The 71705-nt window shown below is 46.7% G+C and overlaps 2 protein-coding genes and 2 pseudogenes across 2 annotated transcripts; 1 reads left to right on the top strand and 3 right to left on the bottom strand.

Moving 5' to 3' along the window:
* Nucleotides 1–11860: 11860 nt before the first annotated feature.
* On the bottom strand, nt 11861–17896 carry LOC149344982 (uncharacterized). Its single transcript, XM_089547338.1, has 3 exons — nt 17853–17896; nt 13181–13349; nt 11861–12220 (listed from the first exon to the last, which is right to left on the bottom strand). Exons 1-3 carry the CDS (start codon nt 17894–17896, stop codon nt 11861–11863), a joined length of 573 nt encoding a protein of 190 aa, XP_089403464.1.
* A 20865-nt stretch (nt 17897–38761) lies between these two features.
* On the top strand, nt 38762–40867 carry LOC149344981 (uncharacterized; annotated as a pseudogene).
* Nucleotides 40868–43672: 2805 nt separating this feature from the next.
* Nucleotides 43673–45898, bottom strand: LOC149344980 (cuticle protein 10.9-like; annotated as a pseudogene).
* An 11972-nt stretch (nt 45899–57870) lies between these two features.
* On the bottom strand, nt 57871–60358 carry LOC149344979 (uncharacterized). The gene is made up of 3 exons (XM_089547337.1): nt 60273–60358; nt 59179–59347; nt 57871–58230 (listed from the first exon to the last, which is right to left on the bottom strand). Exons 1-3 carry the CDS (start codon nt 60356–60358, stop codon nt 57871–57873), a joined length of 615 nt encoding a protein of 204 aa, XP_089403463.1.
* Between the last annotated feature and the right edge of the window lie 11347 nt (nt 60359–71705).

The following is a 71705-nucleotide window of genomic DNA, read 5'->3' as shown; positions in this document are numbered from 1 at the left end:
GGCTTGAAAAAACTGCGAGGACGCTGTTTTATGCCAGACTAAAAATTTGTTTACTTGGAACCCAACTGTTCAGAAGATAAGAGATCTATTTATTAACACTTGGTTTTTTTCACGCTTCCGGAAAGGACAACTGCGATTCAGAAAAAGTATGAGCACATCCTACTTCTCGATCATAGGGGGCCATAAAAAGAAATCGACATCTGGTATCTCAAAAAGCTGAACACTAGTAACAATTTTCGAAGGGCGAATATTCTTTCAAGCGATGCGTGAGAGATCAGGAAATAGGCAGCACTAGGAAGAATTGACCTCCGCTCATACATATTTTATACTGGAATTTCAGATACCAGTAGGCCAGACCCGAACGAAAAGAGAATGGACCTCTCTCCCCGTGCCGTCTCAATGCGCGAGGTAGTACGGCGAGTAATCGTTTGCTCCCCACCCCTCTGAAAGTCTGAAGCTTCGGTCGCCGACACCATGCATTGAGGACGAGTTTCTTCCATCTAGCCGAATCATGTGCTAGCGGTGTCGTTCTCGTGTTCAGCGCAAAAGAGGGTTAGAATCTTCTGTATAAACGCGTTGGCTTTGTCACGATAGCCTTCTGGAATATACTCTTCCGTGGAATGACACTTGCGTTCCTAGTGGTATTCTCATAATAAGCATAACGAGTGCCCTCGTGTGGTAAATATGGAAGGGAAGTTGCTACTTTTAAAGCGAATCATCATTTCTGTAGTAATAGCCCACTCGCAGGAGTAAAAATTCAAAAGTATGAAGGGATAAACCGTACAAACTAGCCTCACAATTCCTGTGATAAATATACGAATAACTATTCAACCTCATTATATGCTACATCGTTCCTTCGAGATCAAATCGTGGAACAAGATATTCACCTACCCAGCGGCTCGATTATTATACATGCAGATGCCACCATCCAAGGCTGTGAAATAACTATAGTTCACTGTACCCCCAAGCGTACACTTCACAAGACGGCCCTGCATTCAATTCATGGAACCTCCTTCTTTCTTCTGTGCTGAGCTGGTTGTTATCCAAGGCACCCCTCACTCTGTAGCCGACGGTACTTTGCTTACTAGAGTACACATTGCCATCCGCATCGACGCCGTTCAAGCAACACGTCTACAACGACGCGGCAGTCGCAGTCCACAAATCTGCCAGAATATACACAGTCTGGAAGCTCTCATCTCGCAAACCAATCGAATTGAGTGGATCCCACGTGACCTGTTGAGTTCACAAAGCTCTGCCGATTCTGTTACCCGCCTGGCGACCCAACCCTCAACATTGACTCGATTCCTCACCATGAATGAAATGATGCTACCCTCCTTCTTACAAGAAAAGGAACACCTCTGGCGCCGCACACGGGCTCTCGTCCCTCCGTGTGCGATAACTCGGTGAAATTTGTCTTGTAGGTGACTTGAACATAAATATTTTATGTCCAGCGAATGGAACAGTTGCAGACTACTTATCTCTATTGTGTTCAAACGACATAGGAAATACAATAAGCGTTCCAACCAGAGTAGACATGGTAAGATGTGGCTTACTACAATCCTGCATCGATCATATAGCAGTCCGGGCTTCTAATAATTCCTGGTCCTCTTGCAAAACGCTTGGCTGACCACTATTTTGTGGCTTGCCGTTTATCGTCAACTTTTTTATCTCCTGTGTCATCAATTACTGAAGATGATACAAGAGGAAATCTTCTCAAGGTTACTTTTCTTGACCAAATGAAGTTAAGCACTTTAGTTGATGGTTTTTATTAATCAGAGCTTTCCGTGTAGAGTTCGGCGCAATAAGCTTGCGAGTTGTGCTGAAAAGTAAAACAATTTGAAAACCTGTAATTGAGGATGGTTACGAAACTACGCCGAAAGAACTATAACTTGCTTAATGGCGATATTATGAGGTCAATAGCTGCCATAGAGGTACTTTGGAAACGCTGCAAACGCTCGCCGAAAATATCTCTATGGGCGCAATATAGAGCGTCAAGGAACAAGGTTGTCGCTCCAATTAGACTTGCAAAAAGAGAGCATTTCCCGCATCGTTTCAATCAATGCACGAAGAGCCCAGCGAAAACATGGTCGCCAGCCAACCAGCTTCAGGGTAGAAGTATAGGTAACCAACCATTAAAAGGCTTGTTCCCAGAAAGCCTTGCAGTTTTGGCAGATGGCTTTAATCAATATTTTTGCACGCAGCTCAGAAAACACTTTTTCAAAAGGCACCCCAGTTTGTTCGTTGAGAGAAACTGTATCTGCCTCTGCCTATGTGCGGAATGTATTAATGGCCGATTTGAGCAGAATTACCTTCATCATCAGTCGGAACAAACCACCTGGTATAAAGAGCTTATCATTCTGTCTTTTAGAAAGAAACTTTGCTGCACTGTCAATCCTCCTTTTGTTCATAATAAACGGCTTTTTAGGTAGCGCAGGTATTTCAGAAAAATTGAAAACTGCACTTGTGCATCCTTTGAATAAAGGATGCGTCTCAAATTACAGACCAATTTCCTTAACTAGCGTTTCCTGTAAGACACTTGAACACATAATTTACACTAATATTTGTTCCCATCTTGATAATAACAATTTCTTTGTAGATTATCAGCATGGGTTTAGATCAGGGAGGTCGTGTGTTACCCAACTAATTGAATTTTCTGAAGACATATTTAGCTCATTCGATAATGGTTTCCAAACTGACTGCATTCTCCTTGATTTTCAGAAAGCATTCGACAAAGTTTGTCACGCTCTTCTCTTTTGCAAACTATCTGCTCTCGGTTTACCTCAGCATATTCTTTTCTGGCTGCAAAATTACCTAACTGGCCGTTCGCAGAAAGTAATCGTAAATGGAGCTGAATCTGCTACCGCTTCTGTGACATCCGGGGTACCACAGGGCTCTGTATTAGGGCCTCTTCTTTTTTTAATTTACGTTAATGACATTGGTACTGGAATAACTTCAAAAATCAGGCTCTACGCTGATGATTGTGTTTTATACAGGGAAATTAAACATGATTCAGATCGATTAGCTTTACAGTCCGACCTCCATAGAATATCCCATTGGTGTCAAAACTGGCTTATGTCTCTAAACGTTTCCAAGTGCTCTTATATCCGTTTCACCAGAAAGCGTAATTTCATGCAGTCAAATTATTACATCGATGGTCAGCCCCTCGCGTCAGTTAACGAAGCTAAATACCTAGGTGTCACATTTTCTTCAGACTTAACATGGAATCATCACGTTCAATGTATAACCCAGAAGGCAGGTCGCGTTCTGAACTTTATTAAAAGAAACTTCAAACAAGCCCCACAAAACGTTAGGGAAACACTTTACGTTACCAATGTCCGCCCTATTCTTGAATATGCCTGTATTGTGTGGGACCCTCCCACACAGCATCTTATTAACAGTATAGAAGCCATTCAGAATCGTGCCGCTCGCTTTGTAACTAGTTGTTACCAATTTCCCAGCAGCATCTCCGGTATAAAACGTCAGATTAACTGGGAGGACCTTTCCCTGCGCCGTGAACGATTTCGCCTTTTATTCTTGCGGGACGTTCTGTACAACGAAACACCGTTAGCTAAAAGTAGATATTTACAGACACCGAGTTATGTATCTGAGCGGCGAGATCACAGCCTAAAGATTAAAGAAATTTTTGCCCGCACATCTGTTTATAAGAAGTCGTTTTTTCCGTGCACTATCAGTAAATGGAACCAGCTGCGTCCTGACATTGTTGAAACTGCTGATCGTGCAAAGTTTGTCGATGCACTTAGTCATTACGCGTAACTTTCTTCATTTTTCCCCTTTGTGTCTACTGATTGATTACCCGTGTATGTTGCGTGTGTTTATTTATTACTTTGGAGCAATTATTGATTGCCCGCGTTTGTTTCTTGTATTTGTTATCACTCTGATGCTTTGAAATGGGTTTCTATCGTTCCTCAATTCTGCAATGCCCATCAGGACAATGTATTTGATGCCTGTACTGTTTACACTTTAGAACTTTGGCGCTGACAAGTGTTCCAGTTTTCTGCCTCGTCCCCCCTACTGTAATGCCCACCAGGGCGATATGTAGGTACTTGAATAAATAAAAATAAATAAATAGAAAGGAAAACTATAGACCGCTTTCAATACTGCCGATAATATCTCAAATAACAGAAACGTCTCTTGCAGAACCTATGAATTCCTTCATAAACATGATTTCCATTTTGTCACCCCGTCAAGTGGTTTTGTTGCGGAAACGCTATTATTTTACTTTTGGAAGACTGCAGACGTACTGTACACAGCAATTGATAATAACCTGTACAAAGTAGCTTTGTTTCTCGATGCTAGTAAAGTCTTTGATAAAATTAACCATGATATTCTATTGAATAAATTACATTGTTTAGGTTTCCGTGCTCCATTTCATGATATGTAACAAACTATCTTTCCGACTGATTACAAACAGTGTCCCTAAACAAAGAATGTTTCAGTAACAGAGTAACAGAATGCCTATACACACTGGTGTTCTGCACGGTTCGGTTTTTCTCCGCTGCTTTTCAACGTATTTGTCAATGATTTTGCTCGTACTATATCCAATTGCCCGGTCTTCCAATACGCTCATGACACTGTTCTTCTCTCAAGTAATTTGTGCTAAAACACAGCAAGCACAATGCTGAAAGTGACGTCAATAAAGCGATGGAATAATTTACAATGCGCTCGCTGAAATTGAGCTCCTCAAAGACTAAACTGATCTACTTTAGAAATCCTTTGAAGACTACGGTGATTTACAATCCAGTTTTTCTCCACAGCAATCGCTGCTCACCAAGTTGTTCCTCTCCGGTAGAGTACGTCTCAATAAAATACATGGCTGTGTTCTTTGAATCCAGCATTTCTTAGGGGACACATTTGAGACATGTTTGTAATCGACTTAGCAGTGTCACTTGGTTGCTTTATTACTGCAGAAGCATAGTTACCTTCCCAGTGAAAAAAATGGTTGTGCATGCACTTGCTTACGGTGTACTTCGTTATGGCATTACAGTACTTGATTTTTATCCGGGTCTTTGGCCTAACCTTGTTGATTCGCTATTGCAAAGTATTCATATGAGTGTAGTGTAAAATTCGTCATTGGTCTCATCGGATAACATTTTTAAAGAGCTTGGTTTTCCTAATTTTCATGAACTTTTTACCCGTACATTTGTACAACGACATTTTTGGCAATCTGAGTTTAAAACTGAGCATATTTCGCAGCGTATGCTGCGTTACGCCTCCAGTTTTTCTGTTCCACGATCAAGCACCAGATAAGGCGAGGTAAGAGGTTGCATGTATGCACTTGCTTACGGTGTACTTCGTTATGGCATTACAGTACTTGCTTTTTATCCGGGTCTTTGGCCTAACCTTGTTGATTCGCTATTGCAAAGTATTCATATGAGTGAAGTGTAAAATTCGTCATTGGTCTCATCGGATAACATTTTTAAAGAGCTTGGTTTTCCTAATTTTCATGAACTTTTTACCCATACATTTGTACTACGACATTTTCGGCAATCTGAGTTTAAAACTGAGCATATTTCGCAGCGTATGCTGCGTTACGCCTCCCGTTTTTCTGTTCCACGATCAAGCACCAGATAAGGCGACGTAAGAGGTTGCGTGTATGTGGCGAAAGTGTTCAATGATTTGCGGGTGAATTGTTATGCGAAGCATATTACTAGAGCTACACTACAGCCCATCGAGCGCGGCGGTGGAGCTACCTTTAGCGGTGGACCTTTAGCGTGACCACAAGACACCACGTGACAACATGACGTCACAGCAGAGGAGAGATGGGCTGCCGGCTCGCGCGGTCGGCCGCGGCGGTGGAGGCTCCACATCAGAGGCGCTGCAGCTGACCACGTGACGCTACAGCAGCGGTATAAAGCTCAGCTTGCCTCGCTCTCCGGGCACTTACGAGGCGGCCAGGTGTTGGGATGCCGCCTTATAGAAGCCGGGCTGATTTGAACGAGAAGCGAAAGCTTCAGCGTGCCACAGAGACCGATGAAGAGCGGGATGAACGCCTGGCTAAGCGGCGTGCTCAATATGCGGCTCGGCGACAACGTTCTACAATAGGAAAGCCATGTATTACCAAGCCTAGCCATCAATATGCCTCGCATCTGACTAGGCTTAACCTTAGCTTAGCCTCAGCAATTTTTTTTTTCTGCTGCAACTATTGCCATAATAAAAAACCTACTTCGTTTGATTTACACCCTCACGCCGGGTTTTCATTAAAAGGTGTGTCTCATAGCAACCTTTCCCACAGGATTTACTGTCGGGATTGTCTTTTCTTTCTCTTTACCTGTCAGAAACAGGGACCCGTTTTGATGTTTCTTCGCTTCTGTTTATTGTACTTGAAATACAATAAAAACCTGGGCATTGCCGCGCAAGCTTACCGCACCTAGTCTTACAAGCCCCAAGTGGCTTAGACGGGCTTGTTGAGTTTTGTAATAAAATATGATGGCAATAAATATTATTATTATTATTATCCCCTCAGTGTTGTACTTGAACGAGAACTTGACACAGGCGAAGAAGGAACAAGGAGCGAACGAGGAACAAGGACACGGATCAAGGCGAAAAAAATGGAATAAAAATACGTTTGGGCAAAGAATAGCAAGATTTTTGCCAGAAAGGAAGATGGTAGCTCATTAATTAAGGTGATAACCAAAGAGGATATCCAGAAACTGATCTAAAATGACTGCACGGTTTAACTCTATTCCCAAGTACACCGCTCTCGGCTCGGTGTTTGAAAAAAACCTCAGGTCTTTTTTTGTTACCCATGTTAACCTACGCAGTATTAAGAAATACTGGGACCACTTTTTAGTCTGTATACGAGATATTATGCACCTAGTTGAAGTTTTTGTTCAGACGGAAATAAACATTTCGCAAAACATAACGTATCAGTTTTGTCTTCCAGGGTATCAAGAATACTACATTACCAGACCTAGGAGAAGGGGCGGCGACATAGCGGCCTTTATCAAAGCGAGATGGTCATCCGTACCATCTCAGCTAGCATTTAAGACAGCTGAGTCAATTGCATTTGATCTTGAGCTGTCTCGAATGACCATAGAACTAGTTGCTGTTTCCAGGCCACCATCTGAGCATGCTTGAACCTTTTTAGAAGAATTAAGGCAAAATTTAGAGGTCTTACCATCTTATAGCAATTACGCTTAATAGGGTACTTTAATATCGACACTTTTAAACTGGACAAAGCTTTTACTAGCAATTATTTAAACATAATAGCTGAATATGGGGTCGAGTCGATGATCCATGAAGCAACCAGAGAAGAACTTATTTGTGACAGAACTGGTTTACGGGGGCTTAACGTCCCAAAGCGACTCATGCTATGAGGGACACCGTAGTGAAGGGGTCCGGAAATTTCTACCACCTGGGGTTCTTTACCGTGAACTGACATCGTACAGTACACGGACCTCTAGAATTTCGCCTCCATCGAAATTCAGAAGCCGCAGCCGGGATCGAACCCGCGTCTTTCGGGCTAGCAGCCGAGCGCCGTGACCACTGAGCTACCACGGCGGAGTTGTGACAGAAGGGTAGTGTCGTGCACTGACCATGTACAAGTCCGGTCTGAAGAATGTATGAGTGTAAACTAAGTGATAATCACAATCACAGAAAAGCTGGCAGATCATTACTTTGTTGGATGTAAAATGTACTCCGCTCGTGATCCATGTTTGCAACGGGTATGCAATACATTTTTGGAAATAATTGATAGGGCTAAGCTTGACCGATTAGCAAAATAAACCACCCTTCACTACTACCTGACAAATATCGTCGCCACACGTGCCGACGACCCAGCAAAGAAAATCCCGAGTCAACCGGACTAAACACGTCGTTTCGCACGTCTTCTCAGTTCAGCTACGGTAAAACCCCACTACATTTTAAAATTATTAATTCACCTTCGTGGGCAGCTGCTGCCCGTCGTGACCGACATAACTGGTCGGACTGTCGCCACACTTCTGCCGAGCTTCGGCTGCTCCTTATTATAGATAATCTTTTCCTGTATTTGTTGTTGTTGTTTTCAAACGCCTGGTGTTATCTTGAGAACAACCGTAGCGAAACCTGCATGCTTAGACGAGTTGCGTAAATACGGCGAATGTTTTTAAAACCCCCAAGACAAAGCAAATCATATTTTGGGGAGTGGACATGCGTTTTACGCTGTATGTGGAGGTTTAATATTAAGATGAGATGTTCCTGCGAACGCGGTAAAACGGCTGACCGAGAATATTTATGATGTTGATAACATGTTGTGGGGTTCCGCTCAACCCATCTCCAATACGAAGCCCATCTGCAGCATGGTTAACCACCTTTCTCCGTGTTTTGGACACCCGTATGTTGGCTTTATCGTGCGAAGCGTCGCGATCCTGCGGCTGTATAGTATCTCGGTCTTGTTTTCAAAAAAGCCTTTCGCAGCAGGAGCAATGGGCAGCAGGACAGAAATATAGGGCGCATGAATTTCCGCTGCATCGGTGCCTTATAGGAGGAAGGCAAAAATCAACGGTAACTACATTAAACGAACTCGAAAAGGCGGTGGTACATTGAGTTTTTTCAGAATGTTTAGTCGATAGCGTGACGCAAGTTATTCCCAGAGGTAACAAAATTTAGAAGCACGCGTGGTGTTGGCGGTGGAAGCGTACCACATGAATCGGCATAATGGCAGCGCCACCCCGCAAGCTCTGCGGCATCAAGGCAGCGGTTTGCGCATTCCTAAATGCACGCTCACTACAAAGGGCGCAACCGTCGCACCATAATCAAAATCTGTGCTACACTGACGCCAGCCCAACGCAAGGCAAGCGGTGCAGTGGGGGGGTTGCGCTTGTTGAGGGCGCGCCCAGGAGCGAGGCGATTTTGAGTAGTCGTCTGGTTCGGCTAGGCGGTGCTGAAACGCAGTGCTTTCTTTTTCGTGCGGAGCGCTCCCTTTATTGCGGCCCGCACCTCTACGCTTGAAGACCATATTCAACAATAAATGTCCACAGAAGAAATCCACAGAAATGAGTAATCTTCATGGGAATGACATCGTATTTAATTGCTCGAGAACTTTTTGTTTCAGAATTATGCTTTCCGACTCTGTGGTTGACCAATACGTCCAGTCATGGCGATCACAAATTATGGCACTTCCTCGCAACCTTGCGCACAATTTGCACACGCCCCTTCTTTCCAAAGAGATCCTAGCAAAAAAATTCAGAGGTAAATTCAGTACGGTTATAAAGATGGAGACCAACCGCCCTCGCCGCATCAACCATGCCATTTAGAGACGTGCTCATAAAAACAAAAACTTCTCAAGTTTGAAAATCCCCCAGGCGAGTCGTGCTTGCCGAAGAAGCAAGCCGGAGGCACAAGCATGAGTGAGAGCATTTTATGCGTGGTGCGCTATGCCGGATGCATCAATTGCATGTCCTCAAATCCGACCTTGGGGTGTTGAACCAATGATGCGCTCTAAATTTTTTTTTTTTAATTTCGGCACCTCGAAGTCTGCGCGCTGGCCTGTGTCACTGACGGATCAATATGGGAGTAAATGCCGTGGTTTGTTACAATACTCAATATTGCCAGTGATCGAGTAAACAATTTCAAGAAATGCTTCGGCGCGGCAGACAAGGACAAAACGTAGAATAACACCACAGAGCGCCAGCCGGAAACAATGGACACAAGGTAGACGATTCCGCCCATTTGTGGCTCCCGCAGCTTAAAAAAAACATAAAAAGAACTGCTTGAAAAGAGTTCTAGAACTGCTTGATGCTTTCAGTTCACATGTGTTACACACCCGCTGTTATAATACACTGCTGCTCGGACGCACGCTTCTGCCATGCGGTGATACCGGCCACTTATGTCTTTCTCCCCTGCTGAAAAAAGTTGTGTGATGCAATAAACTCATAGTTATTCACACAGTTATCATACAAGTCATACAAAATTATCTACAATTGTGATAGATTTCTGTATAATCATAGTCATCATAGAGATGTCATAAATATCATACAAATTGTATGATATTTCTATGATGAAGCCTCATGAGGTTATTGTAGCATACAACTCTTTTCAGCAGGGTCGGCCTACCGTATCCCAGGAAGACGCATTATTTGATCATGTATTGCAAACGGTGCTCAAACTGTTTCCTCGGCCAGAGGAAGATATATCGATAAAGTGAGAAGCCGTTTTCCCCCGATACGATAGAATAAAATCAATCCTTTTTTTTCTGTGTTTAAACCTCACTTTGTACAGACCGAAAAAATCCAAACTTCCGGCGGGTGGTATAGACCGTTTACAGCGCTCAGTTCTTCCGTGTGAGACCAGATGGCGCCACGGGTGCGGTCGGAACACGGCGTCATTACTTGCCTCGTAAGTCGCCGGCGTGTATGCCGCGACGCAGCAGTGAAAATGTGGAAACAGAAAATACATGCTGTGTTGTGGATTACAAGAATTGCGACAAGCAATTAAAGGGGCGGGATGCGATCGTTTGCGAGCTTCACGGAACCGAAATGCACAAGAACGTACTGCCCCTGTTCGCGCCCGTTGGACATCCACCCTTTCCGAACGGGCGAACGCAACACACACGTTCGCCAGCGCTAGACAGCGAATATAGAAGGAAAGGTCTCGATCTTGGAAAATCTGCGAGGTTAAGTGCGTAACATAGCCGCATGAAGAAGCTGTCCCGCCACCGAAACGTCACAAAAAAAAAACCGACTTACGCTCCTATACCGCCAGTGAATATTGTGCAGTGCATAACCGTGCGAGCGGACAACGCTTACCGTCAGTTCGTGTAATACACACTGTCTTGGTGATACTGTTGAACTTCGCTCCAAGTACCGCGGTTTTTGTGGACCACAATCGGAATAAAGTATTTGTGTTACGGCTCCTGTGTTCTGCGGTTGTCACTTCCTCGCGGTCCATGCGAGACAGTCACTAGAAGTGACCCCGGCTGATTACATAAAACCAGCGAGACCTCGAGCATTTTCATGTTCGCATATCGAGCATGGAGGGTACCACAATTTTATACTATGTGACGCTGACATAATTGTGAACTTCGTGTAGTGAACGCTCTGCCATGCGCGCGTTATAACAATTATATCGCAGAATCCTTGTAAACGATTGCATGCAAACTTGTGAAGGCTGCTTGATGCATGGTACTGCTTACATGATTGGGTAACATTTGTTTGTTTATTTATTTCTATCACCTTCCTTTATTTAGCAAACCAACAGAAAATACTTTGGGCTTCCTAACCTTTAACAAGTCGTAAACAAATGAGTACGATGTGCAATATGTGAGCGTTTTAGAGCAGTCTCCGCATGCATGTACACAATACGACAACGACCTGCGCAGCTGCAGGGTCATTAAACCTTGCTGTTTTAGATAATAACAATAAAAAATATTAAGCAAACCCTTCAGCGGCATTCAGGCGATGCACCCGTTGCCTCGAACAGGCGGAGAGCTCAGCGGCTCTTCGCGACATGAAGCCCGATCACGTTTTCACGCCTAAAATGAACAAATTAGGGTTTTCACATGTCCTTCGAAGCTTCGGACCAACCGCAGTGTCGTCTTCCCACTCCTTTACAACCGTATCAGCCGAAACACTGCCTGTCGGAACCGAAACATCAGACGCAGCAGCCGTCGCGACGAGGCGCGCGCCGAGCAGTCAGAAGGCGAGTAATGGCGGCGTGATCACGTGATCAAAGATGGCAACCCCCATGACACGCCGCTGTAAAGCGTCTATAGAGTATTAACAACAGGAAGTTGTCGAATATTAACATTTTATTCCCCATGACGACGTCGAGGCAGTAGCCATGCTTAATGTGGCTTGAGAGAACACTATAGCCGTTGTGCGCAAAAAGCCTACGGCTAGTATTCTAGAGAAAAGATACGCTACTATCCGGCCCACGGTCCTCCTGCCGCAGCTCCAGCGCTATAAGCGCCAGGTCTGGCTCCTATGTAGCGGCCAGGAGTCGCCGCAGCTGCACCTATTGCCACAGCTGGCGCCGCGACTGGCTTGGCATTGAACACAGCGTCGGCACTGGCACCGGGTGCGGTTCCAGGCTCGTTGGTGTCGACCGTGGCACGAAACCCGTTGGCGTCAGCCACGTAGCTGACGGTGCGAAACAGGCCATTGGCGTCCCGGTAGCCGTACGAACCAGTCTTAGCGTTGCTGGCGTCTCCCTGCTCCTTGTGGAAAAGCTGCGTACCGAACTCATCTGTGGTGTCGTAGCCGAAGCTGTACGGTTGGGGAGGCTGCGGAAGGAAAGCAAGAGGTGAATGCTTCCAAATGCAATCAAAGCATGAGCATAGCAGATTTGAAAGCAAAAATATGTTGTGCGTTCTGATTTAAGCTGCGGCGAGAAGGAGCGACCGGATGCAAAACTTAGTTGACAGCCAAAAATTCAAGCCCGAAGCTAAGAGCTTCCTGCGAGGAAGCATGGATGGGGATATTCGAATACATACCTAAACATCATTGCTGTCCGCGCATACTGAAAATTTGAGAATACTTACTGACAGTTTAAAAGGCTTGAAATTCTGGCCCCAGTCTCCCATGAGTTTAAAGGCTGGACAACAGTCTCAGGGCATCAAAAGTTTTCTCACTGGGCATCCAAATTATGTACAAAGCTCGCACCCGTCTTATTTTGAATAAATTTTTTTCCTAGCTCTGAGACAGCGGCAGGGCAGAACTTCAGAGAGAAATTAGCATTTCCTGCACCAATAAAACTTTTTGAATCACTGTAGGCTTGTGAATTCTAGCACTGGAAGAGGCAGGGTTTGAACTGGCCATCACCTAAAATATTTAAGTTGATTTCATTACAGCTAAAGCTGTCTCACAACACAGTTAAAATGTGCATGCATTCATAATATCAGGCTACGACAGCTCACGGAACAGAGAGTAAATGCGTATTAGCAATAATAATGCTAGTTTTCTGTGCTATAAGCTTAGGCAGAGTAAATCTGCTCACAGCAGTCATGGTTTTTTAGGTCCCCTCCTTATCACGCCAAGAAAATCCACGTTCATAGAAAGGAAAGCTAAAAATAATGTTGTGTTCATTTTTTACAAAATTGGAGGAAATTTCTGCAAGCAGTAGTCCGTGAAGATGTGAAGTATTTCGTATCTTTGCTTTATTATGTCATGTCTGCCGAAGCAGACAAGTTTAGGACCTCACCCTATCGAACACACTTCGTTATTGATAAGAGTAGTTTACTCACGTAGGCGGCATCAGCTGCAGCTAATCCAGGAGTAGCAGCGGCAGCGAAGAGGGGGCCTCGGAACCCTCCCGCCTGGAACCCCTGGTATTGGCCGCCACCGAAAACATTCCCTGCTTCGATGAAGGCGACGACTGAGAAGAGGATGACAGTCTGGAGGAGAAATCGCCAGCTGTTGCAGTGATGAACGCATTTTCTATGAACGTAACGTTACGGCTGTCGCCCACTGCGCAAGACCTTTAATTATTTTTTTTGTGCAGCTGGGAGCACTAAAAGCAGTTTTCACTGCACTATTTTTTGGTTACTCGTAAAATTATTTATACTTGCTATGTGCAAACAGCGGGCTCTCGGGACTCTGTTGCAGCCAGAAGTACTTTCTCTGAAATCTGCTGGTTATTGGCGGTGCGTGCATGTATAAAGCTCTTATTATAACTGCAAAATAACCCAGGAGTATTACAGTTTCTGAGACGGAGGAATGACGAGAATTCCGTCCGGGCAGCGTTTTAGAAGCTCATTTCACTCTTGCATGAGTTTTCTCCGCAGGAACATAGCTTAGCGCATAACGTGTGACACTTACAGCAAACGTGTCAAAAAAATGTAAGCATTCTAGACAGAGAATCCCTAAAACAACTAGGTGCACATTTACCAACCCCAAAATAACGTGATTTCGCTATAGCATTGTCTGCTTTAGGTTACCTTCGAGTGCAGAAGGAATGAGAATTTCTGATATGAAGATCAGCCACTTTTTAAGCCGGGTTGTCGTTCTTAAAACGAACAACAACCCCTCTTTCAATTCACTACTCTTTGCATATGCGTCGGACCAAATACTTCGCAGCATAAAAATTCGCTACTGAGAGGCCAATCTCAAACCCATTCGGTAAAGCCAAAGCGACCGCACTCTACAGCGCGGCTGCACAACGCGATTCTTACCTTGGGCAGCATTTCCACTTGAGATGTCTGCGAGGGCTCCTGCGTTCAGCTGAAATCGCAGAGAACTCATGGATCTGAGAGCGCCGCTCTAGGTTTTTATATATTCCACCTGACTTCATGCAACCACAAGCATATTTGTTACGCTGTTGGCTAAGGCGAAGCCCTTGCCCCTCTCTCTTTTCTCTTTGCATGGTCACGACCAATGGGCCACACTTGCAAAGGCGAGAGGAGCTGGGATCTTCTTTTTGGCCCATTTAGTCCTTTCAGTTTCGCTGTAGCGTTGACCTCGATTGAAGCGATATCCCTCACTCACGCGTACAAACACGCGGTACTGTGATCAAGGCAGGTAAGTGCAGCGTAACACGTCTGGAAACAGGAAATTCTAGACAATCGGATAGCTCTCAGGAAACAGACGTAGTCATAATTCACGCCGAGTCGATACATTCGTGGGAAATTTGCGTGCCATATAATTAATTATTACCAGCGGAAGTTATCAGATTATGCGCATTCTTGTACTATTTTTGTAACACGTGCAGAAAAGTAGGATAATTACTCTCACCTCCAAACATCTGGCAAGGCGCGACTGTAATTTCGACTTAGGGTGTATGGAAAAGAACCCGTGGTGAAAACATTTAGCTTGACTAGCTGCACATGCAGCGAATGACATTTTGGTCAGGGTAATTTTTATTAAAACGCTCGATTGGTGCGCTATGAAATGAATGAAAGAAGTGCCCCAGAAGCGCCAGATAACTTTTAAAGCATGAAGTAGAAGTACAAGCGTACAAACACAAGCCGTTTTCAAGCTACGAATTTTGCCCTTATGCTTAATACTTCTGAGCAAGGTGACCATTCTTGCAGGACTGGCACTGGTGGAAGCTGATTTATTCGCTTTTAGGGTCTCGAAGAGATGTATGCAAGTTCTTATTTTTTTTCGGACTGCAACCATTGGATTCTTTATTGCATTTTGTCACCCGTTCATGTTTTTTACCTTGCTTATATTTGTTTTCTTTATCTTTTTATGCACTCTGTTTGGACCTGTGCCAGGTTTACAGGATTGAATAAAATCATCATATCGAACGATGTATGTGCATATAAACAGCGTTCCGGTTTGGAAGCCCCAATAAGAACCATAAACCTCAGTTGTATGCGCAAACTACGGAATGTCTACTGGTCCCATAACATATCACATGACAACAATAAGCAGCTGCAAAATGGCAGGCTCGTGGCTATTGTATGCATCGTGAATAAATGTATTAAAATTCTGCAAATAACGCAAAGCCCTTGAATTAATGCTGGAAAATGTCTAAATGAAGCGAGAACAGCTGTTCCAGCCCTAAAAGGGAAAAGGCATGCATCCGTGGCTGAGCTAGCCACGCTCATTTTTTCATACGAGTAGCTTCCCAGGTGCCATGGTAATGCCAATTCAATGCCAGTTCTCCTTTTTCTGCACACGTGAATACATTGTTCAAATGTCAATTTTTGTTATGGTTTTGAAAGTTTAGAAGTATACCTCGCTGAAATTTTTCCTAACATTAAATATACAGAGGACCACGTAGACCGCATGTCAGTTCCCTTTCGTGGAAATGTATGGGCTTATTCGTCCCATCTGCAGCGATTGACTGACACTACCTGAAGCCGATTTTCATTTGAGCGAGCCGCTTGCTGATACTGCCATAAAAATGAAAAGTACTGTCATCAATGTGGTCTATCAAAGAAGATAGAACATCACGCGAGATTGAGCTAAATAACTCAACGGAAGGAACCTGTAGATTGAGCGATTGGGTTAAAACACAGGCCGCCAGGAGCCCGCGATTTTACATGAAATGTTCATACCGTATACCCAGGGCATGGTCGGTCTACTCAGACTGACCATGCTCTGGTTCAGTTGACAGATTGTAAACTGAGGCCAAGAGAGGCCGGCCCGTTCCTGCACCGCTCCTTGCTGTTCCACGAGAAGAGAAACAAAGTCGAAATAAAAATAAAATTAACCGGAGATGTAACGCGATTTTTTTAGGCAACAAAACAAAGATGCAATGGAGGTTTCAAATGCAGCTGGTCGAAAACGAGCAAGCAAACATTTAATAACTGCCACAATGAGTGAGACAGGAATTTGGTTTGCTTTTCCCATTCCTAAAGGCAAGCGGCTGGCAGCTCAAAGTAAGCATGTTGCTTCATTGCCGCGGTTACGATTTGTAATTATCGCCGCTGAGGCGAAAATTATGGCCAAGAAAAAGTGAATCAGAATCTGTTACTGAATCCGAACGCGCTGTGATTTTTAGCACCTTCTTATCACTATTTACCCACGAGGATACTGGGCCTTATCTTGGTTTTGGATAAGGGCCAGTATCACAAATCAGGTATCTTAGCTTTATTTAACAATCTTAAAATCAGTAGCACTTCTGATCATCAGGCTTTGAACAATAAGGTACTCAAGAATAAATCACAAAGCATTTGTGCTGTATTGTCTTTACTTTCACAACCATTATCAAACAGAGTAATTTCTATTGATTGGTGGATAGCCAAGGTAATAGCATAGTCCGTCAATGTTCTGACGGACTATGGTAATACCAATCGTCAAAACAGGTGGGGGTCCCTGCCCGATTAACAATCGTCCAATATCAGTAACCAGCACCTTCTGCCAGCTCTTAGAGCCTATCATTCACAGCTAAGTCATTATCACTTTCAAGATCATGCCGTAATTTCAAACACCAGCTCGGCTTCCACAACGGTTTTTCACGTGACACTAAACTCTCTGGCTTTATTAATTACTTGATTATCACAGACCGAGGCAGCACCACTGTTTCTCTCGTTGTCTTAACACTAACACCTGCGTGTGTTGGCGAGCATTGTTCTGCGCTCTCCCCAAAGTCCACTCGTGCAACGTACTCAACCTCTAGGTTTGCCAATGGGACCAAAGCACCGCGACAGGAAAGGTAGTTCTAGCTTAGCATGATATCGATGCCATGTTGCTGCGACAGGTCCTGGCCTAAGACGCGCGATATGCCTTCCGGCCACGACACCGCGTCGGAACAAATATGGCTTGGATGGTAAAAGCTATCGTTCCCGATTGTGCAGCGCAAAAGGTACAGTCCTCCCATGCCCAGATCAGCTCCTGTATTCCCCACTAATGGCACTTTCGGAGATACCCGGGCCACTTGCGCCTGCTTTTCTCCCTTCCTTGCCAGCAAATCGAAAAACTTTCGCTTGACGAGCGTTATCCGGGAGCCAGTGTCAACCAACAGTTTGCAATTGACCCCGTTTACCAAAATTTTGGCAATCAGACAGGATTTTACAAAAACGCTTACAACGGCACAACTACTGCTCCGCCCCTCAACCGGCTCGGCTGCGGGGGACTCTACGAGCTTTAGGAGCTTCCGGTCTTTGCTCCCACTTCGGGTCGGCCTGTGCACGCTGCTGCCCATTTGGCACACTCAATTCGCGGTTTAGCTCGGGACAGAGTCTAGCAATGTGACCGAACCCTTTGCAGGCATAACAGCGAACCTGCCTCCGTTCACGGTTCCTGAAATTGCCTCCGTTATTTAGCTCAAGGCCTTCAGCCAGGAGCGCCTTAGGCCGATATAGTCTATCCGTCAATTGAATAACGCTCGCGTCAGCTCTTGCGCTTTTTGGCTCCGTTACAAGCCGCACCATTTCCTCGACAGAGATCGGCAGCTCATTACGTTCTTCTTCTACGGCTGCCTCTGTCGCTGCCTCAAGAGTAGATGGTGCTCTAGGCAGGACAAACCTGCGCACTGGGTCCTTCAGGCCAGTAAGGAACTGGGATATCATCTGTTCCAGAAGCAACTCTTTAGCATACTTGTGCTCCGCACTGCCAGAACCTGTTCTCGCGCTATGGTTTCGTTCCCCAGGAAGCGAAGGCGGGAGGCAAAGGCGCGTCCGTCTTTCTTTTGCACCTGTCGAGCGTCGAGGAACTGCATGAGTTTTACACTTGAATGTTCCCAGTCAAAATATTTGAACGCCAGGTTTTTGAAATCAGACAACGTGCCAGCGTTCGTGATTTCCTCATCTCTCCAGGCAAAATCATATGCTGCCCCAGACATGCGACATTTCGCCATTCCCAGCTGTTATACATAACTTAGACCGCCAACTTTGCACACCGGCTCTATTATATCAAAACATTATTAATAGACGCCCCTGACCGTCGCCAGTTAGTTTCTCCACCATGTTTGCCAAGTACGCCTGCCCCAAAGAGCTGGGCACTCGAGTGGGCCTCATGTATTTTAAACGGAATAGTCAGTGGCTCAAACTCCTCTCGCCGGGGGTGCACTCCAGCTTTTGCCCTTGCCCAATGATTTAAGTTTAGACCCCACTTTTGACACTAATGTGTTGGGCCAGTTTCTTAAAATGGCCCTTGGTCCACACTGGGCATGAGGAGATTAATGCATAGGCTCCAAAAATGATTTTTGAATATGGTTTATTTATTGAATATGGCTTGATGCTGCTTACGCGAATGCAGTAGGGCTCGTCCACGTCGGCGCTGTGTCAGCTTGGTGTGGCACGGGCTCGACGAATGGCCAGATATCTGCTGCAGCCGGGCTGGGGATTCTTCGAGGCTGTGCGGCGGTCGCTCTCGGCCAGGCGTTAGAGGTGCTATCGGAGACCGAACGTGAGCGAAGGCTAGACCCCGGGCTCCCTGGTTCATGCGCTGCCCCAGTTTTCTACCTTCGTCCGTCCCTTCCGCTCGGTTGAACGTCCCTCTCTGCCCGTTCCTCCAGTCGGTTCCCTCTTTTAAGCCTTTTGCTTCTTTTTCTGCCGCCTTCCCTTCGCCGTAGCCGCTGGCTGCTCCTCACCTCCCGCGCGGCGCCACTCACTCGATTCCTTTTTTTCACTCAGTGCAGCTCTCCCTGGGATCCCCGCGACAAGGTCAACCCCCCCCCGTGGGAGTCGTCGACGGCCCCCTTATATGACCATGTCTCTCCGTTGCGACACGACACCAGGATGGCGTGGTCAGCCCAGGGAAAGTCACTGACCGGGTTCGTGCTGGCCCTTATGCACGTCCACGAATCGTCAAAGCTACTAGGACCGTTCCCGTGAAACCTTCTGTGCGCCATTGCGTACGCCCATTGATGACAAAGCAAACAGTCTTGGACAAAAAACTAAAAGAGTAAGAAAGAAACAATGTCATTGTCTCACAGCGGTTAATTCCAGTTAGCTTTAGAGCATTTGTCTGCAACTGAAAACGAGCATCGGAAATGCAAAGAGATACCTTTAAAATGGATGTTTCTAAATTTTCCCCTGTCTTCCCCAATTAAGTTTTCCGGACAGTTTCAACGAAAAATAGCAAATGTCCTGCTCAGCATGGAGGGCTAAACCGTGGTAATAAATATTGGTTAGCTGAGTCTTAGAGCTAGTATTTTTGTTTGGAATTTATTGATGAGCGTCCTAAACCGAGCTTTCCTCTCTTGTTCTGTGATAACAGATGGATAATATCACATTGATTATAAAGGGTATTTATTTTTTTTTGTTAAATTTAATTATAAATGCATCGCCTGGTGCTGAAGGCATACCAAGTGTTTTTCTGGAGAGATAGCCCGATTAGTGCTTAAAATATTTGTGCACTCAGTTTAGCAAGTCTTTAGCAAGTTCCGCATGACTGGAACCACGAAAAGGTACTGCAGAACCAAAAACGGAAAGCACTTAGCTTATCACTTCGTACCGACTGGTTTCATTGTTGCCCACATGTGACAGATATCTTGAACTTGATGTTCAAATATATTTAGAAATTTTTGTATGAGAACCACATAAATATTTCTAGGCAGCAAGGGAATTTGCTGTGGACCGTACAGGCAAGCACGGATCGGCAGCACCTGAGAACTACTTGCAGCTTTCAGAATCCCTGGACTGGCATCAACCCACACGTGCTACTGTCGTCCCAAGCCAGGGGGCGGTGAGGAACCGGTGCTCAACGGAACCAGAAACAGCCACGTGGAACCATCGGAGCGTTTAAAAGCGACCTTCTTCGGGTGCCAGCACTCATTGCTGGGGATGATCAAGGCACGCACAGATCGGTAGCACCTGATAACTACTTGCAACTTTCAGGTGTGTAATTCATCTATTCCTAAATTAGTGCTTCCGCAAACGGTGCCTGGGTCATCCTGGAGCAATGTCGGGTAGTGATAGCCAATCGGAGTCTGATCAAAGTGATGCTGAAGAACAGTTCACGAAAGTTCCATCCACAATAAAGGAAGTGGCTGCTCTTCTTGTAAAGGTTTACAGCAAGGTCCTGACAATGGACAAAATGTAAGAAAGAAACAAACTACGCTGAGAGAATTTGATAGTTTCATGAGCAATGGATTTGAGGAATTCAAAAACACGGTGAAAAAAAAAAACAAAGAATTGCAAGCGCTGCAAGCCGACCAAGATAGTTTGAAAATTGTGAGCAATGCTCTAGAAACTGATAAGAAAAATGTGCGGTCCGAGCTAACCGTATTGCAACAGTACAGGCGCTGCTCGAATTTTGAGCAGGAAGGTGTCCCTGAATCACGTGATGAATCTTTGACCAAAATTGTCCTTGATATCGGCGCAAAGGTGGGCGTCTCAGTGGCGGAAACGAATATTGATGTAAATCATAGGGTCCCTTCGAACGACAAACCGCCACATGTCGTTGTCAAATTTGCTTCGTGTAGCATTCGTGACGGCATGCCGGCATCTGCTAAAAAGAAGTGTATCGTGGCCTCTGATCTTGGACTGCCTGGTAAAACGCCCTTATATGTTAATCAACATTTGTGCCGAGTAAACAGGTTACTTCGGCTAAGGCCATTGCAAGAAGAAGGAGGTAACTGGCAATTTTCATGGGTGTCAAAGGAAGGATTCTGATGAAGAAAAATGAAGGCTCAGATGGGATCCGAATTATGTGTCAGGATGATCTTGAACAGATACCCTAGTCTTTGTTGAATGCCGACAACGCGCATTGTCGATAGCTTCTTTTAGCGCCAATAACGCTCGGCCTTTTTTGCACTGCAATGTAAGAAGCATCCACAAAAACTTTGATGCATTGCTCTCTTTTTTGGATCAACACCACAGTCATTGCGATGTTATAGCTGCAACAGAAACATGTTTACTGACTAATGAATCTTATAACATACCTGATTATACTTTTCTCTCTCGCTCTCGCGGTCCTAACGCAAGAGGAGGTGGCGTTGGTTTGTACATAAGGAGTGCGATTCCATACAAACAATATACTGGTCTCATAAATTCACTAATGGTGAATTCCAATGGCAGATCGGGATCAAGTTTTTCTTCTCGGTTTGGATCAGTCGTATTCCAATGGTAAAATGGGAGCGCGAGTTGTCTGTTCCAATGGAAGATCGGGATCAGGCGTAAATCCCGGATCGCTCCGTGGAGCAGCGGTTCTTGATCTGCCGAAATCGGCGGATTTGACCGGAACCTCGCGTGACGTTTTCTTTTCCGCCGCGTCTGCTTCCTGTCGCGACCGGCAGCAGCCGCTTCGTTCCTGTCGTCGCTACGTGGCGAGCCGGGCGAGCCGGGACAGACGGGCACTTTCCAGTCAACAGTGGACGGCAATGATCTTGCTTCGAGCCGTGCGGCACTAATTTTGCTTCATGGAAGTGACAGTTCCGACTCGGGCACTGAAAGCTCAGAGCCCAGCAGTGAAGATTCGTCTGAAACGGACAGCGAGTGTGAAGCTGCCGGCCTGTATATGCCTGCCGCCGGCGTCAGAAAATGCGCTAATATTCTTTGTTCGCGTTCATAAAGAGACCTGGAGTAGAGGAATGTAAAAAATGAATCATTTTTGAGGATCGTTGGCCAATACCGAGTTGCTGGTAGAAGTGATAACTGCGTTACAAGCAAATTTCTTCCTGATGCCCAGTGCGGCTGGCCTGCTGTCTGCTAGCTCCGCTGTTGGAGGCGTCGCAGAAATCGATCATGTCTTTATTTTATTATGAGACGAGGAACACAGTAAAACGGTGACGCGAGTAGCACCTTTACTACAGCGCTGGCCAATTCCGAAGCGCCCTCAGCTGCGGCATCGATGAAAAACAGTTAGGCTTAGCGACGACTACGGCAGCCAGGGAGAAACGTTGGCCGGGGGGCAGCGCAGTTCGTCCCTCGGCGTGTCCGCGGGCGGCGTCGTTGCCGAAAGCTCGACTGTCTCGCTGATTGGTTCAGCGGCTTGCATCTCGCAGTCGCAAGGCTGGAAAATCGAGCAGCGAGCAAATTGCCTGCGCGTCGTCCTCCACTTCTTTCGTGAATGGTAGGGACAGGCTCACCGGCTCTCCGAAGACCGCGGCCGCATACTCGCGTGTTCACGGAGAGTGGACCATCCTGTACATACGCTTTGGTTTTGGTTTTACATTACGGCCTTCGTACTACTTCCTTTTTGTTTCGCCGAGACGGCGTCTGTCAACGCGGAGATCGCGCCTCGCGCAACTCCTGTCGCACTCGAACACGAAGCTAGCAGGGCGTCCGCTCCGGCGGCGCGCCTAGTTTCCGCGGTCGCCGCTGCGGCCCTGGCGTCGCTCTCCCGAGGGATCACTGGCATTCCAATCGCAAACTGGGAGGTGGCAAATCTACGCGCTCCGACGCGCTCCGTACGCGATCCGACGGAGCGGTCTCGATCTGCCATTGGAATTCAGCATAAGTGATACTTCAACGTTTCTGTTCACTGATCTTGGTGACGTTATTATATGTGTTATTTTTTTATAACACTTATAATAACGTCACCAAGATCAGTGAACAGAAACGTTGAAGTATCACTTAGTGAATTTATGAGACCAGTATATTGTTTGTATGGAATCGCACTCCGTATGTACAAACCAACGCCACCTCCTCTTGTGTTAGTACCTCACATGCTCACCTCATTTACCGTGCCCCTCATGGTGAGTGTAGCGTTTTTCTACATTACCTTGAGACAACAGTTCTTCCCTTTTCTATTACTTCTAAACATGTTATAGTAACTGGAGACATGAATATTGATATGTTAGGTACTACCCATAGTGAATATTTTGATCTTATCTTCTCATACGGCTTCAAGGATTACGTTTCATGTCCTACGCGTGTCACAAGTACTACCTCAACCTGTCTTGATCTTATACTATGTAATTTTGAACCTCTGAATTATATAGTTGCTGCCTTTGACACAGCCTTTACTGACCACTGTCCTGTTGCTTTATTCTATTCTCCTGAGGCTAAACCTAGGGACTGAGATTTCAAATGTAAAGCAAGAAAAAATATTGACTATATGACGCTTTCAAGGCTCATTACTGAAATAAATTTCACCAAATTCGAATCCTTGGATGTCAATGCGCACTGTGAACTTTTAATTGGAAAGTTACAGATGTTGATCAAAGAATGTAGCTGAACCGTCAGAAAAAAAAGAGAAATATATGAAACCTATTAGTCCTTGGATGACACCTGCTATATTAATTGTTATAGCGCAACTGCTTCATTGGTTCCTAAAATCAAGCAGAATAGGTGTAATGAGTATTATAGCATGCAGTGTCGCACCTATAGAAATAAAGCTGTGAGCAAGATGAGGTTGCAGAAGAGGCAGTATCATTGTGGCGAAATAATTAAGTGCGCTATTAATTCTATAAAGATTTGGAATATTATCAATTCAGTTATTCAACCCTCCGTCAGTAAAAGAGTACTGCCCACATGCGATGACTCTCCACAAACAATTACCATTGTTGACCAATTTAATGATCACTTCTGCTCAGTAGGCAATGATCTACACTCCGCTATACCCGTAAATACTAAGGTTATTGTGCCAACGCGGAAATAATCATGTTTCGTCTAAGACGCAACAGTTGATGACATCATAAGTAGTGTTAAATTAATTGAGTCCGGAACGGAAAGGCGATGGGCATGGACGAAATTTCTATATCACTTATTAAGGACAACATCAATACACTTGAGACAACTTTGGCCTCATTAATTAATAGTTTTTATTCCGCTAGCTACCCTGATGCGTTAAAGGTTGCCAAAGTTATACTGATTTTTAAACATGGTGATCCTAATGAGCTCAGAAATTAAATACCAATTTCTATTCTTAGTTGCGGTAATACACTGTTTGAAAAATTACTTGCCCGTCGTATAAATTTCTTATTAGAGATTGATTTGATTGATTGAAAACATCTTTATTTATTCAGTATTTTCAGAACGTGTGGGTGGGCCGCCTAGTCCGGTAGTCCATTGGCTGCTGCTGCTGCGGTGGCCCTCCCCACCAGCCAGTGCTGACGGTCAGGATCATCGCTGAGCAGAATAGTCTCCCACTGCTCCTTCGAGGGGTTGGGAATGGGGTCAAGTGAGGGATTAAAGTGGCATGCCCACACCATATGGTAGAGGTTAGCTACCTCTCCACAGTGTGGGCACTGCAGAGAGTATAGTGTAGGGTACCACAGGTGTAATTTAGCTGGTGTTGGGTATGTGTTGGTTTGTAGTCTCCTAAGGGTGTTCTCTTCTAACTTATTGAGGGACTTGTGTGGTGTTGGGTACTCCTTTCTGGCTGTTCTGTATGGCGCGAGATTGTCAGCATACACTGCTAAACCTATCAGGTCACGGCACCCTTCATGGTCATCAGGGGGAGACGCCCGGTATAGAAGAGCTCGGGCATGCCTGTGAGCGGCTTCGTTTCCTCCTGGTAGTTCCAGGTGACTGGGAAACCAGATGATTGAGGCTTGGTTGGGTGGATGCTTAGTCAGCAATGACAACCCTGACTTATGAATTAATCCGTAATTGAAGCTGCGACAGGCGTTCTGGGAATCAGTGAGCACAACGGCGTTGGGGTTAGATGCTACAGCTAATGCAATAGCTGCCTCCTCTGCGTGAGTGGGGTTAGATGTTTTCACCGAGGCGCAGTTCACCATCGACCCTGAAGGCGTTGAGACTACAATAGTCATGACTCCATTCTGTGGTCCTGCTGCGTCCACGTAAAGGGTGTTAGTCTGCTTGTCCCATTTCTTCTGCAGGGCTTCCCCTCTTGCCTTCCTCCTCTCGATGTTATATGCGGGATGCATATTCCGCGGAATGGGGTGCACGTTGATGCATCTTCTCACACCGCGTGGGACCTCTTCCCTTTGGTCAATTGTATAGGGCTGATTAACATGGATCCTCTCGAGCAGTTCTCTGCCGGGTGTTCAGTGCGAGCCTATTGAGTTCTGAGAGCCATTGTGCTTCCCACATCTCTTTGAGAGTATTATGTACACCTAGAGCCATGAGCTTGGCCGTTGGCGTGGAGTTCGGTAGCCCCAGTGCCGTCTTGTAGGCTTTCCTGATGAGTGTCTCCAACTTTTCAATTTCCGACCTGGAGAGGTTAAGGAATGCCGTCCCGTACATTATCCGCGAGATCACGAAAGCTTGCACTAAGCGGATGGTGTCCCTTTCCTTCATGCCATGGTGTTTATTTCGGATACGATGTATCATCCGGAGGATTTGCTCGGTGGATGTTGTAAGCTTCTTCATTGTGGTGGTGTTCTGTCGCCCCTGCTGGATATACTGCCCTAGGATCTTGATCTCCGTGGGTGTCTGTACTGGGTGGCTCTCTATATACACCGAGATGTTCTGCGCTAGGGGTGTCCTCGGGTTCTTCAGAATTAGCAACTCGGACTTTTCCGGCGCACACTGGAGGCCTCTCTCTCTGGCGTACCGGGCCACCGTGTCCGCTGCTGCTTCAAGACGCTCCTCGATCTCGGCGTCACTCCCCGAGTTGCCCCAGACAGTGATATTGTCACGGCTTGACGTACAGGCCGGCGGCGAGAACGGGTGAAGACAGAGAGCACAGAACAAAACAGGCAGGTCCACCAGCAGCAACGTCGTCGTCGGCGCGCCGCAATCGCTACTCGTCTTTTTCTTCCACTCGCGACACTACCTCCCCCTATAAAGAAGCATCGTCCCGATGCTAGCACGGAAGCAAGAGCACAGGAAGGAAAACCACACACGCGCCCAGCAACTCCTGCTGGCCAGTGTAAAAGGGAGTGGTAAAATCAGTTCGGGTCCAGGCGATCATCGCGCGTAATACGGTTTAAGCCGCACTACGTGCACTATTTCAGGGCGGGGTGAACGACGTGATGACGGTCGGGTTCCTTCGGGCAGCACCTCGTAATTAAGTTCACCGAGGCGGCGAACAACTGTATACGGGCCGAAGTAGCGCTTCATGAGTTTTTCGGAGAGACCTCGACGGCGCACCGGTGTCCACACCCAGACCTTGTCTCCAGGGTAAAAATGGACGTCGCGTCGACGGAGATTGTACCGACGAGCGTCGGCATGTTGTTGATGTTGGGTACGGAGTCTGGCGAGTTGCCGAGCTTCTTCTGCGCGCTCGCAGACTAGTCGGGCATCATCGGCGACGTCGACAGGTGGCTCGTGCGGTAGCATAGCGTCAAGCATCGTGGTGACCTGTCTTCCATGTACCAGCTGGAAAGGGGACATACCTGTCGTCTCCTGGACAGCGGTATTATAAGCGAATGTAACGTAGGGCAGTACCGCGTCCCAACTGCGGTGGGCGACATCCACGTACATGGCGATCATGTCGGCCATGGTCTTGTTCAGCCGCTCCGTCAGCCCATTCGTTTGCGGATGGTACGCAGTAGTTCGGCGGTGGCTGGTGCAGCTGAGACGGAGGATCTCCTGTGTGAGCTTGGCCAGAAACGCGGCTCCCCGGTCAGTGATCAAAACGGCAGGGGCACCGTGACGGAGCACAATGCACTCAATAAAAAATTGGGCTGCCTCAACAGCTGCCGCCGACGGAAGTGTTCGGGACTCCGCGTATCGTGTTAGGTAGTCCGTCGCTATGATAACGTACCTGTTGCCCGACTGCGACGTTGGAAATGGACCAAGAAAATCCATTCCGACAGTGTGGAACGGAACAGGCGGTGGTTCGAGTGGTTGGAGAAGGCCAGCTGGTCGTATGGGCGGTGTTTTGCGCCTTTGACACTCTCGACAAGTTCTTATGTAGTGACGGACGTACTTAGGAAGTGTCGGCCAGTAGTACCGTTCTCGAATACGTGAAAGTGTTCGGCTGTAGCCAAGGTGACCAGCTGTAGGATCGTCATGGCAAGCTTGGGCGACCTCGGCGCGCAGGTCTTCCGGCACAACAAGGAGCCACGACCTCGGGCTGCTGTCGAAGTTCTGCTTGTACAATACAGCATGCATTATCTTGAATGTCGGCAGTATGCGCTGGAAAATGCGAGGCACCGCGGCTTCGTGGCCTTCCAAGTGCGCCATCAGCTGATCAAGCTGAGGATCACTGCGTTGCCGAGCAGCCATATCTGCCATGTCCAATGCCCCAAGGAAGCCGTCCTCTTCGTCATTTTCGCCTCCCGGTGCCGGCTCCACGGGGGCTCGAGACAAGCAGTCAGCATCATGGTGTTTGCGGCCGGACTTGTAGGTGATGGTGACGTCGTACTCCTGTAGCCGAAGGCTCCACCGAGCAAGGCGGCCTGCTGGATCCTTAATATTGGCGAGCCAGCACAGCGAATGGTGATCGGTGACGACACGAAAAGGGCGACCGTACAGATAGGGCCGGAATTTGGTGATGGCCCAGATGACAGCGAGGCACTCTTTCTCAGTTGTCGAGTAATTGCCCTCCGCCTGCGAAAGAGCTCGGCTGGCATACGCAATAACCCTCTCAGCGCCGTCCTGGAATTGCACCAGCACTGCTCCTAGTCCTTTGTTGCTGGCGTCCGTGTGGAGTTCAGTGTCGGCGTCTTGATCAAAATGGCCTAGTATGGGGGATGTTGCAAGGGCGTGTTTTAATTGGCGGAATGCTGATTGTTGCTCCTCGGTCCACTCAAAGACAACGTTATCCTTCGTCAGGCGGTAAAGTGGCGCCGCGATCTGGGCAAAGTTCCGTACGAAACGTCGGAAGTATGCGCAGAGACCAAGAAAGCTTCTGACGGTCTTCTTGTCCGACGGTGGAGGGAAGGATGCGACGGCGGCCGTTTTCTCGGGGTCTGGCTTCACACCCACTTGGCTGACGATGTGACCAAGGAACTTTAGTTCACTGTACGCGAACCGGCACTTCGAAGGCTTGAGCGTGAGGCCGGCGTTCAGAAGAGCTTGAAGAACCGCTTCAAGACGCACCAGATGGTCTGCGAAAGTGCTTGAGAAGATGACAACGTCATCCAGATACACGAGACATGTCTGCCACTTTAGACCGGCGAGCACAGTATCCATGACTCGTTGAAATGTCGCGGGCGCTGTACACAGGCCAAATGGCATCACCTTAAACTCGTAGAGGCCATCCGGGGTTATAAATGCAGTCTTTTCGCGGTCGCGCTCATCCACTTCAATTTGCCAGTATCCACTCTTCAAGTCGATGGACGAAAAATAGCGGGCATGACGAAGACGGTCTAGGGTGTCGTCGATGCGTGGTAGTGGATACACGTCCTTCTTGGTCACCTTGTTGGGTCGCCGGTAGTCGACGCAAAATCGTAGGGTCCCGTCTTTTTTCTTCACTAGTACTACAGGTGCGGACCACGGACTGTTGGATGGTTGGATGACGTCGTCCTTTATCATTTCGCGCACTTGCTCCTGTATGGTTTCCCTTTCCTTTAAGGAAACGCGGTACGGCGGCTGACGAATCGGGTGCGTTGCGGTGTCGACAATAATTTGATGCTTGGCGACGGGTGTCTGGCGAACTCGGGATGTCGTCGCGAAACAGTTATTGTACCGATGCAAAAGAGAGAGCAGTTCACGTGTTTGGGAAGGCTCAAGTTTGGGGTCGATATCCAGGGGCAACGTTGCAGGGTCTCGAGACTCGGGCGGGGCCGCATCTGTAGGCAGCGCAACAGCTTCACGAACGCCGCTAAGTTCTTCCATTTGGGCTATAACTGATCCTTTTGTCAGGTGCTGCGGCTCGTTCCTGAAGTTGGTCACGAAGATGTTGGCACACCCTCGTCGAACATTTGCGACCCCTCGCGCAACACCAATGCCACGCGTAAGTAACAGCTGGACACTGCCTTCCAGAACGCCTTCTCCACATGCTGTTGTATCGGCTCGGACCGGCAGGAAAACTGTCGACAACGGCGGCAAGTGGACATGGTCGGCATCAACTTTCATCGCAAAGCCTGTGGCCCGAGGCGGTACTGGCGATGAAGAACGTGCGCGGAGGGTCAACCTGTTCTGCCCTATGTCGATTACGGCGCCATATTCACGGAGAAAATCCATGCCCAGAATAACATCTTTAGAGCAATTCTCCAATATCACGAATGTGGCGGGGCACGTCTCACCGTGGATCTCGACGCGGGCAGTGCACTTGCCAACAGGGTTTACGATGTGGCCTCCCGCGGTACGTATGGGCGGTCCGTCCCACTGGGTGGTAACCTTGCGAAGACGCCGAGAGAAACTTCCGCTGAAGACCGAGTAATCGGCGCCGGTGTCCACAAGCGCCGTTACGTCGCGTCCGTCGATCAGAATGTGCACATTGCTAGAGGTTACAAAACGATTCGCGCTTCCAAGGATGCCATCGGTCGAGCTGGGACATTCCAACGTAGGCGGAGGTTCTTTACTTCGTGCGACTCCGGCAACGCCACCTCCAGGCGTCGCCGTACTCAGTTTTCCCGAAGTGGCGAAAGGCTCTCACGGCGAGACCCGCGAGAAGGGGATGGTGGGCGGCGAGGTGGCGGCGACCGGGAGGTGCGAGGAGAAGCTATAACCGGTGATGGAGAACGTCGAAAGTAGTCTTGTATGTCGCGGGGCTGTTCACCGTAGCGGGGGCACGGATCAGCCCGGTTAAAACCCCTTAGGCCAAGTTCGCGGTATGGACAGGAGCGATACATGTGGTCAGGCTCACCGCAGTGAAAACACAATGGTCGCCGGTCCGCAGTCCTCCAGATGTCGGTCTTCCTGCGTCTCGGCGGTCCCAGGCGGGCATCAGACGGGTGCAGGAACTCGCGGCGTTGAAGGCCAGATTCGGGAGCGCTCTGGACTTGGCGATGGGCGGGAGGCGGACGACGAACTGCGGCGGCGTAGCTCAGAGTTGGTGGGTCGGCTGCAGCTACAATTGGGACGTCTTCTGGCGCCAGCGTGTGTCGCAGTTCCTCGCGAACGGCCGACGCGATGGAGACAGAGGCGGGCTGCTCAGGAGAAGGGAAGAGCTTTTTCAGCTCCTCGCGGATGACGTCGCGAATTATTTCTCGAACATCGGCTAGACCAACTCCGCCCAGGCCAGACGAGGCAAGACTTGAGACGGCAGGAAGGGCGCTCAGTCTCTGAAAGTGACTGGTTCTTGTCGCCAATGCGTGCTCGATATTTGTAGCTTCGGCGACAAATCCGGCTACTGTGGTCGGAGGATTGCGTATGAGGCCTCCAAAGATGTCATTCTGGACACCCCTCATCAACGCCCGTACCTTTTTCTCCTCAGTAGCCCGCGGGTCGGCGCGGGCACTCAGACGCAGCACGTCTTCGACGAAGCTCCTGACGCTTCCGGTGGGTCCCTGGATGCGAGCGTGGAGCAGATCTTCTGCTTGCTGTCGCCGGTGTTGGTTCGCGAACGTGCGCACCAGTTCGCTCTTGCATGTCTCCCATGATGTTAAAGAAGCCTCATGGTTCTCAAACCAATACTTTGCTGTGGCTTCCAGGGAGAAGTACAGATTCTGCAGGCATTGGTCGGGAGTCCACCCGTTATGTCGAGCTACTCTTTCATAGTGCTGGACCCAGTCTTCAACATCGTCGAGGCCATCGCCACGGAACGGGACGACAGATCTTGGAGTGACAGGCACGTAGACGATCCTCGACGCAATCGCGGGGTCGGTTTGTTGTGACTGGGACGCCATGGTGGCGTTGGCTGTCCTAGATGTCCGCGATCCCTCGGGCAAGAGTCCGAATTCCGGCGCTTGGCCTTGCTGACGTCGGCTAGCGCGAGTCTCAGTTTCTGCCGAGGGCTCCTCCAAGAAAACTCGACGGCCAGGACTTAGGACGGGGCTCGAACTACGAGGCGGGGTGCGCTGCATGAGATGCGTTACCCAGCACCTGCACCAAATGTCACGGCTTGACGTACAGGCCGGCGGCGAGAACGGGTGAAGACAGAGAGCACAGAACAAAACAGGCAGGTCCACCAGCAGCAACGTCGTCGTCGGCGCGCCGCAATCGCTACTCGTCTTTTTCTTCCACTCGCGACAATATCATCCGCATACAATGTATGTTTGATGCCGGGAATTTCGGAAAGAAGGCCTGGTAGATCTTTCATAGCCAAGTTGAACAAGAGGGATGACAGTACCGCCCCTTGCGGAGTTCCCCTCGGGCCTAGAGTGATGGGATCTGATTTTATTCCACCGAAGTTTATAGTGGCTTGCCTGGCTGATAAGAAGTTTTTGATATAGTTGTAGGTTCTTGCGCCACAGTTGGTATCGGCGAGGCTTTGCAGGATATTTTTATGTAGAACGTTATCGAACGCTCCTTTCAAATCTAGTGCCAGGATGGCCCTTGTCTGTGACTTGGGAGGTGTCTCAAGGAGGTCTTTGTACAAATACAATAGGGCGTCCTGTGTTGATAGGTGAGGGCGAAAGCCGAATTGAGTGTTAGGTAGGAGGTTGTTATCTTCTAAGTATCTACTCAGTCTCGTGTTGATGACCCTCTCTATGAGTTTCCCCAAACACGAGGTCAGCGATATCGGCCTTAGATTATCCAGTTTAAGGGGTTTGTTCGGCTTCGGAATGAACCGAACCTCGTTCCAGGATATTGGTAACGTTCCAGTAGCCCAATGCTGCTCGTTGAAGCATTCCACCAGCGAGGTGATGGTGTCATCGCTGAGGTTAAATAAGAGCTTCGCTGTTATCTGATCTGGACCTGGAGCTGCATTTTTTCTCATGGCCGCGATTTCTGCTTTGATTTCTTCTTTCGTGAGTGGGATGTCCAGCTCGGGATTCGGCAGCCCAGAATACTCCGGCTGTTCCACGACTTGGTCCGTGCACAGATAGCTGGTCTTGAGCTTTTCCATCAACTCTGTGTCCGTACCCGGGGTGGCGTGTACGATCTTCGTGAGCCTGTCTTTAGTGGCCGACTTGCTGCTGCTGGGGTCGATTAGGACACGTAGGAGCTTCCAAGTCTTTGACACCCCAGCTTCCCCTGAATACCATCACAGAGCGAATTCCAGTTCTGTCTGGTTAAGGATATGGCATAGGCTTCTGCCTTTTTGTTTAACTCCTCTATTTTTTTCTTGAGTTTGCGGTTAAGCCGTTGTCTGCGCCATCTCTTTGTCAATGAGTGCCTCGCTTCCCATAAATGTGGAAGGTGCGGATCGACCACTGGGCAGTCCTCTGTCGTGCAGACCTCTTTTGTAAAGGCTTTCAAAGTGTGCACCTCATCTTTAACCCATTCCTCTAGGTCGGTAATAGGGTTTGCAGTAGATGTCTGGGCCTTTCTCCACCTGTCCCAGTTCGTAACGCTTGCGATACCTATTTTGCGCTTGCACGCATTTGTGCTTATCTCCAGAGAGAGTATGAAGTGGTCGCTTCCCAGGTGCTGTTCGGTATTTTTCCAAATGGCGCTTTGTATGTTCTTGGTGAACGTCAGGTCAGGACACGTATCTCTACTGACACTGTTTCCCAGCCTCGTAGGGTAAGTGGGATCGGTGAGGGTCGATAACCCTTCTTGCGTCACTACTTCTTGCAGTTTTCTGCCTTTTGGTGTCGCTGCCGGGTAGCCCCATGAAGGGTGTGGTGCGTTGAAGTCGTCCCCAATCACGCAGGGGGAATGGCCCGCTAAGGTCAGAAATTTCTTTATGAGGGAACCCAATTTTGCGTGCCTGTCTTTAGGAGGGCTGTATACATTCAATACGTGCGTGCTCGCCGCTCCTCTTTGGAGAGGAAGAATAGTTATATAGCAGTGCGCAATATCCGGCTCGAAAGGGTCGTGCAATATGGCAGTGTATAATTTGTGCACTAACGTGGCAGTTAACTGGTCGTGCTGGTAAGTCACATATTCTTGGAGTTTAATAGGTATTAGGTGGGGTTCTTGAATTAGGATAGCTGCCGGTGGGTCAGATTCCTGAGATATAAGGAGATTTAGAGCAGCCTGCTTTCTCCTGTATCCCCGGCAGTTCCAATGTCAGATCTTTACTCTAGGTTTGTCTGGCATGTTGAATCCGTATCGGATGGCTCGTCCACGTGCACTGTACGAGCGAATTTCGACTTATGTCTTTTATACGCATGTTCCTTCCGAAGTGCAGAAATTGCCGTCTCCGTGTATCGTCGGTTGTTTGCAATCTGCTCTCGAATTTCTTGGAATTGGGCGTTCACGTAAATTGGAAAAGCTTGGAACTCCTCCTTGAAGGACCTCAGTTCTTGGATAATTTATTGATAGACCTCGCCTAAGGCGGGCTGGGAGCTAGGTACTACCTGCTGTTTTTGGTTTTGAGGAGTCGGCTGAGTTACCGGCGTTATTGCGTTAGTAGTTGCTCGCTTAAGCTCATGGTTTTGGATTGTTAAAGCACTGACTTGTTTTTTCAGACTTTCTATCTCTTTTTTAAGTGCTGCCAACTCCGTGTTATTCTGAGGGGAGGACGAGGGGAGGGGAGGCCACTCTGCAAAGCTCACCTTCGAATCTGAAGGCTGGCCCGAGGACGTCTTCTTCAGCGCCCCGGTGGTCTTGATGAGGTTCTCCTTCCCTTGTTCTTTACCCGCCTCCACGTTACTGGCGTTCTGGGTGGAGCCTGTTGCCCGGCGTCTTGAGCTGGAACGGCCGCGGGAGGCGGAACGAGAGCGGGAGACTGATGACGACGCTCCTCTGTGTCGCTGTGCAGGCTGTCTCTTCTGCCTTGGCCTGCTCCTACCTTCGTCCTCTTCAAGTTTCGTTGTTGATGCCGCGTCTGATGACGCGGTACTAGCGTTCTTGTTCAGCGGTCTCTGGAATTTCTCCTTGCAGTCTCTTGCATAAGTCTTGTGCGGACCCTTGCACAGCGCGCAAACGGGTGTGCACTCGTGCGTCTCATCTGTACTCGGCGTTCCACAGGTTTGGCAAGCAGCCCCCTTGGGTTTCGGGCAGACGTCTGCTCGGTGACCTGGCGTTCCACAGTTGATACAAGCAGCCCTCGTTTTACGGTAGATGTAGCAGCGGCGCTCTGACCACCCGTAGTTGACCGTGAAGGGAACCTTCTGCCCGGCGAAGACGATGACTGCCGACGTAGTCTTGCCCAGTCGGCGCGCTCCCAGGATAGTATGGCTGGGTGAGGAGACGTCTTGGAAGATAGAGTCATCACTCACTTCAGGCTTGATATTATGTATGACACCCCTGCAAACATCCTCTGGCAAGGCAACATAGGCGGTGACCGTTATACTCTTGCCGTCTAGGTGCAGACAATTAGGCTTGGCGAGGCGGAACGCGTCTTCCTCACAGTGAGTACACACTATTATAATGTTCTGCTGGCTAACAACGCGCAGCGTTGGCTTTTCCTGTAGAGGGGTGTTGAGGGCTGTTTGGATCCCTAATTCGAGATCGTAGGAGCGTGGAGCCACAGATTGCAGATCCACCGTGGTTTTAGGTGGAATGATGACTTTGTATGGAAAATTCCTGAGACTCGGTAGACGCGGAGGACTTGGTGCAGGAGGCTCTCGGCGTTCTTTCTTCTCCGGCTCTTCCTTGGGAGGCGTGGATTTAGCTTGCGCCGCTCTGTCGTTGTTGCGCCGGGACCATATGTTCCAGCCATGGCTGTTGTCTTCCATCGGGAGATCCTGGGGGGGGAGCATCAGCTGCTGCTGGGATGTTGGTACATGACTCAAGTCCATCTCCGTCGGGTCGTAGCCTCTTGGAGAATTCATCGTGGTCGTGGTAGTGATGAATGAAGCGGGAGCACTCACTGGCAAGCGTCGTTAGACCCGCGTTGCGCGAACGCTATGCCGCGCATCCGCGGGTGCACCGGCGTCTCCGCGGCGGTAAGGCACCCCAACCCCTTGGCCGTTAGGGTTAGCGCTCTTCTCGGGGTGACGAGAAGTCAGACAGGCTTTAGCACCAAAAATGTGGCACTCACAGTCTCACTGGTCGTACCAGGCGATGTCAGGCGTTGAAGGCAACCCGTGGATAGTAAATATACGGTGATCCAATATTCTAATCCGCCGCAATCGAAGATTGTCAACGGAGCCCATGAATCACACGTCCGCTCGTGACGAACGCTTGCAGCGGCCCCTCTTCTTAGAGAAGAAAAACCTGCTTTACCCTAACCAGCATGGGTTTCGAGGTAATGGGTCAACGACGACAGCTGGATGATCTCTATTAATGAAGCTCTTGATAACAACAACATTGCAATAGGAGTAGGTTTAGATATTAAAAAAGTAATTAATACTGTAGATCACAATTTATTACGTCAGAAACTTGAAAGATATGAAGTGAAAGGTATAGTTCTCGATTTCTTTGAAAGCTATTTGCGCGATCGTAAACAGTGCGCTGTTGTTGACGGAGAAGCTTCTAGCCTTCTGCCGATTAGTATGGAGGTGCCACAAGGCTCAGTTCTGGAACCTTTGCTTTTTGCGCTCTGTGTAAATGATTTGCCGGATATTTTAACTAGTGGTTTCGCAGTAATTTATGCCGATAATACAGCTATTTTAGTGGCCTCTAAATGGTTTCTAAAATGGTTTCTATCAAATAAAGTACCTTTGAATGCTGCCAATTCTAAATACATGATCTTTAAATGAGGTTATAGGCTGAGCAATATGCTCCCTTGCCATATATAGCTAGGCAGGAAAGAACTGCAACAAGCCTTAACAGTTCCGTATCTAGGCATTACACTGGAATGTGAATTAAACTGAAACCAGAATTTGGACACCCTCCGTAAGAAGCTATCATATTCGTGCTTTGTTCTGTCAAAAGGACGTAAGTATTTTGATATGGCAACTTTAAGGACAATTTATTTTTGTATCTTTCACTCACATATCGCTTACTGCATTGAGGCTTGGGGATTTACACATCGTACTTATCTTGAACCTTGCATAATATTACAGAAGATAGCGTTACGCTTTTTGTTAACTCGGCAGCACCTGGTGCCCCGTCGGGACCGCTGTTTAGGGACTCCAAAATAATGCCGTTACTTAAACTGCGTGATTACCGCACCACTTTACCGGTATACAGGATAATACACAACCCCGCTCCCTTTCCGTCAGCTATATTTTCTTCACCTGATAGAAATTTATGCGCTGCATCCGAAGGCAAATGTTTAATACCTTCCTCTCATAACATCTATGGCCACCATCACCTGAGGTACACATATGGTAAAGCTTGGAATGATCTTCCCCTAGGCATTCTTCCTTCTTTCTATAGTTGTAGCACAGCAACCCTGACGAAACATTTTTTGGCGTTTTAGTTTTAATTGTATTATTGGCAAACTATAAGTAAATGGCATTTGTTCATGGATGTTTGCTTTAGCCGTAAGGGTCAGCATGTGTGCAATGTGGATTATGCATTGTATTTTGTTTGTGGTGTATGAAGTGCATATTATTTACTTTATGACCCTGTATCTGTTTGCCTGCATGGCAGTGTTAGTTGTGCAATGTTAATGTGAGTAAGAGTTTGGATTATTTTTTAGCTCAAAGAGACGTCTGATCAATGTTTTTGATATTTATAATGTTTATTAGTCTGTGGTCTTGAGTTCGTGCATGCCACCTTTCTCACTTGTTCATATTCTTGTGTATGGATCCGGTACTAGCCTTTGGCTATGGATTTTCTGAACTTTGTGTATTGAAGCTCTACTTATGATGACAATAAATAAACAAAATAAATATCCAGAGACACACAGCTACTCAAAACTATTCAACACTTTACAGCAATTCTGGACAGTCAGGGCCATATTTACACATTCGTACATTTAGAAATGGCATATGAGCCCATTTTTCACTCTCAGCTAAAATTACAACTAGAAAAATAGAAAAAAGACTCAATACTTCCATTTATTTCTGCACACACTTTATTATGATGGCGAAGCTAGGTTATTGGCTCATTTTCCACTCTCAGCTACAATTACAACTAGAAAAATAGAAAAAAAGACTCAATACTTCCATTTATATCTGCACATACTTTATTACGATGGCGAAGCCAGGTTATTGATGGTGTCCGCTCAAGCTCAGCATCGGTTCAGTTTGTTATTCCACAAGTGTTTAACCTAGGGCCTCTTTTCCCATTTTTTTTATTAGTGACCTAATGAAAGAGTTCAATGATAAGTGAAAATTGCTTGCTGATGATTCGCTTCAATATCACCATTTTAATACTTCAATGACCAGGTGGACCCAAATTCAAAAGGCAAGGTAGAACCGTAGTGCACCTTCTTTTGCCCAAACTGTGCTCGTGCCGGTCTATTAAGAATTAATAGCAGCATGCGAGTAATTTTAAATATTCATACAAATCAGCTGGCGAGGTGAACCGAATAAACTAACACAGAATTCACGGGTTAGCGAGAAACAATTTGGGAAGGCACGCGTGAAAATGAAACCACTACAGTAAGGTTATTTTCGCTGTTTACCGAGGAGACAATCTGGCAGGCGTGAGAAATTATTTCTCATAGGTCGAACCAGGCGCTTCCCTGATCAGCGTCGCTACTGGATTGAATAACCCAAAATCTTAGCACTGCAGCGCGCAGAGCTAATTCTGGAAATATGTGTACAGAATGCGTCAAATTTAATTGAATTCAATTGTCCAAGTCAGTTCTTTATTTACCAGAATGCTGGACAGTCTCCAGGGCTAAAAGTGGCAGCCTACAACTTTACTTGACCCTGGAGCCCTTTTGGACGACGACGAACACGCGTTAGCGTGGAAAACGCGCCTTAAAAGTTATAATAGGCTATATTATAACTGCCTGGACTGCCTGGTCGCTAAGTTTTCCCTAACCAGAGAACGTTTCGTATTCGGCTGCATCCGAAGCGTACGTGCAGGCAAAAAAAGATAGAAAAAAAACACTTTCATTCGCAGATCCTTCCCTCTATGCTCACAAAAAATATCAGAAAATTCTGTTGCGTTTTTAATCCTACTACTGATGAAAATATCGTCCTAATCGACTCCTCTGGTGATCCCATTACTTCAGACCTTGTTGCTGCAATTCTTAACCATTAATTTGCTGAGAACTTTTCTGTTAATCTGATGCACACATATCTACAACATATAATCACCACTATGAAAGTATGTCGCCAATTTTATTTGATACTTTTGATGTCATTAAAATTATTGATAATCTCAATCTTCAGACTGCTCCAGGTTGTGTTCAAATTAATGCTAAGCTTTTGAAAAACACTTCAGCCTATATTTCTATTATGCAAACAAAAATTTTCCAAGAATCTTATGACCAATATCTCTTACCGAAAATTGGAAAATTGGCAAGGTGATTCCAGTGTACAAGTCAGGCAGCAAAACATCTCCCCTACACTATCGTCCATCTCCTTAACTAGTACATGCTGCAAAATATTCGAACTGTAGCGAACCACGACGGCCGCGCCTGATACCGCCTAGGCCGATCGCTGACGGAGCGTCGACGATGACGAAGCGTCGCTGAAAGACAAAGTGCCGCGGCGCTGCACGAGATCGCTTGGGTTGGACTGGCCGTCTTCTGCGCTGCCCGCCGTTCTGCTCGCCGTTTTGTGTCACCTGCCGTGCACACCACGCCTTGTACCATTTGTGCAGAAACCCCCTTTCACTTGGTGGAGGTGCGGATTTGCTGATGTCCTGACGCTTCGAAGCTGTACGCTTCCGATATTCATCATGCCTGAAGATTCTCCACAGCCGCCAATCCTCTTGCCGCACACACCTGCCGCACAGCCATCGACAGTCCTCTGCGCTGGAGCATTGCGCCAGCGTGATCCCACTGTCTTCAGCGGTACCTGAGACCACGACGTCGAGGACTGGTTGGCCTCGTACGAGCGGGTCAGTACCCACAACAAATGGGACGACCCTCTAAAACTGAACAACGTCATTTTCTATCTCACAGACGTTGCGAATCTGTGGTACCGCAACCACGAGGCTGACATCACATCGTGGTCCGCCTTCAAGCGGAATTTTGCCGACGTCTTTGGCCGGCCTGCGGTGCGCAAGCTGCGCGCTGAGCACCGCCTGCGTGCTCGGGCGCAGCTGCCTGGTGAAAATTTCACCAGTTATATTGAGGATGTGGTGGACCTGTGCAAGCGTGTGGATGGTTCGATGTCCGAGCGCGCCAAGATCGACCACATACTGAAGGGCATTGACGACGACGCGTTCCAGATGCTTCTGGCCAAAAATCCAGCAACCGTCGTCGACGTCATCGCACACTGTCAGAGCTACGACGAACTCCGCAAGCGCCGTCTACTCACTCGCTCTCCACACCCGCACCCGGAGCCTCTGGCCGCTTTGCAGTCCGACTCCGACCAGTCGCTACTGCTGCCCCAGATCCAGCAGTTCGTTCTCGAGGAAGTTGCTCGACAGCTGTCTCTTGTCCACCCGAGTCCTGACGCTCCATCTCCTCTTGTGCTATCGCTGCAGCGCGCCATCCGCGATCAAGTGGCCGAAGCTCTTCGTCCTCTAGCAGAAGTTTCTTCCGTCCCTCCTTTGGCGTACGCCGGCGCCGCAGCCCATTATCGCCAATCCACTCCTGTGGCGGCGCCCCTGACGTACGCCACCATGGCTGCACGGCCTCCGGCGTTACCACCTCGTCAGCCTGTTCTGAGCCCGGCACCAGCCCCACCAGCAGCTCCGCTTCATCGTCCCCCTTCGCCACATTACAACCTTTGGCGCACACCGGACAATCGTCCTATATGCTTTTCGTGTGGCTTCCCCGGACATGTGGCCCGCCACTGTCGTCGCCGCATGGCCGCCCCTAAAGCGGTTGCGCCTCCTGCCTGCTCACCTCAGCTGCTCCGTTCTGTTCCGCCTCCGGAAGCCTACGCCACTGACGATCGTCCGTATACGGCCCGTCGATCCCCGTCCCCACGTCGCCGTTCACTTTCACCAATGCGCCGTCGCCCTACATCTGCTGACGAGGGAAACTAAATTCCGCAGTTCCCGAGGCAAGAACTGCGTGCTCTTCAAACAGCTCAAGGCCTCAACTTTCTCCCGCGAACGTTCTATTGGTTTCAGTCTATGGTTTTTCTGTGTACGCGCTTGTCGATACGGGTGCTTCTGTGTCAGTGATTCATGAGAGACTCTGCCGTCGGTTACGAAAAGTGACGACATTATTTTCTGGTTTTTCGCTTCGGACTGCTACCGAAGAGAGGATCGCACCTTTGGCCGCATGCACAGCGCGGGTCGTCATTGCCGTCATTTTGCACAGTGTTGAGTTCGTGGTCCTGCCGTCTTGTTCCCACGACGTGATTCTCGGGTGGGATTTCCTGTCAAAAAATAACGCCGTGATAGATTGCGCCCGCGCTGAAGTAGAATTTTCTGCGTTATGTGACGAACCGGCTGACGACCACCATTTGCTGTGTCCGTAGAAGATCACCGTAACTGAAGACGTCGACATCGCTCCGGAGGCTTCAGCGCTTGCATCCCTATCGTGTCCTGCCACACCCGCCGTCACCGTTTTATTTACGCCGTCGTCTTCCTTCGTCCATCGCAATAACCTGCCGCTGCCGTCTGCTGTTCTCGATGTTCACGGAGGTCTCGCGACGATGATTATCCACAATCCGTCTCCCTGCGCGCTTACCCTGCTACGTGGAGAGTCTCCTGGTTCAGTTCACCCTGCCCACCTTCTCTCTGACCTGGCTGCCCCTGTGACCTCCCGCAGTTCATCCATCAATGCTCTGCATCTTGATTCAGGACCTGATCAGTTGCCCGACGCCTTCTTCCAAGCCACCATCGACGACGCTCTTCCTTCCACCTACCGGACGCAGCTCCTAGCTCTTCTACACACGTTTCGCTCCTCTTTCGACGTCGCCCACACTCCTCTAGGCCAGACTTCCACCGTCGCTCATCGCACTGAGACCGGTTCTCACCCGCCTTTTCGGCAGAGGCCATATCGTGTGTCGGCGGCAAAGCGCCGCGTGATTAGCGAACAAGTTGAGGACATGCTGCACCGTGGTGTCATCCGTCCGTCTCACAGACCTTGGTCTTCGCCGGTGGTACTTGTCAAGAAGAAAGATGGTTCAATCCAATTTTGTGTCGATTATCGCCGCCTCAACACAATTACCCACAAGGACAATTACCCTCTTCCCCGCATCGACGACGCTCTTGATAGCCTCCAAGGCGCTGAGTACTTTTCGTCCCTTGACCTACGTTCTGGCTACTGGCAAGTACCGATGGCTGCACCTGACAGAGAAAAGACAGCATTTGTTACACCCGACGGCCTCTACGAGTTCAACGTGATGCCGTTCGGTCTGTGCAACGCTCCCGCCGCATTCGAAAGGATGATGGATAACATCTTGCGGAAGTTCAAATGGCAGACCTGCCTCTGCTACCTGGACGACATTGTTGCCTTTTTAGCCGATTGCACTACACACCTCGCACGCTTAAAGGAGGTTTTGACTTCCGTGACTGACGCCGGACTGCAGCTGAATCTCAAAAAGTGCCACTTCAGAGCTCGGCAGTTGACCATCTTGGGGCACATCGTCTCCAAGGAAGCCATTCTCCCTGACCCGGCCAAGCTCCGTGCTGTGTGCGCAATTTCCTAAGCCGGTTTCGCTCAAGCAACTTCGAAGTTTCATAGGATTGTTCTCTTATTTCCGGCGCTTCGTACGCAATTTTTCGTCCATCATTGCGCCGCTGACGAAGCTACTTGGCGGGCCCAATGAAATATCTGGCTGGTCGGCCGAGTGTGACGAAGCGTTCACTACCCTGCGCCATCTGTTGAGTTCGCCGCCGATACACAGACACTATGACCCCGAGCACCTACCGAGGTCCATACGGATGCGAGTGGCCTTGGCCTCGGAGCGGTCATGGCCCAGCGAAAAGATGGTTTTGAAGAATACGTAGTTGCGTATGCGAGTCGCGTGCTTACCAAAGCTGTACAATTTGTACCATTTGTGCAGAAACCCCCTTTCAGAACATATAATTCTCACCAATCATGTTAATTTTCTGGAATCAAACACCTTCTTCTCATCAGCACAACATGGTTTTCAGAAATTTTATTCATGTGAGACTCAACTAATATGTTTTACACATGCATTACATCGTATCCTTTACCAGTCATCACTGACTGACTGTATATTTTTAGATTTTAGTAAAGCTTTCGACAAGGCATGTCACAGTCTATTTAATAAAATTGAATAACCTTAATATTGACCCTAATCTACTGAAATGGATTGAGTGTTTTTTTCTTAATCACTCACACTTTTTAACAGTCAATGATTTTAATTCCGGTTTTACAGGAGTGCATTCAGGCGTTCCCTAAGGCTCGGTCCTTGGGCCTCTTTTATTCTTAATCTACATCAACCATCTTCCGTCTCTTGTTAGCTTTAATATCCTGCTTTTTTGCGGACGACTGCGTTATTTTTAGAGGAATAACCGATACTAACGACCGCTGCCTACTTCAGACTGACCTTAGCACTGTAGCTAACTGATGCAATAATTGGTCAATGCTACTAAACACTAAGAAATGAAAAGCCATGCGTGTTTCAAGAAAATCTGCCGCCTCGCTTTCGTATTATATTGATAACATGTCTTTAGAGTCTGTAACATCATATAAATGCCTTAGCGTTCGTATCACTTCTAACCTAAGCTGGTCGCTTCATATCGAGCACATAATCAACAACGCTAATCGCATGCAAGGTTACTTACGTCGCCATTTTTTCAACGTTAATTCTGTGAAACTTTTGCTATATAAAACATTAATTCGTTCAAAACTGGAGTATACATCGTCAGTCTGGGACCCTGCTTATGACAGTCATATTACTGCTCTTGAGATGATTCAGAAAAAACTGCGTGTTTCGTCCTCACTAATTACTATCGCACTGCAAGCATAACTACTATGAAGTCTAGCCTTTCTCTTCCATCGCTGTCACCTCATCGAAAAGTGTCTCGTATCGCATTATTTCACAAGTTGCACCATCATCCTGTACAGCGCGATCGCCTTATCCCACAGCCATCTTATGTATCTCGTCGTACTGATCACAATCATAAAGACGGTTTAGTTTCTTCTAATACCAAATATTTTTCTCACTCAGTTTTGCTGCGTATCTCGCGTGACTGGAATCACCTTCCTATAGATATTGCCGACAACAATAATGATCAGATGTTAAGCGAAGCTATCGCTAGCATTGTATGCCCAGGTGTTATTTAATTTTGTCCCTTTGCTGTATTTTCTAATCTTATTGTTGTGTTTTGCCACTCCCCCCGGGGAATGCATCTGGCCCTGAGGGGTACGATAAATAAATGAAAATAACTCTACGTTCCTCCCTCTATGTGAGTCTTCAGTGTACCTAAGTTGATGCAAATTGTAATTTTTCAGAATGTTTAATATGGGTTCTACAGGCCGCGAAAATTCCGGCAGCCCAATCTTATATGTCTACTTCATTACTAGTTATGTCACAAGAAGCAGTTGTCAGAAATGAGTTACCTACATCATTACTTGCGAAGTCAAACGAAACGGTAGTTAGAAATTAAGTACTTTATTCGCCGACCAGGAGCCAGTAGCCTCCATCCACAAACGCTACTTTCAGAATACATTAGATCTAAATAGAATGCAGCTGAAAGAAAAAAGGCGCATTCCTATCCGGCCCACGGTCCACCTGCCGCTGCACCCGGGGCTGTGGCTGGCGCCGCAACAGGATTGGCGTTGAAGACTGCGTCAGCGCTGGCGCCGGGTGCGGTGCCCGGCTCGTTGGTGTCCACCGTGGCGCGGAATCCGCCGGCGTCGGCCACGTAGCTCACTGTGCGGAACAGTCCGTTGGCGTCCCGGTAGCCGTACGAGCCGGTCTTGGCGTTGCTGACGTCGCCCTGCTCCTTTTGGAACAGCCGCGTTCCGAACTCGTCTGTGTTGTCGTAGCCGAAGCTGTACGGCTGGGGAGGCTGTGAATGCAAAAAAAAAATGAGCTAGATGACAAGAACTCGAATCAAAGTAAGCTTTGAAGGGAATGCTAAGGAGCAGGTTAGAAAGCGTGTGTATTTTACCGCTTATGTCGTGGCTATAAAAGGTTCACAGGCTAATATCAGATAAAAAGCAAGAATTCGCAACCTAGCCCTGTAAGCTTCGTTCATGGAATTAGTTGAAAGTACAGCGCACATGCGCAAAAAATATGGCAACTTGGAACTGTTTAATCCAATTGCGAAAAAATCAGGGGATATCGGATATTGGTCAAGAACTGCAAGTACTATAATATCAATAATAAGGAGGGCCGCTCGTCTAGTTTTTCCAAAGCACCCGAAGTGGCTGTGACATTATACTAGTGCATACATTATCCTCCTTTTCTTTTTTCTTTCCTTTTCTTCTTTTTCTTTTTTTTTGAACCCGGTGATGGTACTAGTGAGAAATCAATAAAAAACGCCTTCTACTATGGTGTCTACGTGCACTTAGCGTCCATTGTAGATTACATACCTCGGCACCTGCAAAACATGAAACTTTCATTTAATCAAACTGCCTTATTTGATTTTCGGCAGTACTAGAAATATCAGGTTCATACACACTTACTTTTCCCGCTATACTTATGCAAAAGTTATATTACAATTTACACAATAGTAGCACCAGCTTTAATTTTTTATCTGGACAACCGCATTAGACCCGGTGCTTCGAAAAGTGCTTTTACTGTTTCATAAATATTTCGCAAATTAAACGATGATCTTAACGCCAGTAGACAGAAAGCGCGACAAACGTTTGAAGACAAACAAGGTTTTGTTTCTGTATCAGCGATACGTTGAAGATTTTACTTCACCAAAAATAATGAGCGCTATTTGTTGCTTGCGACCAGAGCTGTTCACTCACAAAAGAAGGTTCCGCAGCTGAAAATCCTGGAGTAGCGGCAGCAGCAAAAAGGGGGCCGCGAAACCCTGCTCCTTGGAACTAACGGTGGTGACCGCCGCCAAAGACGTTTCCAGCCTCGATGAACGCGACAGCGGAAAAGAAGATGATAGCCTAGAGGAGAAGAATTACTTTCCGTCACTTAACGAAAAAGTCTGAAGATAATGGCCGGGTTTTGAATATTAAAGTCAAGTTCAGTTTTGCCTTCCATCTTCCGGCACCCATGGTACAATGGGCCGTATTTAGCTAACTTTTTACTGACCGGGTAAAATACTCTTTCTTGGGAGTGTTTTTTGGCTCTGTGCACATTCTGTGAAAGGACTGTACACATAATCTCAAACTTCTGGTTTTTATAAAGACTGGCGTCAAGCTGTTGTTGTAAGTGGTCTTGTTTCTATGAGGAAAAAAACAATACTCCCTACCTATGCAGCTACTCTGTTGAAATTGCAAGGAGTCAACCCATTTATCGAAAAGTACTTATTAGAGCCAGTGTGCAGCAGCTCTTAGACTGGGATTAGGGGACTGAAGACCATCTATCAACTTCAAAGTGACTGTGAAGGTTAAATGCTGAATGGCTTCTTTTCTCTCAAAGCTCTCCTGAAGAGTGTTTCGCTTTAGAAGGCATTGCTTTTGGGTAGCATGTTACACTAGCTGATTCTTTGGGACCGATTGAAGAAACCATTCAAGAAAATGAAAACATTTGCGGGAAAACTACCAGAGCTTAGGACTCCAGTGGTGTTCGATGCATCAAGTAGTAACTTCGAGCCATAACACGTGAAATAAAATGTTATGGCACCACAGTGAGCAATACTTTTTAAGAACAAGCATTGTCCTTATTCCGCAGTGCTACTTGTTTGCTATGCTTTTTCTTGCTAGTGGAGAGTTTAAAATTTACGAGACAAAAATTGCAACGATAGAACATGAAAACGCCATCAAACTAAAGGTAGCCAGTAGCGGGCGCCCCTTACCTTGGGAAACATTTTGAGTTTTTGTTTAGCGGCGCGCTTCTCCGTTCACCCCGGGAACCAGGGAGTCTTATGAAGCTTAGAACGGCGGTGTGGCTTTTATAGAGCTCACCGGACTTGACGCAACCACCTGTATCCTCGTGACGGGGATGGAGGCTGAGGGGAGCTCCTCTCCCTTTTTTCTTCTTGCATGGTCACGAATAAAGAACGCCAGTTGCGCTTTTCGTCTCTTTTGCACGATTTGAGATTTAGCTTTTGCTAAGCGGTAACCTCACCCTCGGTGCCATCATTCGTCACGCCTACAAACGAGAGCTTCTGCGGTAGTGAGAATGTATGTAGTATTTCATGCGAACGGACATGCAGAAACACCTTCCGACGTCTGGACCAATATGCGCACTTTGAATCGCCACCTTGGCTTGAAAAACCTGCGAGCACGGTGTTTTATGCCAGGCTAAAAATTTGTTTACTTGGAACCCAACTGTTCAGAAGATAAGAGATCTATTTATTAACACTTGGTTTTTTTCACCCTTCCGGAAAGGACAACTGCGATTCAGAAAAAGTATGAGCACATCCTACTTCTCGATCATAGGGGACCATAAAAAGATATCGACATCTGGTATCTCAAAAAGCTGAACACTATTAACAATTTTCGAGGGCGAATATTCATTCAAGCGATACGTGAGAGATGAGGAAAAAGACAGCACTAAGAAGAATTGACCTCCGCTCATACATATTTTATACTGGAATTTCAGATACCAGTAGGCTAGACCCGAACGAAAAGAGAACGGACCTCTCTCCCCGTGCCGTATCATTGCGCGAGGTAGTACGGCGAGTAATCGTTTGCTCCCCACCCCTCTGAAAGTCTGAAGCTTCGGTCGCCGACACCATGCATTGAGGGCGAGCTTCTTCCATCTAGCCGAATCATGTGCTTGCGGTGTCGTTCTCGTGTTCAGCGCAAAAGAGGGTTAGAATCTTCTGTACAAACGCGTTGGCTTTGTCACGATAGTCTTCTGAAATATACTCTTCCGTCGAATGACACTTGCGTCCCTAGTGGTATTCTTATAATAAGAATAACGAGTGCCCTCGTGTCGTACCTATGGAATGGAAGTTGCTACTTTTAAAGCGAATCATCATTTTTATAGTAATAGCCCACTCGCAGGAGTAAAAATTCAAAAGTATGAAGGGATCAACCGTACAAACTAGCCGCACAATTCCTGTGATAAATATACGAATAACTATTCAACCTCATTATATGCTACATCGTTCCTTCGAGATCAAATCGTGGAACAAGATATTCACCTACCCAGTGGCTCGATTATTATACATGTAGATGCCACCATCCAAGGCTGTGAAATAACTACAGTTCACTGTACCCCCAAGCGTGCATTTCACAAGACGGCCCTGAATTCAATTCATGGAACCTCCTTCTTTCTTCTGTGCTGAGCTGGTTGTTATCCAAGACGCGCCACGCTCTGTAGCCGCCGCTATCTTGCTTACTACAGTACACATTGCCATCCGCATCGCCGCCCTTCAAGCAACACGTCTACAACGACGCTGCAGTCGCAGTCCACAAATCTGCCAGAATATACACAGTCTGGAGGCTCGCATCTCACAAACCAATCGATTTGAATGGATCCCACGTGACCTGTTGAGTTCGCAAAGCTCTGCCGATTCTCTTACCCGCCTGGCGACCCAACCCTCAACATTGATTCGATTCCTCACCATGAATGATATTACCCTCCTTCTTACAAGAAAAGGAACACCTCTGGCGCCGCACACGGGCTCTCGTCCCTCCGTGTGCGATAACTCGGTGAAATTTGTCTTGTAGGTGACTTGAACATAAATATTTTATGTCCAGCGAATGGAACAGTTGCAGACTACTTATCTCTATTGTGTTCAAACGACATAGGAAATACAATAAGCGTTCCAACCAGAGTAGACATGGTAAGATGTGGCTTAGTACAATCCTGCATCGATCATATACCAGTCCGGGCTTCTAGTTATTCCTGGTCCTCTTGCAAAACGCTTGGCTGACCACTATTTTGTGGCTTGCCGTTTATCGTCAGCTTTTTTATCTCCTGTGTCATCAATTATGGAAGATGATACATTAGGAAATCTTCTCAAGGTTACTTTTGTTGACCAAATGAAGTTAAGTACTTTAGTTGATGGTTTTGATTGGTCAGAGCTTTCCGTGTAGAGTTCGGCGCAATAAGCTTGCGAGTTGTGCTAAAAAGTAAAACAGTTTGAAAACCTGAAATTGAGGATGGTTACCAAACTACGCCGAAAGAACTATAACTTGCTTAATGGCGATATTATGAGGTCAATAGCTGCCATAAAGGTACTATGGAAACGCTGCAAACGCTCGCCGAAAATATCTCTACGGGCGCAATATAGAGCGTCAAGGAAAAAGGTTGTCGCTCCAATTAGTTTTGCAAAAAGAGAGAATTTCCCGCATCATTTCAATCAATGCACGAAGAGCCCAGCGAAAACATGGTCGCCAGCCAACCAGCTTCAGGGTAGAAGCATAGGTAACCAACCATTAAAAGGCTAGTTCCCGGAAAGCCTTGCAGTTTTGGAAGATGGTTTAATTAATATTTTTGCACGCAGCTCAGAAAACACTTTTTCAAAAGGCACCCCAATTTGTTCGTTGAGAGAAACTGTATCTGCCTCTGCCTATGTGCGGAATTTATTAATGGCCGATTTCAGCAGAATTACCTTTATCTTCAGTCGGAACAAACCACCTGGTATAAACGGCTTATCAGCCTGTCTTTTAGAAAGAAACTTTGTTGCACTGTCAGTCCTCCTTTTGTTCATAATAAACGGCTTTTTAGGTAGCGCACGTATTCCAGAAAAATTGAAAACTGCACTTGTGCATCCTTTGAATAAAGGAGGACAAAACAATAGAAAGGAAAACTATAGACCGCTTTCAATACTGCCGATAATATCTCAAATAATAGAAACGTCTCTTGCAGAACCTATGCATTCCTTCATAAACAAGTTTTCCATTGTGTCACCCTGTCAAGTGGTTTTGTTGCGGAAACGGTATTATTTTACTTTTGGAAGACCTTGCAGACGTACTGCACACAGCAATATATAATAACCTGTACAGAGTAGCTTTGTTTCTCGATGCTAGTAAAGTCCTTGATAAAATTGACCATGATATTCTATTGAATAAATTACATTATTTAGGTTTCCGTGGTCCATTTCATGATATGTAACAAACTATCTTTCCGACCGATTACAAACAGTGTCCCTAAACAAAGAATGTTTCAGTAACAGAGTAACAAAATGTCTATACACACTGGTGTTCTGCACGGTTCGGTTTTTCTCCGCTGCTTTTCAACGTATTTGTCAATGATTTTGCTCGTAGTATATTCAATTGCCCGGTCTTCCAACACGCTCATGGCACTGTTCTTCTCTCAAGTAATTTGAGCTAAAACACAGCAAGCACAGTGCTGAAAGTGACGTCAAAAAAGCGATGGAATAATTTACAATGCGCTCGCTCAAATTGAACTCCTCAAAGACTAAACTGATATACTTTAGAAATCCTTTGAAGACTACGGTGATTTACAATCCAGTTTTTCTCCACAGCAATCGCTGCTCACCAAGTTGTTCCTCTCCGGTAGAGTACGTCTCAATAAAATACATGACTGTGTTCTTTGAATCCAGCATTTCTTAGGAGACACATTTGAGACATGTTTGTAATCGACTTAGGAGTGCCACTTGGTTGCTTTATTACTGCAGAAGCATAGTTACCTTCCCAGTGAAAAAAATGGTTGTGCATACACTTGTTTATGGTGTACTTCGTTATGGCATTACAGTACTTGCTTTTTATTTATTTATTTATTCAAATACCCTAAAGGCCCTCTGAAAGAGGGTATTACTTAGGGGGGCACACGAAACACACTAATAAGAATATGCGAGAAACAAAATAGTAAGAACAAACAATTTCAGCAAACATAGCAAGAAAACCACAACATACGCAAACACCAATATTAGAAGTGGATTAAAGTTCGAATAAAGATAAGATAAAAGTGTGAATATTGAAACACAAAAACGCACAGAGACGTCAAATTCTGATATGAGTCCACAGCATTTGATGAAATTGATCGGTATTAACTTCAGTGGCAATATCTGATGGTAGGTTATTCCAGTCAGCTATGGTTTTGGGGATGAATGATTGTGCGTAATGGGCCGAGTGGAAATGCTGGGCGTTTGACTTTGCAGGGATGATCACGGCGAGAAAAAATGACAGGGGGTGACTGAAAGAAGTCGTCGCGCAAACGATCATGATGATAAAGTTTGTGAAAGAGATATAAGCGGGCGTGTTTCCGTCGTAGTGATAGCGGATGCATTTCGGCACGAATTTTTAAAGATGAAACACTGGAGTACGGAGAATAATCTGAAAAAATGAAGCGAGCAGCACGGCTTTGCAGGGATTCAATGTTACGTATAATGTAGTCTTGGCTCGGGTCCCAGATGGCACATGCATATTCAATTTTAGGCCTGATTAACGTGATGTACGCGAGTTTCTTTAGATGTGAAGGCGCTTGCTTTAGTCTGTGTTTCATGATTGCGAAAGAACGGTTAGCAGATGCAAGAGTAACGTTGATGTGATGATGCCATGTTAGATCCGATTGCAAGTTGACTCCTAAGTATTTGTACGTGGTAGTAAGTTCGACAACGTTGTTACCTATAAAGTATGAAGTTGGAATACGGGAAGAGGAGTGTGTAAATGACATGCACTTAGTTTTAGTATGATTTAGGGTCATTTGCCAGTCTGAACACCATCTGTTTATTGCGTTGAGGTCTGACTGCAATGCTTGATGGTCAGTGTCAGTAGAAATGGTACGGTAAATTACGCAATCATCGGCGAACAGTCTTACTCTGGACGACATGCAGTTAGGCAAGTCATTAATATAGATTACAAAAAGCAAAGGGCCAAGCACGCTCCCTTGTGGAACGCCGGACGTGACAGGAATAAAAGGGGAGTTGTGATGATTAATATTTGTGAATTGAGTTCGAAATGACAAGAAATCTTTTATCCATGCAATGACTTGTGCGTCAATGTTAAAATGTTTTAGTTTCAGCAGTAGCCTGTGGTGAGGAACGCGGTCAAAAGCTTTAGAAAAATCTAAGAATATCGCGTCGACTTGGTTGCCAGCGTCAATACATGAAAGCAAGTCATTAGTAAACCCTGCAAGGTGCCCATAGCATGAATATCCCTTGCGAAATCCGTGCTGGTATTTGAAGATTATGTTATGTTCTTCTAAGTATTTTATGATTTGAGAATGTATGGTATGTTCCAGTAGTTTGCAAACGGTGCTAGTTAACGAAATAGGCCGGTAGTTAAGCGGTGATGAGCGATCGCCAGATTTAAAAATTGGTATAACCTTGGCTGTACGCCAATCATTTGGAATTTGGCCGGATGACAATGACTGTGAAAAAAGAGCGCACAAGATTCCCGAAATGCTTTGCGATCTACTTTTAAGCAACTTGTTGTTGAACCCAACGTGGTCAGATGCAGATGATACCTTACGATTATTAAGTAGTGATATGGTACCGGACTCGCTAATATTTATCTGTGGCATGATGATATCGGAAAGTGTAAGTATGTTTGGGCATGAAGTGACGTCCTCGCGTGTGAACACAGACGAGAATGCATTGTTTAATATTTGTGCACACTTTGACTCGAGAACAGTGGCGCCTGTGGTATCGGTAAGTGTTACATCTGGATGATTGCTTGGATTTATTACTTGCCAAAATTTGCGAGGATTGTTAGTCAGCATAGATGATAGGTCGTGGTTAAAAAAGTGATGACGACTGGATTTAAGTAACTCTTGGTATTCTTTGTCGCACTGTTTGTATATAAGCCACGATGATGAAAGACCGGATTTCTGGGCTTGCCTGTACAATCGCTTTTTTTTTTGTTTAGACGCCGAAGTTGCTTGTTAAACCATGGCGTAGAGCTCCTACTCCTAATTGTTATGGACGGTATATACTTGCTAACGACGTCAGTAAACATATTTTTGAACGCGACCCAGTTTTCTTCAACTGTACGGGACAAAAAGTCATTAAGAAACTGGTCTGCAAAAAGAGATAATTGTGCATTCATTCCATCAAAGTTAGCTCCGCTATAGCATTTAATTTTTTTTTCAATGATCTTCCTACTGTTATGCCGACAAACAATGTTCCCAGTAATGACGTCATGATCGGAGAGCCCATCTAGGTGACTAATGTTGGCGCAGATGTCAGGGATATTAGTAAGGATTAGGTCAAGAATACTGGAGCATGTGGCAGTGCGCCGTGGGTTGCATGATAAGTTGGGATAATGAAAAATCTAAACATGACTGAAGAAATGCATTCGATTCTCTTTCACTCTCCGTGACAGATAGCGTTGCCCAATTGATGCGTGGATAATTAAAATCCCCAAATATTAATAACACACAATTTGAAAATCGGTTACACACTTCACTCAAAATGCGATAGAACTCTTCAACAAAAGCACTGCCCATATCAGGGGGGCGATAATAAACACCAATAAGTGTGTCAGTACTACTACCGTTTAACAACACCCATACGCATTCAAGAAACGTAGAAATTATGATGGGTACACATGATAATTCTTTTTTTATTGCCAACGGGACACCACCGCCTCTCCGATTTGACCTGTCGCAGCGAAATATGTTAAACGTCGCCTCGGTAACAAAAATGCTGTCGTCGGGAACATTGCCCGTAAGCCATGTTTCCGTGAACGCGATTAAGGATGCAGAGCATGAATCGATGAGCGAGGAAATGGGAACAGCTTTAGAGAGGATACTTCTGGTATTTGTATAGAGGAAAGTTAATGCGGTATCATGACAAGGCTTATGAACTGACAGCAAAGAAGGGTTGATTACTTGAGCTGAGGCAGGAGAATGATTGGGTCATTCGTCAGCACTTCCGTGGGCGCCGTCCCCTGCCTGTGGCGCATCATTTCCAGATGTTTGTAAACGGACTGCGCAGTTGGCATCCGTGTCCCAGACATAAGCGTCATCATTTAGAATGAGCTTGGTGAAAGCAAGGCGGGGACGATCACCCTCCTTTTTTATTGACTTCGAGAAATGCCAACGCTTTCGGCGCTTATCGCGCACAGCAACTGAGTAGTCCCGTGCTATGCTGAAATCTGTTTCCTTCAGCTTGCTGCCATTGCTGAGCAGAGCCTCGATTTCTTTTTTATTGTAGAATTTAGCTATTATTGGCCGATTTTTCTCGGCTGAGAACCGACCCAGGCGGTGGGCCCTGGCAATAGACTGTACTGAAACCCCCAGTTTATTTTTACAAAATTCTCGAACTATAGCCCCGGTACTGTCCCACGTTTCTGAATGGTCGGTGTCTGCAATGTCTGCAATCCGGGTCTTTGGCCTAACCTTGTTGATTCGCTATTGCAAAGTATTCATAAGAATGTAGTGTAAAATTCGCCCTTGGTCTCATCGGATAACATTTTTAAAGAGCTTGGTTTTCCTTATTTTCATGAACTTTTTACCCATACATTTGTACTACGACATTTTTGGCAATCTGAGTTTAAAACAAGCATATTTCGCAGCGTATGCTGCGTTACGACTCCCGTCTTTCTGTTCCACGATCAAGCACCAGATAAGGCGAGGTAAGAGGTTGCGTGCACGTGCCGAAAGTGTTCCATGATTTGCGGGTGAATTTTTTTTCTGCTGCAACTATTGCCATGTTAAAAAACCTACTTCGTTTCATTTAAACCTTCACGCCGGGTTTTCATTAAAAGGTGTGTCTCATAGCAACCTTTCCCACAGGATTTATTGTCGGGATTGTCTTTTCTTTCTCTTTACCTGTCAGAAACAGGGACCCGTTTTGATGTTTCTTCGCTTCTGTTTATTGTACTTGAAATACAATAAAAACCTGGGCATTGCCGCGCAAGCTTACCGCACCTAGTCCTACAAGCCCGAAGTGGCTTAGACGGGCTTGCTGAGTTTTGCTATAAAATATGATGGCAATAAATATTATTATTATTTATTATTATTATTATTATCCCCTCAGTGTTGTACTTGAACGAGAACTTGACACAGGCGGATAAGGAACAAGGAGCGAAGGAGGAACAAGGACACGAATCAAGGCGAAAAAAATGGAATACAAATACGTTTGGGCAAAGAATAGGAAGCTTTTTGCCAGAAAGGAAGATGGTAGCTCCTTAATAAGGTGGTAACCAAAGAGGATATCCAGAAACTGATCTAAAATGACTGCATGGTTTCACTCTATTCCCAAGTGCACCGCTCCAGGCTCGGTGTTTGAAAAAACCTCACGTCTTTCTTCTGTTACCCGTGTTAACCTACGCAGTATTAAGAAATACTGGGACGACTTTTTAGTTTGTATCCGAGATATTATGCACCTAGTTGAAGTTTTTGTTCCGATGGAAATAAACATTTCGCAAATTATAACGTATCAGTTTCGTCTTCCAGGGTATCAAGAATACTACATTACCAGGCCTAGGAGAAGGGGCGACGACATAGCGGTCTTTATCAAATCGAGATGGTCATCCGTACCATCTCAGCTAGCATTTAAGGCAGCTTACTCACTTGCATTTGATCTTGAGCTGTCTCGAATGACCATAGAACTAGTTGTTGTTTCCAGGCCACCATCTGAGCGTGAACTTTTTAGTAGAATTAAGGCAAACTTTAGAGCTGTTACCATCTTCTAGATATTACGCCTAATAGGGTACTTTAATATCGACACTTTTAAACTGGACAAACCTTTACTAGCAATTATTTAAACATATTAGCTGAATATGGGGTGGAGTCGATAGTCCATGAAGCAACCAGAGAAAAACTTATTTGTGACAGAACTGGTTTACGGGGGCTTAACGTCCCAAAGCGACTCATGCTATGAGGGACACCGTAGTGAAGGGTTCCGGAAATTTCTACCACCTGGGGTTCTTTACCGTGCACTGACATCGCACAGTACACAGGCCTCTAGAATTTCGCCTCCATCGAAATTCAGCAGCCGCAGCCGGGATCGAACCCGCGTCTTTCGGGCTAGCAGCCGAGCGCCGTGACCACTGAGCTACCACGGCGGAGTTGTGACAGAAGGGTAGTGTCGTGCACTGACCATGTACAAGTCCGGTCTGAAGAATGTATGAGTGTAAACTAAGTGATAATCGCAATCACAGAAAAGCTGGCCAATCATTACTTTATTGGATGTAAAATGTACTCCGCTCGTGACCCTTTTTGCATCCGGTATGCAATACATTTTTGGAAATAATTGATAGGGCTGAGCTTGACCGAGTAGCAAAATAAACCACCCTTCACTACTACCGAACAAATATCGTCGCCACACGTGCCGACGACCCAGCAAAGAAAATCACGAGTCAACCAGTCTAAACACGTCGTTTCGCACGTCTTCTCAGTTGAGCTACGGTAAAACCCCACTACATTTTAAAATTATTTATTCACCTTCGTGGGCAGCTGCTGCCCGTCGTGACCGACATAACTGGCCGGACTGTCGACACACTTCCGCCGAGCTTCGGCTGCTCGTTATTATAGATAATCTTTTCCTGTATTTGTTGTTGTTGTTTTCAAACGCCTGGTGTTATCTTGAGAACAACCGTAGCGAAACCTGCATGCTTAGACGAGTTGCGTAAATACGGCGAGTGTTTTTAAAACCCCCAAGACAGAACAAATCATATTTTGGAGAGTGGACATGCATTTTACGCTGTATGCGGAGGTTTAATATTGAGATGAGATTTTCCTGCGAACGCGGTAAAACGGCTGACCGAGACTATTTATGATGTTGAAAACATGTTGTGGTGTTCCGCTAAACCCATCTCGAATACGAAGCCCATCTGCAGCATGGTGAACCACCTTTCTCCGTGTTTTGGACACGCGTATGTTGGCTTTATCGTGCGAAGCGTCGCGATCCTGCGGCTGTATATAGTATCTCGGTCTTGTTTTCAAAAAAGCCTTTCGCAGCAAGAGCAGGAGCAATGGGCAGCAGGACAGAAATGTAGGGCGCATGAATTTCCGCTGCATCGGTGCCTTATAGGAGCAAGGCAAAAATCAACGGTAACTACATTAAACGAACGCGAAAATGCGGTGGTACATTGAATTTTTTCAGAATGTTTAGTCGATAGCGTGACGCAAGTTATTCCCAGAGGCAATAAAATTTAGAAGCACGCGTGGTGTTGGCGGTGGAAGCGTACCACATGAATCGGCATAATGGCAGCGCCGCCCCGCAAGCTCTGCGGCATCAAGGCAGCGGTTTGCGCATTCCTAAATGCCCGCTCACTACAAAGGGCGCAACCGTCGCACCATAATCATCATCTGTGCTACACTGACGCCAGCCCAACGCAAGGCAAGCGGTGCAGTGGGGGGGTTGCGCTTGTTGAGGGCGCGCCCAGGAGCGAGGCGATTTTGAGTATTCGTCTGGTTCGGCTAGGCGGTGCTGAAACGCTGTGCTTTCTTTTTCGTGCGCGGCGCTCCCTTTATTGCTGCCCGCGCCTCTACACTTGACGACAACATTCAAGAATAAATGTCCACAGAAGAAATCGACAGATATGAGTAATCTTCATGGGAATGACATCGTATTTACTTGCTTCGGGAACTTTTTTTTTTCAGAATTATGCTTCCCGATTCTGGGGTTGACCAATTCGTCGAGTCATGGCGATCACAAATTATGGCACTTCCTCGCAACCTTGCGTACAATTTGCACACTCCCCTTCTCTCCCAAGAGATCCTAGCAAACAAATTCAAAGGTAAACCCAGTGCGGCGATAAACATGGAGACCCAGCGCCCTCGCCGCATCAACCATGCCATGTAGAGATGTTCTCATAAAAACAAAAACTTCTGAAGTTTTCAAATCCTCCAGGCGAGTCGTGCCTGCCGAATACGCGAGCCGAAGGCACAAGCATGAGCGAGAGCATGATATTTTTATGTCAACTAGAAATAAATCAGACAGTGGGCACAGTTGCGGGTGTGCTTATACGGTGATTAGTGCCTTCTGGCGCCGCCGCACATTTTATGCGTGGTGCGCTACGCCGGATGCATCAATTGCGCGTCATCAAATCCCACCTTGGGTTGTTGAACCAATGGTGCACTCCAACAATTTTTTTTTTAATTTCGGCACCTCGAAGTATGCGCGCCGGCCGGTGTCACTGACTGATCAATATGAGACTAAATGCCGTGGTTTGTTACAATACTCAATGTTGCCAGCGAACGAGTAAACAATGGAAACAAGGTAGACTATTCCGCACATTTGTGGCTCCCGCACCTTAAAAAAAATAATAATAACTGCTTAAAAAGAGTTCTAGAACTCTTTGACGCTTTCAGTTCACATGTGTTACACACCCGCTGTTACAATACAGTGCTGCTCGGACGCACGCTTCTGCCATGCGGTGATACCGGCCAGTTATGTCTTTCCCGCCGCTGAAAAAAGTTGTGTGATGCAATAAACTCATAGTTATTCATATAGTTATCATTCAAGTCATCGAAAATTATTTACAATTGTGATAGATTTCTGTAAAATCATAGTCATCATAGAGATGTCATAAATATCATACAAATTGTATGATATTTCTATGATGAAGCCTCATGAGGTTATTGTAGCATACAACGCTTTTCAGCAGGGTCGCCCTACCGTATCCCAGGAAGACGCATTATTTGATCATGTATTGCAAACGGTGCTCAAACTGTTTCCTCTGCCAGAGGAACATATACCGATAAAGTGAGAAGCCGTTTTCCCCCGATACGATAGAATAAAATCAATCCTTTTTTTTCTGTGTTTAAACCTCACTTTGTACAGACCGAAAAAATCCAAACTTCCGGCGGGTGGTATAGTGTATTAAAAACTGGAAGTGTTCGAATATTAACATTTTATTCCCGATGATGACGTCGAGGCAGTAGCCATGCTTAATGTGGCTTGAGAGAACACAATATCCTTTGTGCGCAAAAAGCATACGGCTAGTATTCTACAGAAAAGATACGCTACTATCCGGCCCACGGTCCTCCTGCCGCAGATCCAGCGCTGTAAGTGCCAGGTCTGGCTCCTATGTAGCGGCCAGGAGTCGCCGCAGCCGCCCCTATTGCTACAGCTGGCGCCGCGACTGGCTTGGCATTAAACACAGCGTCGGCGCTGGCACCGGGCGCGGTGCCCGGCTCGTTGGTGTCGACCGTGGCACGAAACCCGTTGGCGTCAGCCACGTAGCTGACGGTTCGGAACAGGCCGTTGGCGTCCCTGTAGCCGTACGAGCCGGTCTTGGCGTTGCTGGCGTCTCCCTGCTCCTTGTGGAAAAGCTGCGTACCGAACTCATCTGTGGTGTCGTAGCCGAAGCTGTACGGTTGGGGAGGCTGCGGAAGGAAAGTAAGAGGTGAATGCTTCCAAATCCAATCAAAGCATGAGCATAGTAGATTTGAAAGCAAAAATATTTTGTGCGTTGTGATTTAAGCTGCGGCGAGAAGGAGCTACCGGAGTTGACAGCCAAAAATTCAAACCCGAAGCTAAGAGCTTCCTGCGAGGAAGCATGGATGGGGATATTCGAATACATAGCTAAACATCATTGATGTCCGCGCATACTGAAAATTTGAGAATATTTAAGGACAGTTTAAAAGGCTTGAAATTCTGGCCGCAGTCTCCCATGAGTTTAAAGGCTGGACAACAGTCTCAGGGCATCAAAGGTTTTCTGCGCTAGGCATCCAAATTTTGTACAAAGCTCGTACCCGTCTTATTTCAATACATTTTTTTTCTAGCTCTGTGACAGCGGCAGGGCAGAAATGCCGAGAGAAATTAGCATTCCCTGCACCAATAAAACTTTTTGAAGTGCTGTAGGCTTGTGAATTCTAGCACTGGAAGAGGCAGGGTTTGAACTGGCCATCACCTAAGATATTTAAGCTGAGTTCATTACTGCTAAAGCTGTCTCACAACACACTTAGAATATGCATGCATTCATAATTTCAGACTACGGCTGCTGACGGAACAGAAAGTAATTGCATATTGGCAAAAATAATGCTAGTTCTCTGCGCTATAAGCTTAGGCAGACTGATTCTGCTCACAGAAGTCGTGATTGTTTAGGTCCTCTCCTTGTCACGCCAAGAAAATTCACGTTCATAGAAAGGAAAGCTAGAAATAATGTTGTGTCTGTTTTTACAAAATTGGAGGAATGTTCTGCAAACAGTAGTCCGTGAAGATGTGAAGTATTTCGTATCTTTGCTTTATTATATTATGTCTGCCGAAGCAGACAAGTTTAGGACGTCACCCTATCGAATACACTTCGTTATTGATAAGAGTAGTTTACTCACGTAGGCGGCATCAGTTGCAGCTAATCCAGGAGTAGCAGCGGCAGCGAAGAGGGGGCCTCGGAACCCTCCCGCCTGGAACCCCTGGTATTGGCCGCCACCGAAAACATTCCCTGCTTCGATGAAGGCGACGACTGAGAAGAGGATGACAGTCTGGAGGAGAAATCGCCAGCTGTTGCAGTGGTCAACGCAATTCCTATGAACGTAACGTTACGGCTGTCGCCCATTGAGCAAGACCTTTTATTTTTTTTTTGTACAGCTGGGACCAATAAAAACAGTTTTCACTGCACAATTTTTTGGTTACTCGTAAAATTACTTATACTGGCTATGTGCAAACAGCGGGTTCTCGGGACTCTGTTGCAAGCCAGGAGTACTTTCTCTGAAATCTGCTGGTTATTGGCGGTGCGTGCATGTATAAAGCTCTTATTATAACTGCAAAATAACCCAGGGGTATTACAGTTTCTGAGAAGGAGGAACGTCGACAATTCCGTCCGGGCAGCGTTTTAGAAGCTCATTTCACTCTTGCATGTGTTTTCTCCGCAGGAACATAGGTTAGCGCATAACGTGTGACACTGACAGCAAACGTGTCAAAAAAACGTAAGCATTCTGACAGAGAATCCCTAAAACAACTTGGTGCACATTTAGCAACCCCAAAATAACGTGATTTGGCTATAGCATTGTCTGCTTTAGGGTACCTTAGAGTTCAGAAGTAATGTGAATTTCTGTTATGACGATCAGCCACTTTTTCAACAGGGTTATCGTTCCTAAAACGAAGAACAACCCCTCTTTCACTTCACTACTCTTTGCAGATGCGTCGGACCAAATACTTCGCAGCATAAAAATTCGCTACCGAGAGGCCAATCTCAAACCCATTCGGGAAAGCCAAAGCGACCGCACTCTACAGCGCGGCTGCAACACGCGATTCTTACCTTGGGCAGCATTTCCACTTGAGATGTCTCCGAGGGCTCCTGCGTTCAGCTGAAATTCCAGAGATCTCATGGATCTGAGAGCGCCGCTCTAGGCTTTTATATATTCCACTTGACTTCATGCAACCACAAGCATATTTGTTACGCTGTTGGCTAAGGCGAAGCCCTTGCCCCTCTCTCTTTTCTCCTTGCATGGTCACGACCAATGGGCCACACTTGCAGAGGCGAGAGGAGCTGGGATCTTCTTTTTGGCCCATTTAGTCCTTTCAGTTTCCCTGCAGCGTTGACCTCGAATGAAGCGATATCCGGCCCTCACTCACGCGTACAAACACGCCGTACTGTGATCAAGGCAGGTAAGTGCAGCGTAACACGTGTGGAAACACGAAATTCTAGACAATCGGATAGCTCTCGGGAAACAGACGTAGTCATAATTCACGCCTAGTCGATACATTGGTAGAGAAATTTGCGTGCCATGTAATTAATTATTACCAGCGGAAGTTATCAGATTATGCGCATTCTTGTACTATTTTTGTAACACGTGCAGAAAAGCAGGAGAATTACTCTCACCTCCAAACATCTGGCAAGGCGCGACTGCAATTTCGACTTGGGGTGTATGGAAAAGAACCCGTGGTGAAAAAATTTAACTTGACTAGCTGCACATGCAGCGACTGATATTTTTGTCAGGGTAATTTTTATTGAAGCGCTCGATTGGTACGCTATGAAATGGATGAAAGAAGTGCGCTAGAAGCGCCAGATAACTTTTAAAGCACGAAGTAGAAGTACAAGAGTACAAACACAAGCCGTTTTCAAGCTACGAATTTTATCCTTATGCTTAATACTTCTGAGCAAGGTGACCATTCTTGCAGGACTGGCACTGGTGGCAGCTGATTTATTGGCTTTTACTGTCACGAAGAGATGTATGCAAGTTCTTATTTTTTTTTTCGGACTGCAACCGACTGGATTCTTTATTGCATTTTGTCACCCGTTCATGTTTTTTCCCTTGCTTATATTTGTTTTCTTTATCTTTTTATGCACTCTGCTTGGACCTGTGCCAGGTTTGCAGGATTGAATAAAATCATCATATCGAAAGATGTATGTGCATATCAACAGCGTTCCGGTTTGGAAGCCCCAATAAGAACCATAAACCTCAGTTGTATGCGCAAACTACCGAATGTCTACTGGTAACATAACATATCGCATGAAAACAATAAGCAGCTGCAAAATGGCAGGCTTGTGGCTATTGTATGCATCGTTAATAAAAGTATTAAAATTCTTCAAATAACGCAAAGCCCTTGAATGAATGCTGCAAAATGTCTAAATGAAGAGAGAACAGCTGTTCCAGCGCTAAAAGGGAAAAGGCATGCATCTGTGGCTGAGCTAGCCACGCTCATTTTTTCATATGAGTATCTTCCCAGGTGCCATGGTAATGCCAATTCAATGCCAGTTCTTCTTTTCCGCAGATGTGAATACATTGTTCAAATGTCAATTTTTGTTATGGTTTTGAAAGTTTAGAAGTATACCTCGCTGAAATTTTTCCTAACATTAAATATACATAGGACCACGTGCACCGCATGTCAGTTTCCTTTCGTGGCTTATTCGTCCCATCTGCAGCGATTGACTGGCACTACCTGAAGCCGATTATCATTTGAGCGAGCCACTTGCTGGTACTGCCATAAGAATGAAAAGTACTGTCATCAATGTGGTCTATCAAAGAAGATAGAACATCACGTGAGATTGAGCTAAATAACTCAACGGAAGGAACCTGTAGATTGAGCGATTGGGTTGAAACACAGGCCGCCAGGAGCCCGCGATTTTACATGAAATACTCAGACGGTATAACCAGAGCGTGGTCAATCTATTAAGACCGACCATGCTCTGGTTCAGTTGACAGATTGTAAGCTGAGGCCACGAGAGGCCGGCCCGTTCCTGCACCGCTGCTGTTCCACGAGAAGAGAAAAAAAAGCACAAATAAAAATAAAATTAACCGGAGATGTAATGAGATTTTTTTAGGCAATAGCGAGTTTTAGTAAGGGTCACCCTATCGCTTTAGGTCATAGGGGCATAGCCGGATGCTACTGCGCATGCGCAGAACGCTATCGGCCCTTAGGTGTTTGGGTGAGCGGGCGACGCTAACGCTAAATCGGAGAAATAGCGTGCGCCCCTTGCGCCCCTAAGCCGCTTTATGTTCGGACAACATGGCGGCGCCCGCCGAAGCGCGCCGTCTCGCTTCATCACCGATTCGTCGTTGCCGCTACTTTGTGGCTCACGCTCACATCAAAATAAAGGCGCACGCGGCTTTCGCTTTGGCTGAAGTTGCCTGAACAACAAAATTTTAACGATAAAACACGCCGAATTTTCAGATTGCTTCCGTGTTTACTGAGCTGCTAGGCTTAGCGAGTACGCGTCGACTGACGTCAGAAAGCGCGGGAGGTTCGAACTACTGATCTCCACAAACAGGTTTGCAATTTTTTACCAGACCTTCACGCACATGCGACCTGTATGTATTTATATTTATCGTGTATATATGTAAATAGATTTATTGTCAGTGTACTCCTCCCCCTGTCCTTTCTACTATCCCCTCACCCCTTTCCTTTCACTTCTACACACTGCCTGCTATCCTTTATTTCCGCTGCCCCAGCTCAGGTGCTTCCAGCAGCGATAGCAGATGCCGGGGTAGAAAAAATTCTTTTACCTTCCATATTCAATGCAAAATATAAAAAAAAAACCATTACTACTTCCACTCTTCCTGTGTGAATACTGTTGGCTCGGATTGAACATGTCCGCATAATAAAAAAAAAAATTTGCATCATTTTTCGCTCTTACTAATTAGTAATTGGTAACTGAAACAGTTTGCGCGTCGTTTTATTTACGCAGTGAAAAAAGTACAGCATTTATATTAACTTATTTGTTCTGAAAGCTTCTTTTTCGTGCCGGCATGGCGCTGCCTTCAAGCAACGCAAAGCGACCATCCGCGACCCTATTCTATAGACAGAAAACGTGAACCCGTTCCCCTAACGCTAAGAGCATGCGGATAGGGTCACCCTATTCGCCACGACGCTAATCTAAAACTCTCTATTAAAACAAAATTGATGCAATGGAGGTTTCAAATGCAGCTAGTCGAAAAAGAGCAAGCAAACATTTAATAACTGCGACAATGAGTGAGACAGGAATTTCGTTTGATCTTCCTATTCCTAGAGGCAAGCGGCTGGCAGCTCAAAGTAAGCATGTTGCTTCATTGCCGCGGTTACGATTTGCAATTATGTCCGCTTAGGCGAAAATTACGGCCAAGAAAAACTGAATCAGAATCTGTTAATGAATCCGAATGCGTTCTGATTTTTAGCACTTTTTCATCAGTATTTACCCACGAGGATACTGGGTCTTATCCTGGCTTGGGGTAAGAGCCAGTATCAACAAATCAGGTATCTTAGCTTTATTTAACAATCTTAAAATCAGTAGCAATTCTGATCATCAGGCTTTGAACAATAAGGTACTCAAGAATGAATCACAAAGCATTTGTGCTGTATTGTCTTTCCTTTCACAACCATTATCAAACAGAGTAAATCGTAATGATTGGTGGATAGCCAAGATAATACCATAGTCCGTCGAAACATTGACGGACTATGGTAATACCAATCGTCAAATCAGCACCTTCAGCACCTTCTGCAAGCTCTTAGAGCATATCATTCACAGCTAAGTCATTACCTACTTTCAAGATCATGCCGTAATTTCAAACACCAGCTCGGCTTCCACAACGGTTTTTCACGTGACACTCAACTCTCGGGCTTTACTAATTACTTGATTATCTCAGACCGACGCAGCAGCACTGTTTCTGTCGTTGTCTTAGCACTAACACCTGCGTGTGTCGGCGGGCATTAATTGTTCTGCGCTCTCCCCAAAGTCCACTCGTGCAACGTACTCAACCTCTCGGTTTGCTAATGGGACCGAAGCACCGCGACAGGAAAGGTAGTTCTAGCTTAGCATGATATCGATGCCATGTTGCTGCGACAGGTCCTGGCCTAAGAGGCCCGATATGCCTTCCGGCAACGACACCGCGTCGGAACAAATATAGCTTGGATGGTAAAAGCTATCGTTCCCTATTGTGTAGCGCAAAAGGTACTGACCTCCCGTGCCCAGATTAGGTCCTGTATTACCCACGAATGGCACTTTCGGAGATACTCGGGCATCTTTCGCCTGCTTTCCTCCCTTCCTTGCCAGCAAATCGAAAAACTTTCGCTTGACGAGCGTTATCCGGGAGCCAGTGTCAACCAACAGTTTGCAAGTAACCCCGTTTACCAAAATTTTGGCAATCAGACAGGATTTTACAAAAACGCTTACAACGGCACAACTACTGCTCCGCCCCTATACCGGCTCGGCTGCGGGGGACTCTACGAGCTTTTGGAGCGGGGGGTCTTTGCTTCCTCTGCGGGTGGGCCTGTGCACGCTATTGCACATTTGGCACACTCAATTCGCGGTTTAGCTCGGGACAGAATCTAGCAATGTTACCGAACCCTTTGCAAGCATAACATCGAACCTGCCTCCGTTCACGGTTCATAAAATTGCCTCTGTTATTCAGCTTAAGGCCTTCAGCGACGAGCGCCTCCAACCGATATAGTCTATCAGTCAACTGAATAACGCTCGCGTCAGCTTTTGCACTTTTTGGCTCCGTTACAAGCCGCCCATTTCCCCACAAGAGATGGCAGTTCACTACGCTCCTCTTCTACGGCTGCCTCTATCGCTGCCTCAAGAGAAGATTGTGCTCTAGATAGGAGAAACCTGCGCACTGGATCCCTCATGCTAGTAAGGAACTGGGATAGCATCTGTTCCAGAAGCAACTCTTTAGCATGTTTGTGCTCCGCACTTCCAGGTCCCGGTTCTCGCGCTATGGTTTCGTTCTCCAGGAAGCGAAGGCGGGAGGCAAAGGTGCGTGCGTCTTTATTATCCACTTGTCGAGCGGCGAGGAACTGCATGAGTTTTACACTCGAACGTTCCCTGTCAAAATTTTTGACCGCCAGGTTTTTCCTCATCTCTGCAGGCAAAATCATGTGCTACCTCAGACATGCGACATTTCGCCATTCCCAGCTGTTGTGCATCATTTAAACCGCCTACTTTGCACACCTGCTCTATCAAGTCAAAATATTAAATATTAGACGGCCCCTGACCGTCGCCAGTGAGTTTCTCCACCATGTTTGCCAAATTCGCTTGCCCCAAAGAGCTGGGCACTCGAGTGGGCCTCATGTATTTTAAACCGAATAGTCAGTGGCTCAAACTCCTCAAGCGGGGGTGCACTCCAGCTTTTGCCCTTGCCCAATGAATTAAGTTTAGACACCACTTTTGACACTAATGTGATGGGCCAGTTTCTTAAAATGGCCCTTGGTCCACACTGGGCATGAGGAGATTAATGCATGGGCTCCAAGAATGATTTTTGAATATGGTTTATTTAATGAATATGGCTTGATGCTGCTTACGCGAATGCAGTAGGGCTCGTCCCCGTCGGAGCTGTGTCAGCTTGTTTTGGCACCGTACCGACGAATGGCTGGATGTCTGCTGCGGCCGGGGTGGGGATTCTTCGCGGCTGTGCGGCTCTCGCTCTCGGCCAGGCGTTGGAGGTGCTATCGGAGGGCGAAAGTGAGCGAAGGCTAGACCCCGGGCTCCCTGGTCCATGCGCTGCCCCTGTTTTCTACCTTCGTCCGTCTCGTCCGCTCGCTTAAACGTCCCTCCCTGCCCGTTCCTCAAGTCGGTCCCCTCTTTTAAGCCTTTTGCTTCTTTTTCTGCCGTCTTCCCTTCGCCGTAGCCGCTGGCTGCTCCTCGCCTTCCGCGCGGCGCCACCCACTCGGTTCCTTTTTTTCACTCAGTGCAGCTCTCCCTGGGATCCCCGCGACAAGGTCAACCCCCCCCCCTCCCCCCCCCCCGTGGGAGTCGTCGACGGCCCCCTTATATGACCATGTCTCTCCGTTGCGACACGACACGAGGATGGCTTGGTCAGTCGCTTCCAGGGAAAGTCACTGACCGGGTTCGTGCTGACCCTGATGCACGTCCACGAATCGTCACAGCTCCTAGGACCGTTCCCGTGAAACCTTCTGTGCGCCTTTGCGTACGCCCTTTGATGACGAAGCGACCAGTCTTGGACAAAAAAGTAAAATAGTAAGAAAGAAACACTGTCATTGTCTCACAGCGGTTAATTCCAGTTAGCTTTAGAGCACTTGTCTGCAACTGAAAACAAGCATCGGAAATGCAAAGAGATAGAATTAAAATGCATGTTTCAAAATTTTCCCGTCTTCCCCAATTAAGTTTTCCGGACAGTTTCAACGAAAAATAGCAAACGACCTGCTCAGCATGGAGGGCGAAACCGTGGTAATAAATATTCGTTAGCTGAGTCTTACAGCTAGTATTTTTGTTAGGCATATATTGTTGAGCGTCCTAAACCGAGCTTTTTTCTCTTGTTCAGTGGTAACAGATGGATGATATCACAGCGATTGCAAAGGGTATTTAAATTTTTTTGTCAAATTTAATTATCAATACATCGCCTGGTGCTGAAGGCATGCCAAGTGCTTTTCTGGAGAGATAGCCCGATTAAGGCTTAAAATATTTGTGCACTCAGTTTAGCAAGTCTTTAGCAAGTTCCGTGTGACTGGAACTACGAAAAGGTTACTGCAGACCCAAAAACAGGAAGCACTTAGCTTATCACTTCGTACAGACTGGTTTCATTGTTGCCACCATGTGACAGGTATCTTGAACTTGATGTGTTCAAATATATTTAGAAATTTTTGTATGAGAACCACAAAAATGTTTCTAGGCAGCAGAGGAATTTGCTGGGGACGGTCCGGGCACGCACGGATCGGCAGCACCTGAGAACTACTTGCAGCTTTCAGAATCCCTGGACTGGCATCAACCCACACGTGCTGCTGTCATCGCAAGCCAGGGGGCGTTGACGAACCGGTTCTAAACGGAACCGTAAACCGCCAGTTCGAACCACGAAGCGCTTAAACGCGACCTTCGTCGGGTGCCAGCCCTCATTGCTGGGGACGGTCCGGGCACGCACGGATCGGCAGCACCTGAAAAGTACTTGAAACTTTCAGAATCCCTGGACTGGCATCAACCCACACGTGCTGCTGTCATCGCAAGCCAGGGGGCGTTGACGAACCGGTTCTAAACGGAACCGGAAACCGCCAGGTCGAACCACGAAGCGCTTAAACGCGACCTTCGTCGGGTGCCAGCCCTCATTGCTGGGGACGGTCCGGGCACGCGCGGATCGGCAGCACCTGATCACTACTTGCAACTTTCAGAATCCCTGGACTGGCATCAACCCACACGTGCTACTGTCATCGCAAGCCAGGGGGCGTTGACGAGTGTTTTTTTTTGTGCGTTGTCTTTTAGAGAGATACCTATTTTTTTCTAAGTGATCGATCGGCATTTGCGGTAGGCATAATTTTATTTTATTTGTGCACGTGTTTTCAAGTTTTTTTTTTGTCTTGAGCCTGTAGATATCTTAGCATTTGGTGGAAGCAATAATCGAGTGTTGCTAAGATGGTTAAGCTATAGAAGGTATGTTGTATGGAGTGTGAGGCGTCGGTGGATTTAAAAGAAACGCGGTTCGATTCGGTGGAGGAGGCCGAAGGCGCAGATTTTATGTGCAAATTCTGCGTATTAGGTGCACGCCTGGACAGGGCTGAACAGGCGAACTGCGAAGTACTGCTAAGGATGGATGCTCTAGAAACAGAGTTACCGATAGAGAGGGCATAGAAGCGCAAGTTTCAAGAACAGCTTTGTCAGTTGGAGTCAAAAACGGCTGACACCGTCATTGGAAGCCACAATGGCGGGCATTCCAGCGCCAGCCACGTGAATGGGGCTTGCACTGGCATGGACAGCGAGAAGCCAGTAGGTCAGACATGTTCAGGTAGGAACAGCTACGCACAGGTGGCGGCTGGGAAGTCAAGAGGCGATGCTGAGAAGGGGAACGAGCTAATTCCAGGAAGTGAGGTCACAGTCCCTGATAAGAGGCAGCAAGATCCGGAAGTTAGGAGGGAGGGGCAGAGTACCCTAGTGCTTATCGCTGGTGACTGAAACATGGGGCGCTGCAAAAGAGCTATTCTGGACCGGGTGAAGGGTGATAGGCGGGTAGCAGTCGGGGTGTTTCCAGGAAAGACAATGGACGATGTTCTGAGAGCGACTAAAAGTGAACTTTCCGAGAAGGCTGCAAGGGGTAACTTGGTAGTGGTAGCGGCGGGGCTAAATGATGTCCTGAATGGTAACGCCGCACAAGTAGGGAAAATATTAGCTGAGGGAGTTGACGGTATAAGGACGATAGCACAGCAAGCGCAGATCGTGGTGTGTACAGTGTCGGAGGTACAAGGAAGGAATGTAAAGGTTGCTAAAGACGTTGTGAATCTTAATCGAGAGATAAGGCAGTTAGGCCTCGAGAAAGGCTTCGAGGTGGTAGACATAAACAAGGAAGTGCACAGAGCAAGTTCGGGCAGAGACTTTGGACGAGATGGCATACATTTCAGTGGAAGGGTAGGAGAAGAGATAGGCGGGCGCGTGGGAAGCCGAGCGGTAGCTTTTTTAGGGGGTCTACGATAGCTCAGGTCGTAGGGGTAGGTAGAAGCGATGTAGTAAATGTAACAATGGCGGCTGAGCCCAACAAAATGGCCACCAGGAGGCCCAGAAAGAAAACTACGAAAAAGAAATTTAACGCCAGGATAAATTACATAAACATGCAAGGGGTTAGAAAGAGAGCGAAATGGGTAGAAATAGAACAGCAGTTAAAGGACAAAGCAGTAGGTGTGTACGCTCTATGCGAGACACATTTGAGGGATTTAGAAGATTCACCTTTAATCGATGGCTATATCTGGGAAGGGTGCAACAGAACAACAACGGAGAAGAAGGGAGGAGGAGTAAGTATGCTGATACATCAAGGAAGAAATTGGCAAAGAATAAAATCAACTTGCAAAGAACATGTCTGGGTATCAGGTACAATTGCTGGCAAAAGGACATGGCTAGGGGTAGTTTATTTAGGGAGCGGGGACAAATGCAGGCAAGAAAACAAGGATCTAGTTAAGTGCTTCAAAGACGATATAAAGCAGATTGGAGACGGTGTCGATAATATTTTGCTTGGAGACATGAACGGCCACATCGAGGATCTGGATGGATACACAGATTGTAACGGGAAGTTAATGCTAGACTTGTGTGAGCGGCACAACCTAGTTATTGTCAACAGAGAAACTAAATGTCAGGGACAAATCACGTGGGAATCCCGTAACAGGCAAACAACCATTGACTACTGTCTAATGTCGCAGGGCATCTATAGCAAGCTCGCAATAATGGAAATAGACGAAGAGGGGAAGTACAGCCTAGGAAGTGATCATAAACGTATTATTCTGCAGTTGGGAGCCGTAGTCAGAAGAGAAATGCAGCGAAGTCAAAAAGACAACGCAAAATTGAAGGATGAACAAATAGCGATAATATCAGCCGAAATAGAAGAAGTAATCGAGAAACGCCCCATGGAAAATTGGGATTATAATCAGTTGGAACTGCTCATCACTACAAAAATGAAACAAGGGAATGGAGTTAACCGCAGGAGAGGAAAGAGGAAGCCACGAAGCTGGTGGAATATGGAAATTAAGGAGGCCATCGAACAACGACGGGTGGCTTCAAGGGAACACAGAGAAGCAAAGAAGGCACAGTTATCTGAAGAGGAAATAGGCGAAAATGGGAACCTTATCGACAAAAGAAACAGCATGTTCAGGTCCTAGTCCAGGCTAAAATGAAGCATTCTTCTGATAAATGGCTGGCTGAAGTTCGCGAGGCAAATAAAGGGGGGCGAAGAAAATTCTGGAACCATATAAGCTGGTTGGGAAAAGCAAATAAAAGAACGCAGGAAGAGATTATAGATGCTGAGGGAAAATGTTTAGAGGGAGACGATGCTGTGAACTACATTACATCATTTATAGCTCCGTCTTTTAGCAACGACAATGAGGTAATCTCCCCAAGTGCGGCGGCAACAAAGGACAGCACAATATAGAACAGCTTAGAACTGACTAGTCTTAACTGGGAAAAGGCGGAAGCGAATATTCCTAAAACCACATCCGCAGGGATAGACGAAATTAAAGTTAAGCTGAATTATGAACTTGGCCCAAGAAGCAAGGAAGCGCTGATAAAAGCATTGGAGACAGTCATAACAAATCAGCAAATTCCGCACAGCTGGAGACAGAGTAAAATGAATTTGATTTATAAAGGGAAAGGAGATAAGATGAACATCAAATCCTACCATCCAATTACGATAACGTCAGTTATGTACAGGCTGGCAATGCAGGCGGTGAAATTAAAAATGCAGGCATGGGTAGAAGGTAATCGGATACTCGGAGAACTCCAGAATGGGTTCAGAAGGGGTAGGCGTTTAGAAAATAGCCTGTTCGTGCTTACCCACTGCATAGAAATAGCTAAGGCGGAAAACAGACCTCTGTTTTTAGCCTTTCTGGACATAAGCGGTGCATACGATAACGTGAACAGGGAACTCCTGTGGAGCATATTGAAAGATTTAGGTATCGGTCATGAGGTACAGTTGAGCCCACTTATGACGAACGTGATCGTCACGCGGCATTTGTTCGTTGTATCCAAAGTTCGTAGTAAGTGGACCACCTATAATACAGGCAAAAAGAGCAAGCAAGACGAAAGTTAACTTTATTTTTGAAAAAAGTCCGTGATGCATGTCTGCTTCCTCAAAGCTGATCGCATCACTGCCGTTTCTAATTTTTCCAGCGCGGTAATATGTTCATCGCCAAGGCCTCTGCTGCACACGAGTTCCTTAAGCGACGCGATGTAACCGATCGCGATTGAAGCGTTCACAGCAACCGGCGGTAGAGCAGCATCCTCGTCATTGTCCTCGTCGGTCTCTGGGCAGTCAGGAAGTGCTCGCACTTCACACACAATAGCTTCGTCAGTGCATGGCTCCGCAATGTCGGCGTCGTCATCAGCAGAAACGAAATCGTCCCAGGCAACGTCAGGTCCGGCCAGCTGCGTGTCAATGACGCGTTTCCACAAGTCCTCGTGCGACCGGCCTTCCGGTGAGTGATCTATGGCGTCCTCGGTGCCTGGGCCCATAAAACCCGCCTTGCGGAAGCAATTTGCTATGCACTCCGCGGCGAGCAATGGTTGAAATGGTCGATTTCGACAGTCCGTACTTCTTTACCAGTTCGCAGTTTTTTGCACCTTGAGCAAGTTCATTAACAATGACCATCTTCGTTGCGATGTCGACAGCTTTCCTTTTAGCACCTGAAGAGGTCGGCGTACAGTCCTCCATCGCACCAGGCGCAAGTCAAGCCCTTGGGCTCGCGCGTTGAGGCAGCCTTCAACTCCCCGATCTGGGAAAGGCACGGATGCGGCAACGATGTCAATGCAGTGCCATCGCACAAAAAGAATCGACGGCGCAATGCCCTCAGCGCGAGGTGGCAACGGCGCAACAAATCACGTGGATGCATCAGAGCGACGCGGGCGGCGCCACTTTCTCTTTCGTCACCGCGCGCGCGCGCTTTTTCGTTTTCATTTTTCAACGCGCGTTTTTTCTTTTTTTACTTTATTTTACAGGGGACCGAGAGCTTCGCGTTCGCT

The sequence above is a fragment of the Amblyomma mixtum genome, chromosome 5 (genome assembly GCF_055824585.1).
Source record: "Amblyomma mixtum isolate Tamu chromosome 5, ASM5582458v1, whole genome shotgun sequence".
Lineage (NCBI taxonomy): Eukaryota > Metazoa > Arthropoda > Arachnida > Ixodida > Ixodidae > Amblyomma > Amblyomma mixtum.
The sequence above is the reverse complement of the archived record's forward strand: the minus strand, read 5'-3'. Positions and strand labels throughout refer to the sequence as shown.

What these genes read in the sequence shown, in the direction of transcription:
- LOC149344982 (XM_089547338.1), bottom strand. Translation starts at nt 17,896, where the DNA reads ATGATATCCCAGTTCCTTACTGGCCTGAAGGACCCAGTGCGCAG. An exon ending in CTGAAGGACCCAGTGCGCAG is followed by an intron (nt 13,350 to 17,852) that starts GTTTGTCCTGCC and finishes TCACTGCAACAG; the next exon opens with CTGGCGATTTCTCCTCCAGA. An exon ending in CTGCAGCTGATGCCGCCTAC is followed by an intron (nt 12,221 to 13,180) that starts GTGAGTAAACTA and finishes TTCCTTCCGCAG; the next exon opens with CCTCCCCAACCGTACAGCTT.
- LOC149344979 (XM_089547337.1), bottom strand. Translation starts at nt 60,358, where the DNA reads ATGGGCCAAAAAGAAGATCCCAGCTCCTCTCGCCTCTGCAAGTGTGGC. An exon ending in CAAGGAGAAAAGAGAGAGGG is followed by an intron (nt 59,348 to 60,272) that starts GCAAGGGCTTCG and finishes CCACTGCAACAG; the next exon opens with CTGGCGATTTCTCCTCCAGA. An exon ending in CTGCAACTGATGCCGCCTAC is followed by an intron (nt 58,231 to 59,178) that starts GTGAGTAAACTA and finishes TTCCTTCCGCAG; the next exon opens with CCTCCCCAACCGTACAGCTT.